Consider the following 72,089-nt stretch of genomic DNA (forward strand, 5'->3'; position numbering starts at 1 on the left):
GTTTTTTTGTTGCCTAGACCTAAAGTTTTTTTGTTGCCTAGACCTAACCTTTGTTTTGTTGCCTAGACCTAACCTTTGTTTTGTTGCCTAGACCTAACGTTTTTTTGTTGCCTAGACCTAACATTTTTTTGTTGCCTAGACCTAACGTTTTTTTGTTGCCTAGACCTAAAGTTTTTTTGTTGCCTAGACCTAACCTTTGTTTTGTTGCCTAGACCTAACCTTTGTTTTGTTGCCTAGACCTAAAGTTTTTTTGTTGCCTAGACCTAACCTTTGTTTTGTTGCCTAGACCTAACCTTTGTTTTGTTGCCTAGACCTAACGTTTTTTTGTTGCCTAGACCTAAAGTTTTTTTGTTGCCTGGACCTAACCTTTGTTTTGTTGCCTAGACCTAACGTTTTTTTGTTGCCTAGACCTAAAGTTTTTTTGTTGCCTAGACCTAACCTTTGTTTTGTTGCCTGGACCTAACCTTTGTTTTGTTGCCTAGACCTAACCTTTGTTTCCTAGACCTAACGTTTTTTTGTTGCCTAGACCTAAAGTTTTTTTGTTGCCTAGACCTAACCTTTGTTTTGTTGCCTAGACCTAACCTTTGTTTTGTTGCCTGGACCTAACCTTTGTTTTGTTGCCTAGACCTAACCTTTGTTTTGTTGCCTAGACCTAACGTTTTTTTGTTGCCTAGACCTAAAGTTTTTTGGTTGCCTAGACCTAACCTTTGTTTTGTTGCCTGGACCTAACCTTTGTTTTGTTGCCTAGACTTAACCTTTGTTTTGTTGCCTAGACCTAACGTTTTTTTGTTGCCTAGACCTAAAGTTTTTTTGTTGCCTAGACCTAACCTTTGTTTTGTTGCCTGGACCTAACCTTTGTTTTGTTGCCTAGACTTAACCTTTGTTTTGTTGCCTAGACTTAACCTTTGTTTTGTTGCCTAGATCCAACGTTCTTTTTGTTGCCTAGATCCAACGTTCTTTTTGTTGCCTAGACCTAACCTTTGTTTTGTTGCAATTTCAAATAAATCTAGTGTCATCCATGTTTATATGGTGATGTTTGGACAAAGAGGCAAAAATAGACTTATACTAGAAATGATAATTTTAATCAAGAGGAAAAGACAAAGATAACAGTACAAAATAGACAATCTTTCTATACATACACGTGGTAGGAAATGTGAAGGAAAATAAAACATACAGGTAAATGATAAAGAATAGCATGAAACAAAAGATTTCAATGTCACGTTTATAGATACTACATAGTTGCTGTAAGTCCAGTTAGTTAAGAGTTACCAATACAGATACTACTGCTGAATGCATCAAGGCACATGTGTGACATGTGTACTTTGGTCAAGGAGTTTCTATTTACAGTGTCTTTCTTTAAGAAGAAGGTACATATGACATCAGTAATAAAGGCAATTAAGAGTTGAGGCAATACTGGCCTCTCCATAAGACGAAAGAACAGCCACTGGGAATATAATACAGGAGGTCATTTACAGTATTTGACAGACCAACACACACACACACACACACACACACACACACACACACACACACACACACACACACACACACACACACACACACACACACACACACACTTTACATATGCACGAGTGCAGATGCAATCACCAACGCTCTCACTCTCGCACACATGCACTCCTCGACACATCAGACACCATCGACTTCATAGACGCCACGTGCACCTGCTGGGCACGCTGGATATGAGAGACACAGCATATTGTTTCAATGCCGTCACTTGCCGTTAGGAAAACTATTTACAAACACCAAAAGAATGACACGCTTTTCAGTTACACCCATTACAGAACGCTAGTCCAACATTTTCCTAATAATTCCTACTGGAATGAGGCAGTAGTGCAACAGCAGTGGGACTTCTGCAAAGGCAGAATCTTAACTTTTAGCACTACTGTCATTTTGCTGAATATACAAGGCCTTCTGTTGGGCAGACGATGCCCAGGGTCCAACTAAAGCAAAGAAGAAACAAGAGCTGAAAATCTGATTGAGCTGCTTCAAATTCCCTCATGGATGTAAAAATAAAATCAGAAGCTCTAAGGCAACACTTTTTAGACAAAGCCGTGTAAGTGGTCAAACATGAATGTCATTGGTCTCAGTTTCATAGTAGAGTTTTAGTGTTGAGATGCAGTTTTAGAAGTTATTGGCCACAACTTTGTCAAATGTTGTTACTAAGACTCAGCTATCTGCATCTCTGATTTAAAAACATAAGTATTGGTCATTAAAAGCCTTTGAACTGGTCAAACCTAGTATGCATGAAAAATGGATTTCCACAGAAACCTCCAAACTATAATATTTAGTTTTCACTTTATGGAATGCAAAGCCCTTTACGTGCCCCGAAAGCAGGGCAGCGAGAAGATTCTTCAACGCGACCTCTACTTCAAACGTCAGCGTAGATGACGGGGACCAGCATGTTTAGCGCCGCCTTGTCTAGGTTGATTGCAGCACGACAGGAAGAGCTGTTACTATGCACAGTTGCAAAGACGAGTCTCGTGTGGGAGAAAAAAAGAAATTCACCTCCAAACAAAACACAATGCACAAGTTTCCTTAATAATTAGACCGCGATGAAGCCTGGAACGCCAAAAACTGGTTGAAGAAAACATTCAAACCAGGCTCATCCTCAAAATAAACAGTACACAAACGTCTGCATATATGATGTTCATCTAAATTCACAGGTTCAAACGTTGTCTTTTAAAAGTAGAGTCACTGTGAGGGCAGTCTCCATACCAGTCCCTTGTGATGCTTCCACACACTGTCCCATAGCCAAGTGCAGGCTGTCTTAAGGCAGTTTTTCTTTGGGTGATGTCCATTAAGTGCATTAACATTATTGTTACTAGAACAATACAATGGTCCTCAGTGGTGCCACAGTGGAATGAGTGCTCCTTTAGTCTCAAATATAAACAATAATATACAGTATTTAATACTAGTGGTACATCGACAGTTCATCATTGCTTTGTACATGTGTGTGTAGGTTTGTGTGTGTGTGTGTGTGTGTGTGTGTGCATCTAAGACACTGAACAGCAGTGAAATAATATTCCTGCTCATAAAATCTTGCCTACTTTTTGGATAAACTTCATAGGAAATGCAACTCTACAGTATTTCAGCCAATACGTGTCCTTAGAGTGAGACTTCATGAGACATCTCAGATGAAGAGCAGGGAAAAATATAGCAGACACAATTTCATCCAAATCAAAAACAACAACTATTAAATAACCTACAGAGAGGAGTTGTTGTTGTTCTGTTTTTATATCCCAGAGCTTTGGAATTTCTTATGGTTCACATTATGGAATGAACAGTGCAATAAAACAACAAGGCCTTTTTCTTTGTTTCTATAAAACCACAGTTGTCCTTTTTGTGTCTTCATTTTTCTCTCGAGTTCTTTGTTGTCTTCCTTTAGTGGTTAAACCGCATGTAATGACATCATTAAAGCAGACAATCTCTGCGTCTTATTTTCCGTATTCTTTCTGTATGATGTGGCCACTTCCTCTACGCGTACACGCTGTCACCTGATGTCGTAGTGTCATCATTCTGAAACCTGCTGGTCCTTAGGTTAAGACAAAAGTTAAGGCAACAAAAACGGCTGCTGGTACATAGTGCTTCAAGACAAATCAGAGCTGGACTGAATTCTGTCTGCTCCTACACGGTTTGTGGTCACAGAGCTGTGCCGCTGGACCTCTGGACACACACAAAAATCCAACGTCAGTCAGGAGACATGAAAGTTATTAAAAATCATCTAGTATTGCTCTTTGGTGAGGTTTCGGAAGGTTTCCCAGCTGCAGGTAGTTGTGCCGGCTTCAGCTGAGTGGTAACCAGCATTGACGTGCTCACACTGCAGGTCTGAGGCTCAGCATTGTGTGTTAGTGGATGTGCATGAGTGTGGATAAGGCAGATGGGTGGGACTCTGTGGAATTACAAACACACCCCCTCCGTTATGGTCGTGTGACAATGCAGGGGATCCGAGGCTACGAGTGGGGTCCAGAGTTCTGTGAGGCGATTGGTCGGATTCTTCTACATGGAGTTGCTGTCATGCTCCATCGGCTCGTCAGGGAGGCTGGAGAAGGAGTGGGGGGGGGGACAGACATGAGCTGAGAGCTTGTGATTTTTTTTTTTTGGTCTTTCCTTGGTTGCACGACCGTGTGTGTGTGTGTGTGTGTGTGTGTGTGTGTGTGTGTGTGTGTGTGTGTGTGTGTGTGTGTGTGTGTGTGTGTGTGTGTGTGTGTGTGTGTGTGTGTGTGTGTGTGTGTGTGTGTGTGTGTGTGTGTGTGTGTGTGTGTGTGTGTGTGTGTGTGTGTGTGTGTGTGTGTGTGTGTGTGTGTGTGTGTGTGTGTGTGTGTGTGTGTGTGTGTGTGTGTGCGCTTCACCTCTTGTTGGAAAGGACTCCCACGGAGAGTGAGGCCAGAGCGTTGACAGCGTCGGTTTCCTCACATTCTCTTCTCTGCGCAGCCAGACAGGAGAGACCCACTGATCCGCTGTGAGCCTTCACACTCTGCCAGTACTGACCTGCAACACCCACATACAGGACATACCGGTTACTGGTGTCCTCGAACTATAGAGCGAGGAATCTCGACTTATGTTGGCGGGAGCTACAGAGCCACTTTAAACTACAATATTTTATAAGCATGGACTACTTTAAAAAACAGGATTAAGGACTATTTGACCAGTTCCTGAGCAACACTGCGTTTGATTTAATTTGCTGTTCCTTTTAAGTCTGTTGCTCGTTTCTTTTATGTGACATTTCTTATGTTCGTTTAAACTTTTTGCTGTTTTGTTTTAAGTCTGTTGTTTGTACTTTTATGTGAAACTTTTATCTTGGCCTCGAAATAGAGGTTTTAAATCCCAATGGGGATATCCTGGTATAATGACGGTTCAATAAAAATAAATGTAAAAAAAGATTTCTGTATGTGGGTATGTCATTTGCATATCTCGAGAACCGCTCCTCCGATCTACTTCTCACTTGGCGGGTATAGTGCTGGGGATCCCATGGAGTGCAGTGCAATTTGGACAATAATGAACAAACAAAAGTGCTCTCCGAAACAGTTGACTTAAATCGAGCATGTCATCCTCAGCTGGCTACTACAGCTCATTGACTGCAATTTACTTTAGCTGCTGCATGCACAACACAACTCGTCTACACTTCCCTGGAGCCAACGAGCGACGGCCTGCTCCTAGCGGGCATGTGTTCCAAACGGGTATGACCACAACCGATGCTTCAAAACGGGCACAAGCTCTAAACTGCCACTGCACTCTTCATGCATACAGTAAATTGATCCTGTTCTGATTTCGGTATCATGTCCCGAGGCCACGTGTTAATTACATTAGGAAGCAGGAGGAGGAAGAGAAGGAACATGATACTCAGGGGACATTTACAGGATTAACTAAAAGGTAAAAATGTTCACTAAAAAAAATAGTTGAATCAAATGAGCGCTGCTCACTTTGTATCTGTATGACGGCCTGCAGGGAGCGGACTGCATTAGCGTTGGGCTTCTGGAGGAGGACTTCTTCTGGCAGTGGGTCCTACAGGACAGAGAAGCAGCCATGAGGACAATCAACAATGAAAAAATGTTTGGTTAAGAAGTGACTGAAGAGATTATGGTAAAAGGTGCACAGCATTACATTGTAATCAGGACCAACTTTATACCCACAGCAAAGCAACAACATATACTTTTATTCAATTTCAATTCAATTCTATTTATTCAAAGAACTCCATTACCCAGCATGCCTTACCTGTATGTCCAGGAGTGCACTGACACAGGCTTCAGATGCGTCGCAGATAGCTGTGAGGTCGTGACCTCCCTCGAGGGACAAAACCAGACGACCCCCTGCCAGAGTCATCAGCTGGTGGGTCAGGTGGCTGAAACCTGAGGTACACAAAACACACACAAATGTTAACATGAAGTATGAACCATGCAAAAGCCAATCAGGATAAAAGCCACGAGACCACTTTTCTGTCGGACTTACCAAGATGAGTTTTGCTATACTTTCCAATCAAAACAACAAATGTATATTTTTACCTTGTGGATTCTCCCGCAGCAACATACCAACTACTAATTTACTATAATTATGGTGATGCAGCGAGGTACGGTAGAAGGCACAACTCCTCCTCTTTGGTCCATGCATGACAGGAGCTGTAATAATCTATTAATATCTCTAAATACCCACAGGATCATAAAGTAGAGTTCTTGTTGGCATACACTGCTTAAAAAGAGACCCTGAGGTAGAGACTGGAGGACAGACTGTGCAGTCCGCGGTGGAGCACCGTGCTTACATTTGGCGGAGACCTTGTACCCTCCCAGAGGAGCGGGGTTGCCCTCGGCAGCGTCAAACCCGGCCGACACCAGCACGAAGTCCGGAGAGAACTCCTGGGCGATGGGCATCACCACAGACCTGTAGGGACACGAACACACAGGCCACTGAAAATCCATGGGACTGGGAAGTTGTCTGTGTTGTTGCAGTTCCTACTGGTTGGCAGCAGAGGTTGATGAAAGTCATTTATTACTTTTACTTTTTCCCTTTCACCACTATGCCTGCTAATGAAAAGTCTGCCGTGTCTTGCCATGTAACGTCTGTTCTACAGCAGGTTTGTGCGATCTCCTGGGTCTAACATGCACCACATTATGCAACACGTTAAACAGACCAAATCGGACAACCTGTATTTCAGTTTTTCTTTCTCCGATAGGCACATACACAAGCCTTTATTATACAGTTCAACTTAAAGAATAGGGGAAGGAAATGAGGCTTTTTCTTTGGAGTCGCATATAAAGCAATTAAAGAATATCACAGCAGTGACATCACCGCTGAGAGATCACTCAGAGGAGTTGACATTTAATCACTCAGAAGGTGTTAAAACTGCAAAGTTGTGTCTGTGTTGGCAAAGCGAAATGTATTTGCGTTGTAGAGGAGAGAAAACAACAAGAGGAAAGTGGAAGTACACGCATCAAAAGAATGCTCCTGGAGATGTCAAATGTACATGATCAAATCTGAAAAAAAAGTCATTAACATGACAAGTGTAACAAAGGCTTGGCTGATTCCAGACTCTGCAGCTCAAACAGAGCTGACAAAGGACTATTGTTTCTCCACTGGACGAGCAGCTTTGAGTAATACAAGTCTGCTTGACGAAGTCAAATTGTTTTGTCAGCTCTTATGCTGTAGCTGCTCAGTGTTGTTTGTGCACTTCAAGCAGATGAAGGTTTCCTTAATGCTATTGTAGTTAGGAAGAGAGAGCGGTGCTGTCCCGAGGCAGAGGGAGGCTCAACTCTGCCGCACGATGCTGTCGGCCGAGTTCAAAGCCGGAGTGTGTGAGTCTGTTTCCCATTAGAGGCTTGTCACTCTCCTCACGTCATTGACAACATAGAGGAAAAGAGGAAAAACAGTCCATCTGGGATCCATTTACCTTCATTATTCTGCCTAGGGACTTAGGAGACCTCCCTCCCCTCCCCTCCCCTCCCCTTCTCTCGCTCTCTCTCTCACACACACACGCACACGCACACACACATGCACGCACGCACATATATCTGAGTGCACACGCACACATCCAAACACATACTGCTGTCATGACTGCATGCAGATGGACAGCATGAGGTCATAGACAAAAATGAGGACACGCAGCGATAAAACGCACAAACACATTCCAGCACACACACGCAAATACATCCGTGTCATCCTGCTGGGAGCATCCATAAAAGCTTTATCATAGTAACGTAGATATGTAGCAGAGCGTGCACAAACGTCCCCACCAAAAAAAACACACACACCTAACCGCAAAACCCAATCCCGCCTCCCCTGTAGACCCATTAAAGCTGCCGCACTCCCCCCGGAGAGAGAAACTACAGACAAACTAATGGAAAGATGGAGGGAAGGAGGGAGGGCGGGGACGCTTATTAAAGATCAATCAAGGGAGGAGAGGAAGAGGGAGAATGTGTGTGTGTGGAGGGTGATGGTGAGGGTCGGGGGATGGAAAAGAAGGGAGGGGGGGGAAGGTGAAAATGCAGCAAAGCTCCTTCTCTGAAGTTAAGCACTCACAAACTTTACCCATAAAATGTATTCCATTAAATGGCTTTTTTTTTTTTTTTTTTCACCAGACCATTCAGCATTTGCCAACTTTATTAATTACAAAGCGGGTGCATGCTGGGTAGGCAGTGGGTGGGAGGTGGGGGGCCTTTTAGATTTCGGACTCCATGAAAGGAAAAATCCTCTTTATGAGTTGTGAAGGCAAAGTGCCTCCCCATTAGAGCCTAACAAGAGATCATGTGGGCCGGCAGGCTAATCGTAAAAAATCATTCATAATTCCCACAAGACATTTCCTTTCAAATCAGCTGAAACACTATCAGCTATTATTTCTCAGTGATTGCAGTGCGGTTCTGCACCTTTTTGCTATTAACATGATAATTAATTGACAGCTCTGCTCTGGCCTGTGAAGCTCATTGAGACAGTCTATGTGATATTAGACTATACAATTAAACTGCACCAGTTATCTGGCGTCCGCTGACCATGTGATCACAATGTCCGCCGTTAAAGTCCAGCTTTGTTGCATGCAGGCGGCAACCTCAGGTTCTGATAAGTGAAGCCAATGCGGAAGTGTGTTAACCTTGCATTCTTTCTACCGGCCATCAGGGGGCGATTCTTCTGGTTACAAAAAGAAGTCCGATTGTATAGAGGTCTATGAGAAAATGACTCTACTTCACACTTGATTTATTACCTCAGTAAACATTGTAAACACGAGTTTATGGTCTCAATCTCTAGTTTCAAGTCTTCTTAAATACAGCATGATGGTCATTTTGTAAATTATGGTCCCTTTTAAGGTACAATAGACAATAAAGCGAGACTTTAGGGCAGGTTTTCTGTGATTGACAGGTCACTGCCGCTAATAGAGCCGTATACGGCGTCTCTCCGCAGTCCCAATATGGTCGCTTCAGTTCAATGGTTGCAAAAACGGCCGAAATCCAAGATAGCGACGGTGAAAACACCGGACTTGAGGCTTCAAAATGGACTGCCGGGTGCCTCTGTGACATCACTGTGACTACCTCCACTTCTTCTACACAGTCTATGGTTGCATGTCATCCCCTCTCTCTCTCTCGCCACATTTCCTGTCATATGTTTCAGTCTATACTACCTAACAAAGGGTGAAAATGACCCAGAAACAAACTTATGTCTAGTTCTTTCTCTCTCGACCAAATCAAAAGGCACAGATTCTGTTTGTATTAATGCATTCAGCTCAAGTTTCACCTGGAATCTGTAACCTCAACTCTCTCAAATCAGATATTACAATGAGGATTATTTTCTATAACAGAGCAGACATTGATCTGGAAAGTTTTGATGTGGTGAACCGTCACCATCTGAGGCTCCAGGCAGATGAAACCAAGCAGAGAATAGCTCAGAACTTCTATTAGGTCCAGATCTGAACACCAGGCCATATGATTGGCATTATGAACGTTTTGTCCTTACCATTTAACTTGGAGAGGCACGTCCCGCTCAACTTTCACCAGATCTGACTAATTTGTAGACTGGTTCAACTCAACTTTGTCATAAAATAGTTTTCAAAACATTTAAATTTGACAAATTTTTCTGAATTTCATCATGGTAGGAAAGGGGAGATTCTCATAGGACAATCTGTTGCTCCGCTCCACAGAAAGGTCAGAGGTCAGGGTCATGCTACAAAGAGGCAGCTGGAGCTTGCAGGGAATCAGTGTTTTGCTCAAGAACAGAAGAAGGAAGGACAGTCTTCTTCAGCATCAGGGTCAGTACTATTTAAATAGATCTCACATTAAGTGATCTTGTGTATTAATGGAGGTTGACGGTGATGACAGGAAGTCATTTTCTAAGTCTCAGCTAATTAGTTTTCCCTCCTGTGTTAAGAACAGTTGAAAAAGTGGTTAGCCAGGATATTTTTTTATTTCCTTAAAAAAAGCAAATGTCATCTGTGTAACAAGTGAAAAAGCGTGTTTGTTGTTGTTCTACAACTATTAACACTTAGAACAGGTGAAAGAAAAGGTTTTGGACTCTCTAAGATCTTTGACTTTCTTTCATCCGTTTCTTAAATCATAAACACAGGAGCAAATAGAATTTATTGATTTTTCACTTGCCTCTCAAGGCCACTGTGTGTGAGTGCATGTTTTATTCTATTATGTTATTGTGCTTGTGTGCAACGGCACAACCCCCCCCCCCCCCCAAAGAAAATGTCTGTGACTTTTCCAGTAACCATGCGGTTGCCAGTTTCCTTGTGGTTCGATGCGCCAGACAACCAAAAGGCCCACACTGCTGAAACTTTATTGGTGCCAAACAACCCCCTGATGACAATTATCTCACCCACGAGCAGGAAGTAACGATCCGCATTCTGTCAAACTTAAGACCCAGAGACCGCTTTACTGTAAAGCATCTGAAGTTATTGGGAAACGGGGAGCGCCAGACACATGCTCTCCAAATGAGAAAGATTATTAATTACGCAAGAAGTACGTCAGAGGCCTCTGTGAGGCGGAGCCTCTGATCAGCTTAAGTGTGTTTGTTGTGGCTCAGTGTAAAGGAAATAAGAGAAATTGTCTTATTATAACCCAACTGAACATCCTGATCCCGATCAATAAAAACTGTAGCTGGTGGCAAAACTATTGAGACTGTGAACTAACGTAGACTTTTTTTCTGTTTGCCTTATCTACTAGATTTCACATCCAAGACACAAAGATAAACTATCAGCATTCAATTTGTATCGGGCTAACTGAACATGCTGAAACTGAATAAAGATCTTTTTTTTATCCATCCCGTATAAGAAGAGCTGCAGGAACAATATAAATCATTTACAGGATACCATTTATGTAAAAAGACACGTTTTGCGCTAAATCGGACGACCAGACGTGTAACAGTTAGTAGAAAGTTTCTCTACAATTCTGTGGGAGGCAACACAACATGAGGTGACATGTGAGTGGAGAGACATAATAAGTGCATATACTTCCATAACAGACAAGAAGTGTCAAAGCATGTATGACAATGATGTGAATCACATGCTCTATCCTACGCAGGAACCAGATCTCAACCCAACCGAACAAGACATTGGAGCAACATGGGATGGGGGTTCTTCCCTGCATGCCAGGGAGCATTAAAGCTCTCCTGGAGGCTCAGACACTCAATGTAGTTTTTCCCTTTAATTTGTCACCTATCTGTCTCACTCTTCTTCTCTTGTAAACTTGTGTTGCAGTGTTTAAACAGAGCGGTAGTTGGCGCTACCTGAATGCAGAGAGGTACTCCGCATCCCCCATGGGTGGGTCCAGTCCTCCTGTCCACGCCACATTCACGTTGAAGCCCTCGCCTGCTCCAGAACCAACCTAAACCCCAAAACACACGTGTTGCATTTTAATCTTAAGTGTAAATGTCACACGTCCGCCTGTTAATACCATGTATACACAGTAGACTACAACGCGGACTGGACATCACCCACCTCAGCTGGCGACCCACTGCCAGGGAAGAAGTTTCCATCGTCATAGCGATGAAGTGAGATGTAGAGAACGCTGGGGTCGCTGTAGAACACTTCCTGGGTGCCGTTGCCATGGTGAACATCCTAGCGACAGGATGAGGGAAGACATATTTATATTAAACATTGCAATGCCACAGAGAGATAAAATCACTAACGAGTACACTCGCATGTGATACTCGTATGTACTGACTTATGAGTATCACGGGGAAAATTTCATCAATATAAAACAACAATAGTGAAAAGGACAGCGCGAGTTAATGAGTCTTACCCAGTCAACAATCAGGATCTTGCTGACACTGAGTCTGTGCTGGAGCTTCCTGGCGGCTATGGCCACAGAATTGAAGTAACAGAAACCCCTGATAGACGAGGATGAAACACACATTTAAAGACAAGAAAGTTAAGACTTTAACTGACAAAGAGAAATGCTGAATGTCGCTTTTAGCTCGTGGCTCTTATTTATTTTTGCTGAATTGCAACACGAGTGATGTACAGTCATGGGAATATTGAAAAGGCTCTTTGTCTGAACAGTAGCTGTACTCGGGATAAATGAGAAGACGTTGAGCCGTCCGAGCGTCGTACACGGGAAAAAAAACTATCAATCTTCCTTATTTTGTCTCTTTGTCGTTTCTCTATCACTTCATAAATATCCTCCACGGAGAGGCTGCTGACAGTGCAGCAGGAACAGGGAAACTCACTCTGGTCAGGCTGAGCATGTGACTAACACACACACACACGCACACACTTACATTGGATTAGAGGGGTCTGCGTGATGCCCTGGCGGCCTGACCACAGCAAAGCCGTTCTGTGCAGAAGAAGAAGACAACGCTATTAATCAAGTGTTTCACTGCATATGAAGAGCTTTAAAAAGGCACCGTTTCATAGTTGCACGTGTTCATGATGTACAGGAATGTAACAAGTTTGGCACACATCAATGGAGACACCTCTTCACGAACACACTGCCAGAGTTCAAAACCTGTCATTTAGAAATGTATCGACGCGTTTCTCACACAAAGAAAAGCACGAATGTTTCCTGGTTCATGTACATTTTGTTTATCAGAGCTGCTTCTATTTGTAGATTTAGAATTAGAGTAAAAACTCAAAGCATTAAGTCAAACATTTCATGAGCACCAAGGATCAAACGAGTGACTTCTGGCAATGTAAAGACAGTGGAGGCCATTCATCTATGTTGTCTTGTACATGAGTATCAGAGTATTTATTCCTTACTATATGTATAGCTTTTCTGAGGTGGAGCAGTTGTACTGTTGTGTAATAGTTGTGTACAACCACTGCTCAGTATAGACCGAGCCTTAGGGTGGTGTTTGTTGGTTTTCATTCTCCACCTGCCTTGTTTTACACAATCTTGTTTTTATTCGTTTTTGTTTTTCTGGAGTGAAAGCGTGTAGATTGAAGCTGTCAGCTATAAATACTTTTGCCAATTACATTATCTACATAAAAAAAAAGAAAATTGTGAGGAGGAAAAGGAAGTAGGTTTAGGCCACGATGAGACAGAAAAAAAATCTCCTCTGAAACCCATTCATCTTTGAAGTGGTTTGGGCAGCGTGACGCACGCTTCTTTGCCGGATGCATTTCTAAGTTGATGCGTCTCTCTCTCATCCTTGCAGCTGACCGACAGCAACAAAACGCTGCCAGCAGAGGACACGAAGTCGAGAGCATCACAGTAGCTGAGATCACAAAGTTGTTTTTGGTTCACAAGCCAGTGCCTGAAAAGCTGTGGCTCTGTGTGCAAGGGTAACATTAAGACTGTAATTTCTCCCCTTCTGACATGATGACCCTGCATTTAGTCAACACAGGTTCTATTTTAGGAAGTGGGTTAGCAGCTTATGCTTGTTAAATCATGACAGTCATAAATAATACAACTATCCTTTAACTATTTGAATAATTGTCGGCAGAATTATTTTTCGGAACAATTAATCCGTAGTTTAAGTTTAAATTCTCTTCATCACTCCAACGAAACTGGAACGAAAACTCGGGGATGAGGCGACAGAATGTAGTAACACAAACGTCTTATCTGGAGGCGACAGTGTGACGTCCGGCTTACTCTGCCGGGTTTAGTTTCTCACCTTCAGCTCTCCTTTGGCCACTCTGCAGGCCAGCTCAACAACGCTGCCCGCCGCCATGCGTGACGCCGTTGAAGTGTGCGACTCATTCCAGATGGTGTCATTATCCACCTGCCAATTGAAAAGACAAAAGAACGGAGGCCAATGAACGATAGGATAATAAACAAATAGCAGAGGAAACGCTTATAATATCGGTTTTATGACGCCTGACTATGTCTATTCTTTCTGGGACAATAAAGGTTTTCTCCAGACATACAGCTGTGACTGCCGAGTAGAAACGTCCATAATGCTGGTAAATTTCCTTTACTTTTGTATTCTGTGCTCTGTTTATTCACAAATGGGCATTACTGTCCATCTGGCTCGGACAATGAAAGCCGAGGCATTTCTTTTATCCCTGGTCATGGACATGTTGTTCTGATTAGCTCTGACTTGTCATGGTCCGACACGGACTGTCAGGCAAACATTAGCGCTGGGCCGAGCCAACTCTCTTTTCCTCTTTAATATCCTGTCTTCCTCGTCTTTTTCTCTTCCGTGCCTTGGTTGCTTTTTCTTTGAAACGATATCATCTTTCATCAGCACAGTATTATATAGCTTTCATTAAGAGCTTTCTGGAATTACAGTGTGATCAAGAATAAAATTTGTTTTGTGTGTGTGTGTGTGCGAGTGTGTGTTTTCTCTTACCCCTACACCCCCACAAGGCAACACCACAAACATCCTTTGAGACAGGATACCTTGGGAAACAAACATAAAAAGTACAGTTTTAAAAAAAAAAAAACATCATTCAGTTACATTTCAGCTTATTATTCTTTTCAACGTAATTCTTTTTGCAAGATGACTAATGGTAAGACAAGCCATGATCTGACCCTTTTTGAGCTGAGTTTTTGCAATGAGGCTCTTTGCAGATCGGGGGTCGATTTTGTGCGAAAAATATTAGCATTACCTAATTTAAATATGTGTCAAATTGCACAGGAGCACCAAGATGCTATTTGCTAGGCAGCGTCATTAGGGGTGTATCTCACCCATTTATCACATCATTTGTTCAAGTTTAGCAGCCGCAAAAGCCGCACAATCCTTTTGTGAATTCGACCCTGAGAGTATTAATGGCATGACTTGATTTTTGGTAATAGACCCAGTTTGGAATTTCTTTTTTAACTGAATCAACATGTAGTTCAAGGACAAAAGTATTTTTGTCAGAACTGTAAAACTTGAGTTCATGATGTAGCTTTAGCTCTGTTATTGAGCAGAATTGGACATCTGGAACATCTGTTTGGTATCGATGTTCCTGATCATATTTACTGTGCAAAGTAATGTCTTTCATGTTCACGGTTAAATCAATTGAAAGTGTTTTGAAACATCATTTGGCTCAGATTTGAGAATACGTGGCATACCGGCCAGTTTGCGGTTATCCAGTTTGAGTCTGTTGAGCGGGTTGGTGCCGTAGAGCAACACATGGCGCTCGGTGTGGACCGACTGCAGCTCCTCCATAGTGGCTTTACGACCGCGGATAGTCTGTACGAACAGAACATGACAATACATATAGGCATCACATGGACAATGTACAGCATGTGATGATTAATAATGTTAAAACAGAGAAAGCGATACTGTGCTCCAACAGAATCTAATGTACCTGTAAACTCAACCCCTCTATGTTCAGACAGACACATAAAATGTCATTTCTGTAGGTCAGATCAGGATGAAACCGCGTCCCGTGCCTTACGTACCTCACACTGTCCCCTCAGGCCTCTCTCCTGTAGTCTGGACCAGATGCTCTGTATTCTCCCAGCATGCTCTGGGTGACTGCTGTTGTCTCCACATGTACACTGGTGCCTCAGCATCTGAGAATCATACACCAGGCCTGCATGCACACACGCAAACAAAAAAAACTGATTTGATCTCACCATTTTGCCAGTATATTCATACTAGGAGTACCGTTGACGCTGACCTTTGATCACTTTTCCAAACATTTACTCCAGTTGTATCAGGTGACTGCTTTTTCCCCATATAATTACACTTAAACATATTTTTGGCATACACTTCTTGTTTTCAGATTTCATTGCCACATTTTTTATTACCTTCTAAAACAGAACATCAATAACCATTAAAAGGGACAGTTCCCCCCCCAAATCAAAACTACATGTCTTTCCTCTTACCCGTCGTATTTATCAAGATTGTTTTGGTGTGTGCTTGAGATGAAATACTTCATTCATGAAGCTGCGCTTTGAGCACCACAACCAGAGTGCCATATAGTCCCATTCAGTTTGAGAGAAGTCAGACATCTCTACGGACGATATCTCCAAAACTCAACTGACACCGAAACAAATAGCATGACAGGAAGGAGGAAAAATACGTATCTTCGTATTTTGGGGTGAACTGTCCCTTTAAGCCTGTGAGTGCTGCTTCTTTAACTTTTCCCGATGAGGAGCACAGGCCAGGCAGTGCTAACACTCATAAGGGTTCAAACGCCCGACATTATGTTATGACTAACACCTACAGAGTTCTCTGCATTTCTCTACTCATGTTTTAAGCCACGAGGTGCAGAGCTTCTTCATTTTGGTTTGTTCATGAGTAGGACCTTCATTCACTTGCAAGCGTGACATTTACCTCTGCTGGTCAGTGCATGGTGCTAAATACTGGGAATTAAATGAAATATCATTTCGGTTCCATTATTAATAGTGACATGACTGTAAAAGGTGGGAAACGACATGCAACAAAGTTTCCCCAGCCGGCTTCAAACCAGGGATGTTTCTTTTATACAGTATGGTCAGCGATTTAACCCCTAAGCCTCGGAGGCACCCTGAATTTGAAATATCATTAATAAAATGATCATACACACCTATTATAATACTGTACGAACATATCTGACTCACCAGTGGTGAAGCGTGGTTTGCTGCTGCTATCTTGTGCGGCCAGGCTCAGGGGGTTCTCAGGCAGAGTGAGAGAGGTGGAGGCTGGGGAGGACTGTGTCCGTGACAGGGGCCGATGGACTCCCAGCCCACTACCAACCCCGCCGCTGCCCCGCAACATGGGTACTGCCAGGGTCTCCATTTGTCGATGCAGCTGCTGCAGCTGCTTCTGCTGCTCCCATAGCAACGACTGCAAGAAGAGTGAGGGTGAAAGAGATGAAAGATAGTCGACAAAATTCTAACTAAACATCTTAAACATGAAAGAAGACAGAGTGAAGAGAAAAGAGGAGAGCAGGAGCTGTAAACAGCACAGGGTCTTTTTCTAAACCACGGAAAACGTCAGTGAATATCAGTGCTTGTTCAGTTCCATTGCTACACATATGGTATGCAGCTGTACATCCCTCTAAAACTCTCGAGGTTCAAGGCTGATACAAAGTGCTGAAAGCCACAGAACTTCCTCCAGTGTAATGTCAATACAGTCTGAGATGGTTATATTTGGCTCCCCCGATCTGACCTGTACCATCAAGAGCAATCTGGGTCTGTCAATGTTAACTTGCTTTGAATCTGTAAGTCATTTTTCACTCTAATCTGTTCCTTTAAAATCCCCTAAAACCTGACTCGGAGACTCCTGATGATGTGGTTTGATTAGTGACTGACACATTTTCTGAGAGTGACCCCTCAACTTACAGCGAATACACCCTGTAACCCTATCATGCTAAAACAACCATCTTGATTGAATGAGTACTTGTCAAACCTCAAAACCATGCAACGGCAACTAGCCTTACATGCAAGTGTAAGGCCGCCCCCTACAGGACTGTTGGACGAAGAACAGCTGTGTGGTTTAATTCCATCTACCTGCTTCCTCTTTGTGTGTATCTCAAACAAGTATTAAAAAAAGTGTGTTTTCCAACCTGGTTGAGTATGAGTGCATGTTGCAGGTTAAGTTGCTCTTCGTGGCTCTTGGATGCTGTCGGCTCCGCCTCCCTCAGTGATTCCACCCTCACTCCGCTCTGGTAGGTTAGCTCTGTGGGCGACATCCCGCCACCGTCCTCTGAGTCCATGTCCTCAGAGGGGATCTGGTGCAGTCTGGGCTTCTCGTTCGACTTAGACATCAGCTGCACGGGCACATACACGCACATTGAAGTTGGCAAAAAAACACAAATATGCACTCGCATGACAGCCAGAGATCAGACTGAAAAATGCACATACAGAAATGCAGATGTAGAGTACTGTTTACTGAAACCTTCTACTCTAAAATCCCTGAATCAGTTAACATGCTCAAGTAGATTTTAAAGGAGGGGGGATATGTGGGGAAAATGCCTCGTGGAAATGTGGAATTATTTGAGGGCTCCAACATCAACCAATTTGGGATCCTAAAAATCAACACAAGTTGCTTAAACTATCCTCTGAAGTTGATGGAGGAGGACATCTCAGTGCTTTCATTTACAAGTCTTGAAATATATAAACTGTAATGTCCACATCCAAGATTGCAGCCTTACAATTGTTGCTTTCATCAGGAGGCTAACTAAGTAAATGACCAAGAGACGCAACTCATTTTCTATTATCAGTGATAGTGTTAATAGATATGTTATTCATTACAATCGGCATAAACACAAAACTGAATATGGACAAAACTAAAAAAGTGACCATTAGCACAACAAACAAATCTCCCCCGGGGACAATACAGACTGTCTACGTATTACTGTGTGACTTCACTTCTCCAAACCTTGCCCAGGTGAGTTTGCTGTTTGAGCCTCTCCAGTAGTTGCGTGTTGTGCTGCTGTTGGAGGAGATGTGTGTGAAGGGTCCGCGTGCTCTGGGGGAGGGGCTCCGAGCGTGCTCTGCTCAGGGGCTTGTGAGGATGAGCTCCTCCAGGGGCGAGGTGGTCTAACTGGGGGGCAAACTGTAGCTGGACGGGCTCTAGGCCTGGAGACACGAGGGAGCACAACAATAATGATTTTCTGTGAGCAGAGACAAAGTAACATGTGTGCACACACATCATTTCTCAAACACAAATAAACACACAATAGCTACAACAAAGTCAAAATTGGTTGAATATTGTTTATTTCAAATAAAACATGCTGTCTTTCTTATGTGTCACTGAATACATGTAACGTGCTTATCAATGAAATAAAACAGTGTTATTCTAAATGTATCCACTGGGTAGTGCTCTAACATCTCAGACAGTAAAATTAAAACACTGTATACGTGTCCTTTTGTGACTATTTGGCAACATGTTGGATATGTATATATATATATTATTTTCATCGTCCTAAATTGTGGCCCTACATGTGTGCACGTGTGTTGGGTTTGTATATGCATGTACATGTCTAAGGTATATGTGAGTGCGTGTGTGTCTCACCAGAGAGGAGCGGATTGTGTACCAGTCTAGAGGGTTCCAGGATGATGACAGGCAGATGATGGTTCAGCTGGCCAGCCTGGTCCTCTCTGCTCAGGGGGAGGAAGACCGGCGAGCCCCCGGCTGTAACCACTGGCATCCGGCCTAATCTCAGACAGGACTGCTCTCCTTCAGCCTGCACACAGACAGTAATTCAGTATTTACAGCAACAGATAACATTCTATCTGGCGTAGCATCATAGCTGGATTTCCGATGATACAAAATTATTTGTCCAGGTGACGTGATTGGAAAAACTTCGAGCCACTTTAAATCGAAATATACACAAACATAAATGTAATAGTGAAACACATCTTATTAAACGGGGAAATTCACCACCTTCTATGTGGATGTCCAATGAGTGTAAATGTAGTCAATTGAAGCAATAAATTCTTCAGTGCGTGCTATATTGATAGCAAAAGCAGATTGGTCCTGCTGGCGGAGGCGAGCCTACATTTACCAGGATGCATTGCGTGGAGGGTCCCCGGTGCTCTGGCTCGAATAAATACGGCTGAATATCTGAGTCAGCCAAAACACGGTTAAATGTATCCTCCTCCATAAAATCCTCTGCACTCATGTTTTGAGATGCCATTGTCACAGTTTGCAATACAAGCGAAGAGAACAAAGGAGTTCTGTTTTTGAGTGGCATTAGAGCACGCTCGAGGCAGAGACTAGAACTCCAAGATGAAGCAGTAGCCTACAGTTCTTCCTTCTTCTTATGTCACTGTCACGTCAAATAACAGCGCTGGATGGAGGAAGAAAAAACTATTTTACAGCCGCGAACCCTGTCAATTCAGCAAACTCTGGGAAATGTATTGCACCAATCGACTACATTTACCATCAACACTGACTGGACATCCTCATAACAGGTGGCAAATTGCTAATTTTCCCTTTGAGTCAAGTTAGCCTGGGACTGAGTTTATGAAACCGATGTCTTATAACGAGTTCCCATGAATAGAAAGAGATTCCTTGAATTTAGAAAGAAACAAGTGTCTTTAACGGAGCAGATCACTGCGTTAGACAGAACAGAACACTTCTCTCACACGCTTCAAGGAAAAGGAAAACTGATTTAAGAATAAACGGTTATGATAGACATCTGTTGCAGTTCAGTGTTTACCCTGGTGTTGGCTGGTAGTCCCAGTGTGATGGTGGGCAGAGTGGAGTGACTCTGGATGGTGAAGTTAGATAGAGTGCCATCTCTTAGCAGCAGCCTCTGGGCCTGGAAATGCCAAACACAAATGACAATAAATAACACATTTATATTCAAATCTGAACTGAATTACATTCATATACAATACATGATTTTGGATAAGAGAAATCCCATTAAACATTTAAGACCAGTGCTGGTTGTGCATCCCATAATAATATTTCCGGAACAAATATCACAGATGTAAATCCTAACCGGTGTAGTCTAATCAAGGTAGCGTGCTGTCTTGACACCGGAGAATGATGAGTCACACATCCACAGCAGGTGTGACCGAGGTTGACTGTATGTGATTAAATCAATTATGCATAAACAGCTGACAAACTCAGTGCTCCCATACTCCTGTCGTTGCTTTAAACATGTCATTACTCAGCGTCTCGGCACAGCTCATGTACATGAAGCAACATCTTTTTTTTTTTTAATCAAAGTGTGTGCGTACTTGTTTAAAATGCTAATTTTAACCATCTCTAAAAGTGCCATTCTGAAAGGCAAAATGGAAGTATTTCCTTTTGCTTTCGTGTTTTCTATTTTTCTATTTAACTATTCAACTTCTATCTGGAATTCTTAATGACTAAAGCAGTTTTCTATCAAAAAGGTACTGTCATGTCTCAAAACGTCTATACAAATGGACTAATTTTGTGTTAAAACATGTTTATTTATTATACTTCAGTTAATCTTGAGCTGATGTTTTAGTTAGTTTTACTTTATCAATATTCTGTGTTTATCACAACATGTGTGTGTGTGTGGGTGTCCTTGCTAACCTCATGCGAGAGGCCGCCTGCAGATGGCAGTAGCCCATTCTCAGTGGGCAGACTGTCATTAGGAGAACTGCAGCCAGAGACTGGAGTGCTACTGCTGCTGGGGGACGAGTCTGGTGAGAGACAAGCAGTGTGTCAGTTTAGATTATGCATCTTGACCATATTTACATTACATATGACCATGTCAGTGAATACTTTCTTAAGTCAATTATAGAAGAATGAAAACCTTTGCTTTCACTCACTGAAATGATCACATATTAAACAACAATAACGCGTTTCCACTCACTCATTTATTTGTGTGTGTTTGTGTGATTCTAATTACCCAGTGTGTCAGGTACTCGGTGCTTGACAGTGGCCGGGGCACTCTCTTTGCGGGTGAGCGGGCTCTTGCGGGTGTTTAGGTGTTTCTTCAGCTTGTGTTTCACCTTCAGATTAGGCTCCGACGCTAACAATTCAGGGCAACATGGGGAACGTTACTTCATGCAATCATACGTGGATGGTTTACTACTGTAGAACGGCAACAAGGATTCAAGCTATTTCCATTTTCCATAGTAGGAAGCCATGTAAACTACTTTGTCTTAGTAGGAAAAGCATGCGTCGCTGAAGCAGCTAAATGGAATTCAGACATCCTTAATATTATGTTGTACACCTGTGCTTTTCCAAATCGGACATGTCTAAATCTCTTGAATGTGAATGGACATGTGCTACACCGTAGATAGTATTACAGTTAGCGAGTATGACTGATGTATCAGTTTTGTCAGTGTTATTTGTTTTTAAATGCTGCAATAGCCTGAAGTAGACAGTGGGACTAAATGGCTAAAACCACAAACAGCCAAACAACTGCTCCCCCCTGACTTGATTGTGGTGTAAAGTCTTTCAGGATCTTTCACTTTATAATTGGCACTCCATCTCCAATTGATTATTACATCAATTGCATGCTGAATGTTTTAATGATGCTGATTCAGTCCCTGCCTCTAGTTAAAGTCAAACTGTTTCGGTGGATGTCAGATGTTTTACCTGCTCTGCGTAGCGGCGTCCCCTCTGAACGATCGGGAGAAGGCTGTGACGGAGACGAGACCAGAGTCTGTGAGGACGCACTGGGGTCTGGGCCCAGCTTTCTGGAAAAACACAACGCACACAAACAAGACATACAACCATTAGGGGAAATAATCATACCACATATGGTTGATGTTTATGTGAAATCCAGATTTTAGAGTTGTCATGGAATCAAAGGGTTATTTAAAGAATGATTAGACATGTAGCATAATCAATGTCTCCATGGTGCATATTTAGTGTTTTGTTATTGTCATACTGTCTGTGTGTATTTTGTCTCACCTGTATGCTACGGGAGCTGCAGTCAGAGTGTTGGAGTTGGTTCTCTCCAGCGCTGCCTGTTTCTGCTTCTTGAGAATTACCTCCTGGAGTTTCTGTTTCACCACGGAACTGGCCACCGCACCTGTCAATCAATAACACAAGCAACCACTCAACAACTCAAAAGAAGGACTCTCCAACTGCTTCATCGTAATAAGGCGGAGCAAGAGAAGACCGTGCCAAAAACACAGTGTGCAGGACATAGTCAGTGACTAAACAATACTGTGGAGAGTTTCTGCAAATACACGTATGCCAGGCATGGCTGAGAGTATGGATGCATGTGTGTGTGATGCAGGGGAAGGTCACTGGGTTCTTTGAGAGGGTGTTTGCTGATATTTCTGTGTGTGTGCACACGGAGGTGACAGGAGGTGCTCCGAGAGATCAAGTCAATATTGACCCAGTGACTTTATGCGCCCAAACCTAAAGCTATAATTAACACCAGTGTTGTAGCTTCACTTGTCAGGTTATATTTAGCCCTCGTCTCAAAGCAAACAGCTTTGAAAATGGAGTAACACTGTTCAATAAAGAATATGATCTCATCCAGGGACTTTCCACTCTGGCCACAATTAGCAAACTGGGCCATTAATACTTTCAAAGTCGTGGAAATAGGTTTATATAATGCTCAGTGAAAATAAAATTACAACTTAAAATGTGAACGTAAATTTGTAGTAACGTGTGGGAGTGAATGTGTGTGAATTGACTCACTCTGTTGACTCTTGTCTTTGTGCTTTAACTGCTGCAACTCCTGTTGTTTCTCGTGGTGCTCCTGCTCTCGCCTCCTTTGCTCCATATTGAACTAACCGCCCCCAACAAACACATTCATATTATAGCAACAAATATAAAGCAACTGCTCATGTAAGATCAACTTGTAAGAAAATATAATGTAAAATGTTGTTTCAAGAAACTAGCTTCAGTTTTGTTGACAGACAAATTGTACTTGATCTCTATGTTTTGTATCCTTTACCCGGATATGCTGGTGCAGCTGCTGTTGGGAGAAGGAGGTGCGGGGCTGAGAGGAGAACGGGGTGAGGAGTAAAGGCGGGTGTAGCGGGGTGAGAAGCGCCGTGTCCGAACCAGGGCGCATCCCCCGCTCTCCCACCCTGAGGTCCATGGGAAACAAGGCCGCGCACGACACCGGCACTGCCACCGAGGAGTCTGGGAAAAGAGAGGGGTGGTGAGGGGAGGGCGGGAGAGGAAATGGGGGTCAGTTTGCTTCATCCCCATTAAGAGCAGTCGATTAACACAATACTCATAATTATGTTTCATATAACAGATGCTTTGGCGTTGCAAAATTCGGTTAGCACCATTTTAAACATCCAGAAAAGATAGACTATCTATAAGCAGGCTGGACAAACAAAGCTAACTAGAAATATCATTGTGTCGTTATGGTTCTCAATCCAGTCAGAAACATTCAATGTCTGTGTACTTACGTTCCAATTCAAGATACTCTGACACAGTAAACTTAACTTAGGACAAGACAGTTCACTGTATAAACTAGGTTTAAATCTACGGTTTATCATAATAACCCGTAACTGTAGCTTTAGAGTCAATTGAGGTGAACAAACATTTTGCTTTAGTTTCCTTGAGTTAGCCACCAGTACTGTAACCTGGAAAATGTATTACATTCAGCAAGGAAAATGATATGAAACAAATACCAGCATACATGAAACTAGTGCTGTGTTTCAGTTTGCACGCTCCTATACTTGCACTAAATATTTTTGTTCACACTGACAATTATGGCAAATTGCAGTGCACTGTGATAGTACCACCATATTGTTTGCTGGATAGAAGTCATCCGTACTGTTTGTTGGGTTAATTTAGCAGTCTGCAATGATTTGTTACCGCAAATTATAATGCTGCTAGCGAGCTAGCCGGCTAACATCGGCAGTATCTGAATTGAGACACAGCATAGGCTACCAGGTACTACTAGCTATATTGCAGTGGCTACTGTCCCAGCTCCTTTTTAAGCTAGCCTGTTCTACTAGCCTCTAAAAGCCAATTCATCTTTCATTATTTTATTAATTATATTTCTACAGCTTAAACTTGACAGTGGGCTTTCTGTCCATAGTTTATGATAAATGATTATCTACAAGCACCTCATCTTTTAACAAAGATAAAACAATAATTTGGTTAGCATTCAGGGTTAGCATATCCTATGAGTCTTAGCCATTGGTGCACAGTCAAAGCCTCATGGGAGCTGTAGTTGGGAAAGGCTACCGCATTACCATTTTGGGGCTTTCAGACAGAATGATGAGGAGATATTGTTACAAGTTACTTTGCTTAATTGACATTATCTAACAGCAGAAATTAATTGTTATTTTAACATAATTAATAAATAATTTTCCCTTGGGAAATTAGTGTTATTTTTATTTCTGTGAAGGCCTATATGGTATAAAAAATGGATGTTGTGTGCATTATACGTCAAGACCTCACTACACTCGAACTGAAAGTATTCTACTTAACTACCAAAGTGTATTTAGTGGTCTATTGTAGATGTGGAAAGCGTGTGACTACAAGTTTCGGATCCTAACAGAGAAAATTGGGTAAAAAGATGAGTTGCATCTGCTCTCACCCAAACATGTGCCCCAAGCGCCATACTGAGCCCCAACCTGCTCCAGTGGACACCCAATGAAATAAACTGCTGATTAATTTAAAACAATTTTTTGTACAAAAAAAGCCCAAATCAATATCAACTATATATTTCTGTCTAACATCTCAACTAGTATCACAGTGACAAAAATAAAAGTTTTGTCTTTGTACATAAACTCACACCATCTCTCCGTCTGTCTCTTACACACACACACACACACACACACACACACACACACACACACACACACACACACACACACACACACACACACACACACACACACACACACACACACACACACACACACACACACACACACACACACACACCATCACACACACACACATTTCCATGATCTTTGCATGCTGTTGGGGTTATTTGCATTGCATGACTGAGTCAATGGGAAAGATTGCCTCATCCGGCGCTAAAAACAGGATCCAGGAAGGGAACAGCTTGGGAAAAGGCTGGGGGTGGTTTCTGTCTGTGACACACACACGCACGCGTATTTTGCACACACGCACACACACACACAAGCATACAGATGCACTTGCAATTGCACAAAAAATGCACACTGACTCACACACTGACACAGAAACGCAGCTGTTCGCAAATACACATATTCACATGTGTCCCACCACGCACTAACACAAACACATCTTTGGATAATACTTTAGCAAGCAACTCATGTTCCCTTACATACATATATACATATATATATTTACTCATAAATAAACACACACTCATACCGTAAAGACGTTTACACACATCCACATGCTGCACACTGGCAAACAGCTGCACACACAAGACAGGCTTGAGCAAACACCTATTGCACAAACCTGCCTTGACGCTTCAACCAAAACTTAAAACTTTACACACACACACACACACACACACACACACACACACACACACACACACACACACACACACACACACACACACACACACACACACACACACACACACACACACACACACACACACACACACACACACGAAATAACTTGGCGTGACATCATATCTCCGTGCTGCTGCGCCTGGTGCTCAGATGTCAGGCTGCAGTGTGTGAAGTAAATGTCACTCACAGAGGGGCTTGGCCCGTTGCCAACAGCAGCACTGGAAATGGGTGAAAGGGAATAGAATAGAACAGAAAAGACGGATGTGTTTTTGGCATCCTTTCTACTAGCGGATGTGCGTGTGCAAAGTGTGAGTCTGTGCTCTCATTAGCATCATGGTTTGGGTTAATCTTACATAGAACTGTGTGTGTGTGTGCAGTGTCAGAACCCCTCCATATTAGGAGGTGCAAAAACAGAGACACAGTCTAAATGCCGACCATTGCTGGAATGACAGAAATCCCTTGGCAAACGCACCCAAACACACACGCATACACAACTGGTTGTGCACACGTATTCTCTGCAACGACAGCAAAGAATAACAAAGCTATTATTCTGAGGAAAAAAGAGAGGAGAACATGCTTATACAAGGAAACAAAGGCCAATACAGAACACACACACACACACACACACTCACTCACACACACACTCACTCACAGTCGGGAACACCAGTGTCTCTTATTCCTTGCCTCCCATGGGTTATAAATAGCAAAACATACCCTGCTCCAACATTTACCTACACAGGGCCTTTTGTTTTCGACAGAGAACACACACACACACACACACACACACACACACACACACACACACACACACACACACACAAGCACACACACACCTCCAGAGTAACACAGCGATGTCACCCCCGGTTTCCAGTTGTTGGTTTCGTAAAACTAAATAGATGTAAATGAAAGTGCTGGGAAAAGAAATGATAAAGGGAATAAGAATGAGAGGATGCAATATGGTTTGCTTGTTTTCATTGTATACTAGAAAATACCACTTCACTGTGGTATTATGACCATTATCACTCTGCAAAGTTCAACAACATGTCCAATGACCTGCTTGTGTTGTGTTGAAATGACATGGCATGGAATGGAATCACTTGACAATGGAATTCTCTTATTAATAAGTCACATTGTTGGCTCGATATGATGAGTCTAAAGACTCACTGGATAATAACATGAAGTGGCTTTCATTGACTCTCTGACTTTCAGTGTGTACAGTGACCATTTTAGCAGAGATTTTTCCCTTATTTGCTCCCAGCTCACGCCTCTAAAGAGTGTATAAAAGCATGCAAACAGAGGGAAGTTATTGACTCAACACCAGAAAAAGACAAGGCATGATGGAAAGCTTCCATACTGCAATGACTTTATCGCTCTTTATATGATTACAGAGGTGTGAAGCCCTTCATCCATCATCGGTGTACAGCACTAATCATCACATGTTAAGTCCACATGGCCCACAACAAACTCTTCGCTGTATCAGGTAACTGTAAAGCTGCTGTTTCAACTTCTTTAAAAAGGCAAGTTTATAAAAACCCCAGTAAGTACATTATGGCTTCGTCATGCACATGAAACTGGGTCCTCCAGTTGAGGAATAATCTCTCTGACCACTTTAAAATAGCTGATAATAACAAGGTTCCCCCGTAGCAAACACGACTTTAAGTCTAGAAACCGTGTCGTGGTTTAGTCTCTGGACCTCTGCAACCACATTTAATCCCTCCACAGTCTCTCTCTCTCTCTCTCTCTCTCTTGGGTCTCTCCAAGTAATACTAGGCTCTAATGTTTTTAGTTCTCTTTGAGAATGATATTCCGTTACAGTTTATTACATCTGCGTGCCGCACTCAGGGAGGGACAACGGTCTCTGACCCCGTGGTTGTGTGATTGTGTGTTGATTTTATTTAAATGGCAGGTTTAGTTTTTTCTGTGCGAGAGGAGCTGGAAAGGCATGTACTGGAATAGCACACAAAGCGTGCGCACACATGTAGACACATACATTTGAGCATCCGAAACGAGCTGCATGTTAAAGCTGCAATGTTTTGGTTGAGGTGGGTCAGGACGCTGCAGGAATTGTGGGAAATTCATTCTCTAATTTAAACAACGCCACCCTTTACAACCGTCTCAGGCCTGTTTGTTTTAGTCTCACACTAAAACTGACAACTGTATGTTGGTATTCAAAGATGTCCTTTAAGTTATTCTTCTTAACTTTTGCATTGTACCAAACCCATGTGTTACTATTCATGGCTGTCAATTTTTTAGCACCTGCAGATAAATGTCTTTGCATTCCGTTTCTACTTTCTCTATATACGGTTGTCATTAGTACTGGTCCGCCAAATTGCATACCCATGAACAACATGAAAAGCATAGTGCACAGGATGTGATGTATAACACCGAAGACAACATCATCATGAGTTCAGCTGCTGACGGTCTGCTTTACTAAAACAAAGTGATGCCCACAACGATGCCCACAGTTTTTAACAGAGAGACTGCACACAACTTCTTCTTCTTCGGTTGTATTTCGGACTTTAGCTGCCTGAGGTGTGTAATTTTGGACTGAACTCTTGAGACGTGTGCTATCAAAACGCAAATTGTGGTTTCCCGGCAGGAACCGCAAGTGTTGCCAAATCAGAACGGACTGAGGTCCAGTACAGTCAGCTCCTCTTGAAACAATGTACTGCAAAGCTAGGTTTACTTTGTGCAGGAGTGTCAGCGTGACATTATGGAAATCCCCAACGACACAGTGCGATACGGCCCGTCTGGCTGTAGAGACCGTTGGGATTGATTAGGTAGATTAGGTTCTCCGTGTGATTGAGGGAGATATAGTCCACCCCACCGCCTGACATTAGTCCACCCCACCGCCTGACATTTGGTAATCCCTTCCTACAGAGTCAATTCACTTGTATTTGAATAGGGCTTTACAATCTGTACAACATACAAAGAAAAGGGAAACAGAAAAAAGGAAGAAACCTCTGGGAGATCAACTGAAGAGGGATCCCTCTCCCAGGTTGGGCAGAAGTACAACAGATGCCGAATGAGCAACATAATTAATTCCTCCCCCTTTCTATTTTTTCTAACTTGTGTCCCGTTTAGACTCAGGACTCGTCCTACAGGTTAGACAAGGATATAAATAGCTCTCCCTCCCCCTCATCAAAAACGGAAAAAAAATTGGAAGCCGAAAACAAAAAAAGAACAGAGCGGACTAAAAAGAGGGAGAAGGAAGACGAGACGGACGAGTTGGTCGACAATCTTTAACAATCCGCAGAGAAGTCTAGTCACTCGCTGCACACAGAGGGAGAGCTGACAGCCAGCGCAGTGCCACTCGCGATAGACACTCCGTACAAAGTCAACACCAAACTGAGCAGACGCCACCACTTTGTGTCTTGACACACGTCCAAATATAGCCGCGACGCCTCCTCCTGTTTTGACTGTGTTGCGTGCGCGGGTGTGACTAAATCACACTACACCTTTTAGAGGCGACAGCTACTTTCAGTACATAAAAGATGTCATTACCTCAGGGTATCTGTCAGAAGTTAGTACAAATTAAAAAAAACAGTTGGGTGAGTCACCAGCAGAGTTACTAGATGTCTGCAAAAAGGGAAAATCGAGAGGAAAAAGAAGAGCAGACAAAAAAAAAAGAAGGAGAAACTGTTAGAAAATAAAGAGCTAAAGGACGGAGCCGGAGTCAAGAAGAGAAAGTCAAGTGTTCTCCTCTTGACTCCATCAATCCCTTTGCCCCTTTCTCCAAATGCTTGGAGTGGCATGCAGCTGTGTTTTTATAATGTCTTCGTGTGTGTGCATGTGCGTTGAAAAGGTTGTTTGCATAGAATGAGCTGCAGCAACCTGACACGTCCGTCTTTGTGCAGAAGAAACATGCGGTTTGTTTCCTATTAGTGTCATTTCAAAAAAACGTCTGCACATACTTGGAACACCTCGACTAATGTATTCATTCTACTAATTAGTGCGCGTGTGTGTGTGTGTGTGTGTGTGTGTGTGTGTGTGTGTGTGTGTGTGTGTGTGTGTAAGGATTCACTCTAAAGAACTACTGGTCCAAGTTTACAGCAAGTCGTTCCAGCTCTTTGCCAAAGAAAACAGTTCCCATTTCATCTTAAGTAAACAAACACAGGGTCAAAGCAGAAGGTTGAAGTCTGGCTTTTCTTAAGCAAGTGAAGATGTATGATAATCTGCAAAAAAAAAAAAGCTTTTGAAGTCACTTCTTGACAAATTTAGCAACTAACTTTTTGCAAATAAGATACGTTTCTGTTTTCTGATGTATCTGGCATAACACAGCATTGATATTATGTTTGTCTTAAACCTGTTTTCCAGAGCAGCATGCCACTCTGATTGCATCACTTTTCATTAAAGATTCTTGCACACAAGCTATTTCCAGATCAAGAGGAGATTGAGTGACTAATGAGATGAGATCACCTTAAACAAACAGACCTGGTTTCATTGTAAAGCCCGGCCCAGTACGAGACTATTATAACTAGAGACGCAACTTGCTGATGAATGTGTTCATTATTGTTATTATTTCACAGAGCCCAAGGTAAAGTCTTAAATGCCACCAAGATCAAGTCTAAAACCCAAAGATATTCTACTTGTAATGATAAATACACTGAAAAAGATAAACACAGTCTCCCATTTGAGATGCAAAATGACATTTGCAAATGTTTGATTGATTGTGTGAGTGATTTATCTAAAGATTTCAATCATCAAGATTGTTGATTAAAGTTCTGCTGATTGTCTAATCTATTAAATGGCCCACTTCATTCATGTTTATTTGCTGTTTACAGAACACTTAGGAATAAGAACGAGGTTACACCTCCACATGGGGTCCAAATCCTGATGCCCAGAAACATCCAGAACACAGTAAAATCATAAGAAAAGAGAAAATACAGGCAGAGGGCAGAGTCTCTGCAGATACAGACACCGCCACACACTTCTAGTGGGTCATAAGTGATGATTGAGAGGAATTATTTTTTTATCAGTCTATACATTTATTTATTTTTTTTAATTGTTCCTCTTTAGCTTTAACACATTGTACAGTTGTATATTGTCCGGATCTCACTATTCCTCACTTCCTGATTTAGAAAATCAAAACCTGAACTTTATGCTGAAAGTGCATTTTTAACCTTCCTGCCGTTTGCTCAAAACACTGCCTCAATGTATCATAGGTATTCCGGGATTTGTGGAGAAAACAGACAAAATATGAATCACTGCACAGTCCAACTGAAACGTAAAAACATGTCGAGGAGATAGATGCAACATTTAGATGTACAGCAGATTTCTCATAGGAACAAACATGTGGGACACTAAACAAACCCAAAATAGCAGCGATCCAAAAACAGACACGGCTCCCGTGCAATGACAAGCAGGCCAATGTCATTGGCCTCCTGCAAGCGATCCCACAGTGGACTAGTCACAAGAAAAGGTGCTTTTCAATTCATCGTCTGTAGGGAAATCACAATATGTGTGAGACGGGTTAATAGCATTAGAGCTGCATGCATGGATTTGAATGTGTGCATGACAGACAGAAAGGACTCTCTGTGTGTGTGTGTGTGTGTGTGTGTGTGTGTGTGTGAGAGAGAGAGTAACAGAGGAAGGTTGATGTATAATGCAGCGTGGGTCCAGTTTCCTAAGTCCTCATTGAGTTTCCATAAACATCTAAGGCTGCTGTCTGTTAGTCCAGCAAGTTCACACTCGCACACACACACACACACACACACACACACACACACACACACACACACACACACACACACACACACACACACACACACACACACACACACACACACACACACACACACACACACACACACCATCTCTTGCATTGTGTTGCTGCACTCAAAACAAATGTAGTCGCAAAAGCGGCGCAAGAAGAAATCTCACAGAATGAGAGTGACACAGACAGAGAGGAAAGCAATCTCTTTTTAAACCCCTCGCTCGCCCTCCAACTCACGCCTTAGGCTCGATCATCACACTTTGTCCCACTCAACGACGCGCACCACAGCAGGCTTCCAGTGCGCAGTGCAACCCAAGGAGTTGTGATACAACAGGTTCCACCTCCCGTTCGGGAGATGTTAACATCCAGAGGAACAACCGACCGCACACGAACACGCAGGCACACGGAGTAAAAAAAGGATAGATAAAGTCAAAAGGCACATACCCGTGTTTCTGTCTTGTAAATATCCGTCTGTGTGAAAACCCAGTAGCACTTCTGCCTCAGCCAGCTCACAGCAGGATCTATAATTAGACAGAGAGCTCCACTCCCCTCCAGTCATCTTTTACTGTCGGCCACATCCTCTTTTCTTTAACTCCTCTTTCTTCTCCTCCCTCCCTCTCTCTCTCTCTCTCTCTCTCTCTCTCTCTCTCTCTCTCTCTCTCTCAGTGTATCGCTGTCTCGATTTGTTGACGCTGCACCGACACACAAACTGTTGATTTCATCATTTCATTCACACATGTGGAAGCACCTTGTCTGGGAGGGTGCCTGCAGACTCCAGACAGAAAAGGACTTTTAAACTCCATTTAAAATGCTGCCTGGGATCAAGTTAAAGACTAAATGAAAACAAAACGCTGAAACTTATAAAAGTGCAGACTGAGAAAACAGTTAGCAAGAAATGAACGATGTGATGAAACATGAGACCTCTGACAACACTGCTGGAGGCATTTTAAGACTTTTTTAATACACTTTTTAAGAACCCACTTTCACAACAACTTCCCTCACACTGCCATTTTTTTTTTCAATTGGCACACTTTGGCCGGTGTCAGCTCTTTCTAGTGCAGATCTTTACAATCCATCCCATAAACTTCAGGGATTGCAACCATGGTGATGGAGGGGGTGGTCGGGCCGGCAGGAAGTTTAGTCTATAAAAACACAACAATGGGAGAACCCGGGTGGCTTCCTGTTTAAGAGCTGAGTTTAGACTCCCATTTCCTCCCCTCTCCTCCCCCTGCTGTTGTCGTGACGCTGCTGCCGCAGTGCCCTTGAGCCCCTACGGCAGTGAAGTTCCCTACTCGACTGCATGCTCAGTCGGTAAAAATGGAAATAACCATGGCTTCTCCGACATACACACACACACACGCACACACACACACAGCCTCCCAAATCACTGTTCCTGTTCCTCTCAATGTATGGCTTTCGTGAAAAGATGAGGGTTTTGACATCCATTAACTACTGAGATTAATGACTAACAGTGGCCCTGAAGGCCACACACCAATATACTGAACACAAACACACCTATTACAGGAACATGGAAAAACTACTAAGTAAACTATTGACAATCCAGTTAAATTGTTTCGTCTCTTTCAATTGCTTGTGTGCAGTAGTGTGGTGTTTCTGCACCAAAGTGACTCCCAGGATTATCTGTTGGATGACATTTGAGTTGGTCTAGGAGGCGCTGTTTGTTTTATTCGTCTGTTGAACCGTGGTGGGTGTAGCAGCTCATTATAACACCCACTTTCTTCCATTTGTTCAGAACACTGATCTGTTCTTCGGGATTGGTCGCCGCAGCATTTTCCCAACAGAGACCAACAAGACATCTAGAGCTTAAAAGACATCATTTAGAATCATTTTATTTAAGTATGCTGATTCAATGTTGTTTATAATGATCAGTGTTTAGTGCAGGGCAAAATGAATTCATGAGTATGGAAGTGATTAATACTCTAATAAAGTAAAAGGTGCAGGAGGTGAGGTTGTATTCACACACAAAAAGCACAGAGTTGCCAAATGAGCCTTGCACAACTCAGGATCTCTATGAATAGTCTTGTACTGACAGTTAGGATCACATGGTCACATGTGGAATCAGACCTCAAGATTTTTACAGAACAAACCGAACCACGTGTTACACTGACTTTCAAAAGAAGGCACATCGTTCTTGAATCAGATAGTGGTTGATATATTGCGTAGTGCAAGAAGTTATTTTGTAAAGAAAAAGGTTTTTGTAGGCAAACACTGCAACCTATCCTCATACACCGCTTCGTATCTTCCAAGAGGTTTTCATGCATTCTACGAATGTACGTCTAGACGAGCTATCGGTGAGCAAGCCCCTGCAGTGCAGAATCTGTTTAGGCCATAAAGTAGGTATTTTTACTACTTGGTTTGGGTTAAAGTAATATGTTTCTTCTATGTAGGTGACTTAGTAAAGTACATAAGCTAACTAAGTACTTTACTTTACTTAAAAGTACTTTAGTTGTGTAACAAAAGTGAGTTAAAATAAGTCAGCGTTGACTTTTGGTTTAACACGGGACACAGACAGCAGTCTCCTCGGTGGAAGTCCTGTGTTTGTTTGAAAGCCTTCTTACAACGACTTTACATCTCTTTACACTCTTTGTATACTACGTCACCTGACTTTCTCAGCAGCGGCCCTACATGTCCTGGCTCACTAATAAGTGGGGCAAAATAAATAAAAATAAAGTACAACAGTTGTAGGCTATAGCGCCTTAGTTCAGGTTCTATATTAACAACCAGCCCCCTTTCCTTGCAGTTCAAATAAATAGTTATTTCAATCTCATTTCATGAAGAGTCAAGTTGAAGTATCTAAATCTGGTTGTAGAGAAAATTTAAAAAAAATCATTACTGATCCTCGCTCCACCTCTTTTCTTTCCTCCTTGTCTCTCTCTCCACCTCATTCCTTCTCCAACTCATCTCCCTATCCTCTATCTCTCTTTCTCCCCCGATCATCCCGAGGAATCCACAGCTGTCGCTCCCATTCAAAACCTCTTCTCTTCCCATAGCAGCTGGCCAGACTGTGGTTTGAGTGTGTGTGTGTGTGTCTGTGTGTGTAGTCCTGCCTGCCAGCCTACAACTGTCGCCGAACAATTTCTATATTTACGGTGTTACTCTGTTGGTGCGTACTTGAGTGTTCAAGTGTCAATGGTAGTGTGTGGCTGTCGACAAGTTTAAGAACTACCCTCTGCTGTGTGTGTGTGTGTGTGTGTGGGTGTGTGTGCGTGTCACAAGAATAGCAAAATGAGGACGACCCTCTTTAGTGAGGGCATTTTGCTGCTGCTCACATCTACAGAGGGTTAAGTGAGGACACGAGGAGGTACCTACATCACCCACGTGTCTCTGGTAGATATCAGGCTCCAGGCCTTCGTGTGATCCGTCCTTATCTTATCGTGTACAGAAGAAAAATCCACGCTCAGATACTCACACTTGCCAAACTCATCCGTCATCATGTTCACTATATTCATGAAGTGTTATGCCACATCAGCACTGCTATACTGGTTTTTCAGGGTTTCTGCCATTGAAAAACAAGAGTAAGAGTTCACAGCCATGCTAGTGGCTTTGAGAAGATGTCCTTTGGCACAGCGGTGCTGATTTGTGGCTGGTATAATCTTTACATTATTTTGCAATGCATTCTGGTCTACCAAGGCCACAATGAATTTTATCTGGTTTGACTGTGAAATGTCAGATTCTGGAGAGATAACTTTCCAAAATGTTATGAAAGCAAAAAAATGAAATTAAAATAAAGTAGACCAACAAATGTCAAGCACAAAAATGTATTTTCTATTCACAGGTGAGATGACAAATGAGACATGTATGGGGTATGAATACATTTAAGTAGTGCTTTGGTTTAAGGTCAAAATAAACATCTGGACTAAATTGGAGACCGACCTCATAGGTCTTTGGTACAAGGAGCTTAAAAAGGTTACAAGGTTTTTTATTTGTCTTCGTACAACAGGGTTGCATAAACAAAATTCAGATTGTAGTCCCATTTTACTACATAGGCAAACGACAAAAAAAACTATATTTTATATGGAGGGTTATGCAGGGTTTTGGGGTTTTGCTCCCAGAAGTGACACGAGAGAGAAATCAAAGTACAATCGACCTTTAAGCGACCAAAAATGTCACAATTAACTCTCATGAACTGAAAACACACTGTGAAAGGTTAAAGTTGTAAGACGAAAATACAACAACTCCCAGACTGTACAACGCTGTGGTAGCAACCTGTCAATCACAAAGTAGCCACGCCCTAAAGAATCCTGCTTTATCGTCTTTTCTACTCCAAATGGGACCATAGTTTACTAATTGAACATCATGATGTATTGAAAAGGACGTTTGAGGCATTTTAGACCATGTACTCATGTTTACTGAGGAAATAGATCAAGTGAGACTCGGTTCAATTTCCCATAGACTTCTATACAATCAGACTTGACAATCTGACGGCTATTAGAAAGATAGCTGGCAAGTTTAAGGCACTTCCGCATTGGCTTCACTTTACAGACCCGGAGGTTGCCACCTTGTTCACGTAGAGAGGAGGTTGGGTCTAACAAACACAGGACCTTGACCCAGGAGACTAATGTTCGTCTTGTGCGTGAAAGTTCAATTTTACTTAGCGCAACAAAGGTGACCGAACATATGTAACTGAAGTTATGTAAAATACCTAACCCAAACCGTGATCTTTTCCTAAAATGGATGAGGACGTGTTGATCTCATGCCACCAGTAGGGACGCTAACCTAGGCTCGTATTCGACGGTACAAATTACCAACCTATGTGGTCATGTGGGTTGGAGTTTTTGTTGCTAAATTGATGTTCAATAGACAAGTGATCGCAAGCAACAATGCCGCTTTCACTAAATTACGGGTCTCAAAGAGATTTATGAATGTCGTGCAAGCTCGTAAATGAGGAATCCAAGTAAGCTTTTGCATCCCGCCCTGCTTCAAATAAACAGGTGCTTTAGGATTCCACCAGGTCTGCGCGCCAATAATATATCTCCTTACATAACTCACACACAGGTCACACAAACATTCCATGTGTCCCTGTCATCTTTCGCTCCACTCAGTGTTGCAATTCGCCTGAGGCTGAAAACTTTAGAACAACTCATTCATTACAGACACACACAGGCACCAGGTGTGCTGTCCAGTTTGACAAATGACAGGGAATCCTCCATCTGCTGCACAGACAACAAAGGCAGAGCTAAGAATCCATCTCAGGGCCTTATTGACATTCTCATGGCTGTTTCCTGTCTTTAACACTATCGCTCACACAACACAGCAAACTTTGCAACAATAAATCGGATTGTTTCGTGGAGAATCCCCCCTCTGTCCGTTCCAAACAATCCTCTGGCATAGAGACGAGTGGTACATATAGTGTCTGCTTGGTTTTGGAATAAACAGAAGAAGAAGTAGGTGAGCATGAGTAGCGACAGCCGCCGTTACTGGACAGACAAGAAAATGAGCACTTTGTCTGATTGACAAGCGATCTATTGGATCTCAACTTTGCATCAGGGGGAAGCGTTTCTTTATGTGGCTGAGAGCTGTTTTTTTACACTTTTCAGAAAACCCAAATTCCTCTCTTGGGGTGGTCACGCTTTGAATAGGCTGCTGACATCTGCTTCGCTCCCTGTGGGTAAATTCTTCTTTTTCCCCCCACGTTGTCGCCCTAAGCAGGGTGGTCAGATGGTCACGATGGGTTACAAACAGATGAGCGGAGGCTGAAAGGCATTCACGGCTTTAGCCGAGGACACTTCGGCAACGTAAACAAGGAGGCCTAACTCCAGTCCTCTCTGTTTGCAGTGCTCCCCAAGTCACCCTGCTCTCCCTACTCAGTGACTTTCTAGAGAAATAAATTATAAAGATCAGAGTAGCAGGAAGAATACTTGATTTAGTTTCCAATCATCTAGCTAAATGTGGAAATAAGTACTGTGGACATGCCCTCTGGCAAAGCCACATTTCCTCACTGATGCAATACAGCTGCTAGACAGCAAACAGCGCTGGTCGTACTGGGCAGCTCCCAGGAAGCCCTTCTTCGACCAGTGGACACATTATACATAGGGTGTACACATGAGGGTAGAAATACATGCTTTAAAATGTACGCGCTCGGTCAAACTCTCATTCTCGCAGATCTCTAAACAGACTATTCTATAACCACTGCTGTGTTAGTGTCACTGGACCTGAAAGTGAAGGCCGTCATGGTTTGAGTGACAGCATCTTAAAAAGATTCAAGATGACATTTTAAATTCTATTAGGGGTGTGCGATATGACGATATTTGAATGAGTATAATGCCTCCACCTTAACAGAGAGATCGTTAGTATCGCGCAACAGTGTACAGTCTATCATTTACAGTTCTACGGCGGCGGTGTTTCCCCTGCATACAGGCACCGCTGCTAAAAGGTTAGTGCCGCTGCTATCTTTAAAGTCTACCCAAACGCAATAAACTCCATCTCTATACTTTAAGCAGCCCGACTCGGGGACGGGGAGGATCATAGATGAAACACTCCAAACCACTGCCACCGTTTAGGCTCTCCACACATGGAGCAGAGGAGAGACACGTTGACAGAAGAAAGCGTTGGCCGTAGCCTACCGGTTACAAACAGGCTCGTAGTTTGATGCGCTGATGGATTCGGTCCTTGTGTGAGAGCATAGAAATTTAAAAGGAACTTCAAACAAACCTTAAATCAATCAATTTCAGAATGGAATTTGGAGTGGTGTTTGTTATCTTGTAGGGCTACATTGGTTTGGTCGTACTGCTCAGTAACTTGTAAAATAGTCTTAAAGACCAACATGAAGAACAATCGTCATATCAGAGATCGTGATCCTGCCTTAAACAAATTATGATGAATTCTGTCAACTCTAACTTCAATATTTAATATACATCTGTCCAAGCTCCCTTTCTCTCCATCACTCTCTCTCCCACACACACACACACACACTCTCTCATTCTTCTTAACATCAGACACATTCTCCACATTTCCCAACACAGATAAAGCCACTCAACACAGCAGCCCACTCAAAGGGATCTCCCTCCTTTATCTTTTATAACACACCGCACAGTCACACAGATATCATTCCACCTTTATCATCACAGCCCTCAATACACTCATCCTCCTCACTGAGAAACACAACGCCGGAATCAGGAAAACAAATGCTAATCACGAACAACTCTCTAACGTTGGTTGTGTCATTTCTTCTCACTAAAATGCGAAAGAGGCAAATGATTTGAAATGAGCTGAATGATGTTGCTGGTTATCAGCGGTGAAAACAGTGAGTCATGAAAACAGTGGCGACTGATACACTGATAGCCTGTGGTAGTAGCGGAGAGATTGGTAGCTACCAAAAAAAAACTGCAATCTGCAGCAAAGGCTTTTCTGCTGATAAGAACGAGAGCAGATTATCAGCAGCTTTTTCATGCTGAAGCCTCAGTCAGCTTCACTCTGCACAATTAGACACAAAGTCGTTTTTTTAAACTTAGTTGTGAACACAACTTATGTTTTCTGCTGAATGACGACGACGGGTTCACAAATTCACCTGCAGTTCTCTTACATGTTTTTGAATATTTCGAAACGAATATCAAAGAAAAAACTAGTCCAATCAGTAAAGACCATAGACTGTATATAAGAAGTCACTGTCAACCGATGGTTTGTGGACTACCGCTTTGATGCCTCGAGCTCGGCATTTTGGTCGTAACCATCGTGGGTGGAGCTAAGTACACCCGGACGCTTTCAAGTGATCAAAAAGGTTACAATCAACTGTCATGAACTGAAAACACACTGTGAAAGGGTTAAAGTTCTAAGACAAAAACATGGACAACTGCAGACATTCACAAGGCAGCCCCGCCCTAAAGCATCCCCTGCTTTATGGTCTATTTGACTCTAAATGGACCATCATTTACTGAATGAACATCATGCTGTATTGAAGAAGACTTGAAACTAGAGATTGAGACCATAAACTCATGTTAATGTTGACTGAGGGAATACATTTAGTGAGGAGTAGGGTCATTTTCTCACTCCCCGTGAAAGACTCATCTGCACAGATATACTGTATTAATCTTAACAAGTAGTATGAATTTCTGTAAATGGTCGAAAAATCTAAACCAACGGGCAATGAAATTCAAAAACACATTTTATATTCGCTGGACCACATATGACCCGTTTACATGGAGAGTTTTTATAGTGAACATCGAGCTCGCTGGCTGCAACTAACAAAACAACTTTGGCTCCTGTTGCTATTGCAAAAGATTAATGAAGTGTAAGTGCTGACAGGACTCTGACATCTGCCTCTGTCTCTTACGTCGTGTTTTCCTTTTTTGATACATCTTTCCATCCCCCTATGTCTATTTCTGTACATACACTGTACGTCTCTACTCTACTCCACCCTTTTAGCTTTCTTTAAATTTCTTCAACTCTTTTTTTTTTTTCATCTATGTTCCTTCCTTGGTCAAAGTTAACGTGTTCCAGGAAGGCAGCTTCATGAATATGCACAGTCACACTCGGCTGTCTGCACGGACAACAAAGGAAGAAGACATTAACATTCCTGCACATGCTTTGCACTCTGGTCAGGGATGAACACACACACACACACGGATAAAAAAAGAAGCCATACATAAACCCAGTCATGGACAAACCTTGATACTGAAACACACAGACGAGTGTCCCTTTTAGAAACACTTGAAGATGTGCATGGCTTTGGATCAGAAATAACATTTTATGCATTTAGAAATGGTGCAAGTATAACAAAATAATCACGATTTGTAACAGAGTTGAGACACTTTCCACAAATAGATGTTTTTCCGCCACAGATTTGTAAATAGCTAATCGCTAGGTTAGAGCTGAAACAATTATAATTACCTCGGCCAACGAAGTCACGTTGTCGGTGTGTGTGTGTGTCCGTTTGTCAGCGGAGTAACAGAAAAACCATTGGCCCGATTCTCATGAAACTTGGTGGAAGGATGTAACATGGGCCAAGGATGAACCCATTAAGTTTGGGACTGGATTCGAATCACGGATCGGATATAGGCATTATTTTTCACTTGAGGAAATGACCTTGAGCAGAGGTTTGCCCTCTCCGAGTGCTCTACTAGTTATTTGATATATAATTTAAGTAATTTCCTGAACAAGTGAATATTTGCTGGTATGTGATAGTCTGAATATCTTAGAGTTTTGGACTGCTGAACGGACAAATACAAGCAGCTCAAATGTGGCTTCTTGGGCTTTGGAAAATTGCGTTGAAAGAACTTATTAATATACAACATGAAGAACAGATGAATCAATGATTACAGTTACTTGAAGTTCACTTGACACAAAGGATTCCAGTGAGACATCGGATGTAGTAGCAGAAATAACGCCGACCCCGACTCCACAACTACCTCACCTCTCTCTGCACATGGTGAGAAACAACCTGATTTACGAAGTGTCTCCGACCACAAACAGGCAGCAGCACATATTATTAAGTACTGTTATCTGAATTTTCTTCCATTTGCCAGGAGAATGTAGCAGACATTAGTTAAGACATATGCCAGATGTTAAATATAAGATGCCTTCAGTGTATTATAGCACATTTTTGCTGTCAATACAGGATTTAATAAGTACAAATCATAAGACCGGCTTGTTTATAAATCACTGCATAACATTGTGCATCTACTATACTTCCCCCTTGTGATATTGAACATATTGCACCCAGCACATTTGTAATTAGTACTCGCCAACTCTCACCTTCGCTCTCTGCAGTTGTGCGTTTCCTGTATGCGAATCCCAGACAGGCGCTTCTGAGAAACCCGTCTACGCACACACATACACTCACAAACACAACCCCCTGATGTGCACACACCCACGGACACACACACACACACACACACACACACACATTAAATAAACATGCGTTGTGTCTTTCTTCTCCTCCACTTCACCAGGTTGTTGAGATTAGCCTGAATCTGTGAACATCACTGGAGACCGTTCATCTCACACACACACACACACACACACACACACACACACACACACACACACACACACACACACACACACACACACACACACACACACACACACACACACACACACACACACACACACACACACACACACACACACACACACACAGGAGTCCATCCAGATGAGAGGAGATTCTGTTACATCGGCCCTAACAACAGGCTATCTGATCCGAGGTCAGTGTCAGTCAACTCGGTGATCTGGAGAGAATGTGAGCCGTTCATTAGTGCGGTGCTTTAGGACAGACAATAGCAAAAACACTGCGATGAGTCTGGTTGGGAAAACTCGTGTTCGGGGCCAGACTGATATATGGGCCTGACATTGGCCTATTATCAGATAGTCACATCATCTGCGAGACGATGAGTGTTTCTGGCAGAGCTACCGGTACATGTGTAAAACAGAACATCAAAGTCTAATCTAAATTCAACCCCCAAAAAATATAGCCCCTTACCACCAGACGCACCATTTCAAGCTTACATACATTTAAAAGAAGAACAATATCCAAAGGTTTGAGTGAATACAGGAAAATATTCTGTATCAATGGTTTCAGATGCTAAATAAACATACATTTGCTTTTGGATTAAAGCAAACGGTGAAACACAAATCGCTGGAGACTCAAAATGCATTTTTGGCTCCAAGGCTTACAAATTGAATTAGAATGAAAAAATAATTCCATTACAGTAACTCCAGTAAATTCCAACGGGATTAAGTGTGCCGACATGTGTGTGTATGACAGAGGGAGAGAGAGAGGGGGGGGGGGGGGGACGTCCCGAGGAGGGACGCAGTCTTGCGGCTGGAGGCCAATAACGTACCAATTACCCAGCTGACCACAGCAAGGAGCCGTTAGCGCAGAGGTTAATGCGACAGAAATTGATTTGACACACTACTCAAATGTTAAGGACAGTGTTACCGCACACACTTTACACACAGCCCCTCCTGTCCCGTTCACACCCAACATGTCCAGGCTGACACGGAGAAGCAGAACAACACACACAATTAAGAGACATGAGAAGTACTCATCTGCCCGCAGACGCACAAACAAACACACATACAGTGCCATGCCCCCGCACCTTGGAGAGTATTATATAACATTACCTCTGACATATCAAGTGATTTCATGCACCTCGAGGCAGGACAATCGAGCCATTTGTTCGGCGGGACAGAAATAGCCGCCTCCTTCACTGCCGTCTAGTGTTACTAAAGGTAGTAATGCCACAACTTAGTGCGCAGCCTGAGTCTGCACTGCATTCAGGCTTTAAGGGGCCCCAGAGTTCAAATTGACGATAATATATCTGCAGATCAGTGCAAATAAGTCGATACGCTTTTTGGGGGCAGCTGCATGGGATTTAATGACTTTATACTGTTTTGGAACAAAAACACTACACACACTGGAAATAGTGTACAGTAGTCGCTGCAGCAGCGCTACCGCTCCAGTGTGTTATTTAGTGATATATTACCTCTGTACTCCATGAAGTCTAAAGTAACCCGATGATTAAATGGTGACGTGAGGTCAGGTTACCCAGACGTACAATGAAGTGAGGAAGATTAGTGGCAGGAAAAAGAAAAGACATTAAACCAGAGTTAAGGCTTAACAGGAGCTCATTCACTACCTTTAATTACTGTATAAATATTTATATATATATATATATATATATATATATATATATATATATATATATATATATATATATTTCATATCTTATTGACATGTACTGTATGGAAATCCCTTCGGTTGACATGGCAGTGTTGCCTCAAACATTGTTTATGAAAGAATGTACTTGTTAACCTAACTTTTTATAAAAGTATTGTTACATTTTTTTAGTCGATCAACTTCAGAAATTAACCGGCAACTATTTAAGTAATCAATTCATTGTTTTTTGGTTTGTTGTTGCCGTAGTTTGAAGCAAACATGTGGTTCCAGCTTTTTAAGTGAGAATATTTGCTGTTTTTCTTCAGGTCCTATGATATTACACTGAATATATATATTTTGCTTTTGGATTGTTGATCGGACAAAACAAACAATTTCTGTATGTGACCTTGGGCATTGGGAAATTGTGATGTCATTTTTTTCTTTTTACTATTTTATGACTTTTTAAAGAATCAATCCATTCATATAATAAACAAATGATTTGTCAATGAAACCAATCATAAGTAGCAGCCCTAATTACAAGCATTATTCACAGTATTCATCCTCCTTTCCATCATTCAGCTCTCTCCGTTCAGCGCAAACCAGTAACAAAACAGAAGAAAAAAAGAAAAGTGCCCGGATCAGCTGACCCAATTGTTTGGAAACCAGGATCAGGAAGAGGATATGTGATCCCCACTGCAGCTATTACAATCAAGCCTGTTGTTATCTGTCCCCAATGTTTCTCCCCACTGTGTTTAGTCAGCCAGAGAGGACAGAATGAAAGACATACAAATATCCAGACAGGAAAAAGGAAAACTAAAACAGACAGGAAGAGAGTGTGCCGTACACACCGCATGAAAAGAAGTTTTAGTGTTACACAAAGTACCAAGGAGAACATACGTGGGAAGTAACCCTGGTGGCCTGCAGGTCCATTATAGTTTAAAGGGCTGTTTGAGCTCTAGAAGCTTTTAAACATTTTACACACATGTGGTACAGACTGCTGCCACCTTAGACCGCTAACCGGTCTTCAACTTCAGAGACGCCGGGTCTCAGGGCACCATACCCTCGACGTTGAAAATGTTTTAATTTTAGGTTATATATATGCGTGTGTGTGTGTGTGTGTGAGTGTGAGAGAGAGAGAGAGTAAATAGAGAAATTAGGGAGGAAGACAAAGGAGAGAGAGAGCCAGTGTCAGTTGCCCCGCGTGGACAACACACATGTAACCAGACCCTAAAGCCACGGCCATGACCTCACCGGGTTTTTTCCACACACGCACACAGGGAACATAGCCGGTCCTTGGTTCGCACACGGTCAGCGGAGCCTGGCACGGCGAGTAGCCGGCTCCTATTCAGAGAGTCATGCACTGTAATCCTACACAGTGCGATCACACACGGCCATGCCTCACAGCGGAGAGCGCTAATCTAAACTATAAAGGAAGGACACAAAGAAACAGCCGGGGCGACTTGTTTCTGATGGGCGGAGCAGTGGATCAAATGCATTTTTTTGATCTCAGGTTGAAGGAGAAACCTTTGTGTTTCCCATGTGAGTCAGCACTGAGTCGCTGGGCTGGTTCGAAAGTTTCGGGAGAAAAGATCTATGACTGATGGAAATGGATGGTTATTATAAAGAAAGGCATCCCCAAGTTTGATTGTTTTTAAAGCAGAGTGAGATAAGTGTATAAGAGTTGGGTCAGGTTCACATCCTGCAAGTAATCAATTTTGACATTTTCATCGTCTAACTGTGACCACATTCAAAGGAAAATGCAGCAATTAGATGACAAATGTAAAACAGTTGCAACTGAAAATGTGTGGGGGAGAAGAAAAAAAATTGGCAGGTAGGAAATAAGTTTGTATAATTTCAGTTTGTTTCAATTGCGTACAGGAAAAAAAAACTTCAAAGATGAAATGCCAGAATTTAAAGAATGAATCATGAAATCATGAAAAAGAAATGACGCAATCAAGGTGAAATTGACAAAGAAGGTGAAGCAGTTCCTACGTCTGTATATTAGTGTGATTGGCTGACGTTTACATTTCCTGCCAAACTAATTAGAATTCATGATTTTAAAAAAAACAACTTTTGAATTACAACAACTTGATGTTTTTCACAGCCAAAGCCAGCGAATCGTTGAATATCTCGTTTTGACTTTAACTCTCGCACTAATTTGTGATAATAAACCACACTTCTGCGTGACCTGCAGCAAACCGGATATTTCTAAACCCACACATGAATAACACAGCGGGCCGAGCAACGTCTCTCCAACTAGGCCAACACCTGTTCTGTACTTTACTGCACTTCTCTGAGAATCGCACGGCTTAGATCATTCTGCACTGGAAAAAACGCTGTCACCCAGAATGTCTGTGTGTGTGTGCGTGCATGCGTGCGTGTGTGTGTACGCTGTAAAAAAAAAATGTAAAGAGGACAAGATGGTCGACTAGCAGCATTTTTCCACATGAATGTTTCAGCGCTGATGGCTGTGGCCTATACCTTTAACACGTTATACAGCTACTTATCAAGTTACAGTTGCTGTTTATTACGTTGTCATGAGAGGTTTTAAGTCCTACCTGCCACCGTTTGAAATCTGTTGTCCTGTCTGTCTGTCTTTATGATGTCCCCAGAGGTGCCGATTCCATCTGTGGAGACAAATGGAAAAATAAACGAGTGAAATGCAGCTCCAACATGTTGCTGTTGCAAACAAAAACAAAAAAGCAAAAATGTAAATTGCACACCACCAAACACCGTCCCAGAGAAGTTGCCACAATTCCCGCCGGCAGCCGACAGAGGCAGATAAAAGTCACAGAGGACATAACGCTCCTTAAAGGTTTTGTGTTGGCAGACTTAGCCACCTGATGGGTGCGGCTGAGCTGCTCCTGTGATGTTAGTGAGCCCCAACCCTCAGGTCAAAAATAGTTAACAATATTATAGTTCACATGTGGCAGTGCTGTTAGAGCAAGCAGAAAGAAAACACACAAAAATAAGACAAATAAAGTAGACATTTAGTCCAGTAGTGAATATGTTTTTTTTTTTTTTTATTATTTCTGTGTGTGTGGGGGGGTAAAACTGATGTTGTGGGGACATAAATCTGTAAACAAAGTCAAGTTGTGGGGACTCGCCTTCCTGTTGGGGACAAAATGAAAGTCCACATAATGTAAATATTTACATTTTAGGGTGCATACTTTGTTGAAGGGTAGGGAACAGGTTAGGATTATAGATTATTATTACTAGCGTGTCTCCGGGGAAATTAATGTATGTCAATGTAACGTCGTCTAAAGTGATGGAAACACGACTGTGTGTGTGTGTGTGTGTGTGTGCGCGCGTTAGACCTGTTGCTGCTGATGCTGGTTTACATGTGTTCAGCAGCAAAACGCTAATTGGGGTCAAACAAGAGAGCCAGTAAAATCTATTTCAGTAATGTTTGTTGTGGCTTTCAAACTTCACACAGTTTCAACAAAAAGTTTTTTTTGTTTGTTTGTTTGTTTACGAAGACAACCAGAAATTACTACCGGGATTTCACACTTTTTATATCCGTATGCTTGTTTCTACAGTGACTTCGTGGTAGTTGTAGACACGCGCGTACCGCTATAAGAACACTAAAATAACACTAAATATTAGTTTACAGACGCAGCGCTCTTCCCCCTAAAGTTCTCATTTTCTGACGCACTTGCGCGTGTCACTTTTGTGCGCTCGTGAGCAATTAAAACAGTGCAAACACCTGCGCAGGCACCGGGGCTTAATCTTTGTTTTTGTTCTTTTCTTAGCAATGCAAAACTCCGATACAAACAACAGGCACAATTTAACAAGTAAAGGGCATAAAACGAGCTCCCAGCTGCTCCCACATCGGACCCTGTCACCAGCAGCGTTTCCTACCTTGTAAAGATTAAAACCCGGTAACACCTCTTGAGAAAAACACTTGAAAATAATCCAGATAGAACATTTAGAAAGAAGTCCTTGTGCAATCAGGAGAGCGCGAACCTGGCGGGAGGTGATGGTGAGATCCGCTGGCGTTGTCAGAAAGACAAGTACAGGAGGAGGAGGAAGAAGAAGAAGAAGAAGAAGAAATGAGACTCAGCGCTGGGAAGTTGCAGAAAAAAAAAAAAAAAGTCCGGCCCCTCAAGTCCTGCCCCCTCCGCTCTCCTGCTGACAGAAATAGCAAGAGGGGCGGGTCCCACCAAAAATAGCCTCGACTTCACACGGACCTTTAGGACGATTGTTTCGCTGCGCTGACTGACTCCCATTGGGTGCCCGCTGCAGCCAATCCGCGCTCGGCTGCTTATAAACTTGTACAATAACTTTGTGGGGACTCCATTAAAAACAATGACCGTATACACACTGTGGCTCCATCTGCTGTCAAAAAAACAACAACAACCCAGAACGGAGTGATGTGGTTCTGGCGGGGCCCCCTGACACCCTCCAGGGGGGCCCTTTATGGAGGTCCCCAGAAAAACGTGTGATAGGATTAAACTTTTTTTGCGCTCTGCTCTGCCCAACGTTTGCACTGATGTTCTATATTTAAACATTTTCAGTAAAAAAATTTAAATATAGAATACTCAGTGTATCACTTGGTATTGTGTTAGGGTGAAACACTCCCAAGACGAAGCATGTGTAAGTGAGTCTGCTGCTTACTAACAAAGGAACCTCCATCAGGGGTGATTTGGAACGGTCTGACACTTAATACTTCAATAACATACTTATTTTAACATTCTCTCATAGTGTTTGTTTGTTTATCATATTCTATTGTACATTTTCCTTATTTTTTATTTAAAATTATGTCTTATATTATTGCACTGTGGTTATTGCCATGCACCAATCACCAAGTCAAATTCATTGTATGGATGTGTTTCTATCATTTGTCCACGGCATTGGTTCCTGTAGATTGTAACACATGACAATGCATTCAGCTATGTTGGATAGTCCGGTCTTTCTACATTACAGTCACCAGTTGAGCTCATGTCTTATAAAAATGTCTAAAGAAACCACGATAGCATTAAACTAATAATTATTTTGGTAAACTGGTATATTTATTTACAGACACAGTTTCTGTACAAAACGGTGTCTCTAAAGCCAAACAACATTCTGAGAAAAGAAAAATCTTCTCTTGAATCTAACTTGGTTTCCTTTTTTACTACTGTTTCCTGTCAGTGAACATGTTTTTGTAGCCTTTGGGCTGTTGAAGTGTTCCTATTTTTTTTTAATTGTTATTAAAAAGAGAAAAACTAATTCACAGACATATATAAAGCTCCTAAACAACATCAAGTGGAACATCACTGTCATATTCCCTGGCAACCACACTAAACCACCTGTTGATAAAGGATTCCTGTCTGAACATTGTGTTCACGTCGTCGTCAACAACAGAAGAAGAAAGCCTTTTGAAAGGGCCCTCATGAGGAAATGTTTGGAATACTTTCTGTGGGCCTAAAAACAATGTCACATATTGTTCAGCTTGACGGTACTAACAGCTTTACTCGCCGCTGTACATTTCATTCAGTCAAAGGCATAAACCATGCTGCGGTGGAGTCGTAATCTCTCAGATCACAATTAGCTCTTTATGTTGTAGGATTAGAGATGACATCAGTATAGAATCCAAGCTAGTTACTTATGCAACAAAACACACCCCTGTGCGGTCATATTGTGATAGTGACTGTTCTAAATACTTTCTTTTGCGCTATTCGGGCTGGAGATCAGTTTTGAATATTGCAAAGGAGCGTTGGTACAAGACAATATGGAAAAGCAGGTCTAACGACGGTGGCTGACGGCTCAGAGTGGATATTCCTGCCATATGGGGGAAAGAGCCCATCAGATTTCTGTAACCATGGTGTGCATAATCCCTGGAGCACAATCACAATAAGTAGGTGTGCTGTTCTTGTGATTGCCCTGGACTTGGCATTCTGCAGTCATTTATTGACACTTCTAAAAGAAATGTGTTAAGTCATATTATATTCATGTATTAATATAGGGACCTTCATTTACAGCATGACAGTACTCTTACATACAGCAATATGTTTGTTGTTGTTATTATGGTACGAAGTTGTGTTTCATTTCACTGCTGTAGCTATAGAAACAGTATCGTAAAAGAGTCATTGAAAGGTATCATATCCCCACTATGATTATAAAGAACTGCAATGTGAAACATTATCATTACCACTGTTGCTATGAATACAATGAACCTAGTGTAAATGTTTTGACATTAAATTGCTGCCAGTTAATTACTGTGGAAATAACAATAGATCTCTTCGAGGTGAGACAATAGTTTGACATATTGTACTATGTGCATGCACATTAAAAGACATGATCTGTTAGATTCAAGGTTGCAGGAGAGGCCGTCCTGCAGAATGACTGAGAGACTATACGTCAGGAGGAAGCTCTGACATGAATTGGTTGAGAAGATTTGCCAACAGTTACAGTACAACCAGGGCTGTAGCAGAAGGTAAAGCGTCCTTCACCACCTTTGTATGCTGACGTAATCCTTAACAATGTTCAGTCACCACAGACACTGTTGGTCCTGTATAAAGTCAGAAAAAAACGTCTTTTTGATTATCGGTTATTTTGATATCTTTTTTTTTAGGTTGTATAAGTGTGTAATACACACACACTGTAATAACTTTTTCTTACAGGGGAATAAAAGGCAGTTAATTCTGTTAATTTTCTGACATTGCAGGTACATGTCTTGACTTGCTATAAGACCAGGGCCCCCCGAGGAGTCCGTGTAGAAGGAAGGAGAGCATCCTGTCTGTGTGAAACACAGTGTTCAAACACACACACACACACACACACACACACACACACACACCTACAGTGCGCATACGTTACTGTGGTAGCATACATGACGCAGGACCATTCGTTCTCTGTCAGTTTTTCAGGTTCCAGAGTCTAGAATCGAAAGGCTGTTCGCTGTCAGCAGCACTGAGTCACATCACATTATACTGAAGTGTGTTCAGCATCATAGAAGCTGTTAACTTCAGAAATACATTAGAAACGGTTAGTTGTATTTATAAGTATACAGCTGACCTCTGTTTAATCACGAGTTGTGTAATAGCATAAAATCAATGTCCTACAACTACAAAAAACGAAACAAAAAAACAATCCCAAACTGTTCACGGATGAAGGTTTTTATCTCAAAATGAACAAGATGAAGAAGAAATACAAGAATAAAGACAAGCAGCCACAGCATTGAGTCATACTTGATTTTAACTATCTTACAAACGATGGATGTACTTTATTTCTCATTTTTTTCCACCTCCTTTAACCGTCTTCACAGAACCGTTTCAAATCTTTTTTTGATGCAGAATGTATCATTTTGTTATGAGTTTCACTCGCACTTCTCAGTGTTTCCCCCCCACTTTCAACCGTCCTTTTGTTTCCACAGAGCACACAAGCGTGTGCGTGCCTTTTATCCTTTTTCTTTTCCGATCTCGGCGTCAGTCGGGTCAACGACTGATGCTTCAGACAAATATTGAAACCAAGAAGTGTGCGTCTGTGTTCTGCTGGTGGTGCTCCATCGTACGCTCGCTCACCCTCGGGTGCCTCTGCGAACAGGTGGGGGGGGGGGGGGGAGACCCAGCGTAGTTCCCAGAAACCCTCGGTGTGTGGGTGTAAGAGTTTTCTTCTGTGTGTTGTGTGTCTATGACCGTTGACATAAAGTGTGTGTGCAGGCCTATATGTGTGAGTGTAAGTGTGTCTATGTGTGTGTGTGTGTGTGTGTGTGGTAAGTCCATTCAATTACACAATCTATGCAGTCTGAATCACATCCGGTTTCGAGCTCAAAATAACAAAACCACAGGGTGACAGAAAAACAGCGCAGCAGGCAACTGCCCGCAGGGAGAGAGGAATACATACGTACATACGTACACACACACACACACACACACACACACACACACACACACACACACACACACACACACACACACACACACACACACACACACACCAACATCTATGTCTAAAAAGAGCTTTCTTCTACAGAGTTTGGGGCTAATTGCTTGTCTTATCCTTTGATTACTGAGACTGCAGAAGCCTCCACATGATGTATGCAACTGTATGAAGTAACTGCAAAACATGATTATTCCAATATATATTGGTTAGCCCATATATGAGGGTATTGACGTTTCATGAAAAATCTAATATCAACCAGTCCTTGCTGGAAATACCTGCAAATTGAACACCTTTATATAAAGAAGGATTGGTCAGTATGGTAAGCGGAAGCTTCAGTTAAAAGATTTTGGAATCAATTTGCGTTGTAAATCAAGCCGAAATGACACAGTTGAAAACAGTCAGTCTGACGTACGTATAGCTCAGTACATGGGGCAGGATGTGGTCAACTGTGTGCTACACGGTTGCCTCCCACCTGCAGCGATGTGCTCCTGCCAAAACACGACGTTTGACACGAGAAGAGATCTTTGACAAAATACAAAAGTCTACAAAACCATGCTGAAATCCTCACAGAATGACGTTCAGAATAATACAGGAGGGCTATCGGAATGCACAAAGCAATTTTACTCATTCTTTCATCACAAAGCTTCTTTTTAAATTACTTCTTTAAAACATGTTAAGGCAAAGTGCTTTTAGTAGTTGTGTTTTTAGATCTTTGGCTTCTTTTGTTAAATGAAATAAAACAGTTTTGGACAAAAATATGGTTGTATTTTTTTAAGTTATCCATTTGAAAAAAAGTATTATTTTGATATCAGTACACAAAACCAGGTGCCAACACTACAATGTAAAACAATTTTCAGGCCTACCCATGACACATAAAGAGACTGAGCATCACACGAAAGCTTTAATTCTTTAATTCCCAGTCTGCGTCTGTAGTTTCAATTCTCCTCAGTGAAGCAGTACTTGGGGCAAATCAAAAAAATTTATTGTTAAGTTAAACTTCAAGTTGAACATTTAAGATAAATTATGACTCATGCGCATGCATGCAGACACAAAGAAAGATGATGTGTATATTTGCATTTTAAACATACTTATTGTACTTTTTGTGAGTGTCCTGTCTCTGTGAGTCACTATGCGTCTGACTCCTTATCTCCCATGTGTGTCGTTGTTAAAAAGAAACAGCACACACGCTTGTATGAACACGAATGAGCCAGTTTTACATAACAGAGAAGGGTATGACCTGTATTTCCACTAATTATGAAACACAGTGGTCTCAGTAAGCTGTTCCAACACAGTTAAAGTACAAGCATACAGTACCTGTGTGTAAAATTGAATTAGCAGGGGATGGAGGTTTTAGAGAGAAGGAAATGAGGGAATTAAAGAACAAGGGAGGGGATTCGAGAGATGAAAGTGGCTGAGGGAGAGCAGTAGAAAGTCCGAAAGAGATAAAGAGAAAGTGAATGGAGAGGTAGAATCAGTAAAGAAGAAAAAGGGGAAGATAGGATGAGAGAAACAGGGAGAAGCTGAGAGCGCTGTAATAATGTTTGGCCTTGGTCTGCCAGCGGGGTCCTTCCCCTTAAGAAGCCAACAGGAATGCAAGGAATGCTGCATGAGAAGAAAAAAAAGGAAGGAGAGGACGAAGAGGGGGAGAAAACAGGGGAGGATGATAAAAAAGAAAGAAACGCCAAGAAAGAGGAGGAGGAGGAGGAAAAGGAAGGAAAGCGGGGAATCCAGAGCGAGATGAAGATAGAGAGGGGGAGACGTGAAGATGAAGGCAGGGAGAAATATGAGACACGGAGGAAAAGACTTATTATCTTTACTGGGCTGAGTAAACACAAGAACAAAGACGATGAAAAAAATAAGGCTGGAAAACATATGGGAGGAAAAAATGTCTTTCTCTCTATAAGTGTGTGTTGGTGTGTGTTACTTGTATGTGCGAGAGACTATCAGGGTGTGGTCAGCTACAGTATTCAACTACGCTCAAACTTCTTCTTCAAACTTTCTCTTTGCCAGTATTCTCAGTGTCAGAAATTTCACTCCTGCAGTATTCCACAGAAAATGCTCTCCTTCCCTGCGTGACGGCTCTTTCTGTGAAAGTCTGCTCCGGTCTTGTGGCGGTCAGTTGATAATCATGAGATGCAGACAGACAGAGACTTTGCACATCAGCAAATGCATGCTCAAATCGTGTGAGATCCTCCTGCTTCATGGAGGGTAACGTGGAGGCTACGGGGTTATATAAAGCACAGAATGCTGCTATTGAGGATTGAGATCACTGGAGATATACTCACGGTACTTTCCCTAAAACGCCAAATATGCAGTAACTACAAATTAGGTTAGGACCAGAATCTGACTTTTGGGAATATGTTTTGACATATAAAACATAATGCTTGTAATGTATAATTTCTGCGAAAGCAGACAAATTTGCCAACCCAGTCTCAATCCCAACTCGTCAAATACCGACGGTTGGTCAGTGCCCCTACAAACTTGCAAGTCACAAGTAACAGATACGCTCTGATGTTGCGGCTGAACCTCAGTCTACTGCGTAATGCTTCATGTTAACTGTTTTACGCTTCCTCTGAACAGATACTGTCAGTCCTGCTCCGTGTGTTGTTCCGTTAGCTATTGGCTATGTTAGCTGCATTAGCCCTATTAGCTGTTAGCTCTTGTTAGCCAAACACACCGCAGGAGTCTTCCGCCGACTGGCTGCTAACAGTTCACTAGCATTCCTCATACCAACATGAGAAGACGCGCATCGTTGTAGTTAGTGCTCGCTTCAGTTTGTCATTTGCAAAGTTACATACATACACAGCTAATGTCTGGTTAAATTCGTGGCCTTGTTTTCTCATTATATCATGTATTGGTTGAAATCAATATCATTTTGCCCGTTTTAGCCTATTTTATTTAGGCATAGTTCTTGAACATGTGCTTGTGTCTGGACAACATTTTACATTTCAGAACTTTGGCTTCTTTTGTTGAATGAAGATCTCTGTTTGCATGTCAGATGACATTTACAAGCTTGTTAAAGAAGAAAATAATGTGTATTTTAGGATTACACTGAAGTACACCACATGTTCATGATTATATTTCCAGGCTCAAGGTTACCAGTTGTGTGCTATTTAAAAAAAAAAGATGTGAAACATTTTAGCATCTTTAAATAATACTAAATACATATGTCCCACGCAACAACTTTAAAATGCTAATACAGCGCAAACATAACTGGAAACCCAAACAAGAGGCAATCATACATTCCCTTACACATTTTCAAAATGTTTCCCCGGTGTGTGTATATGTGTGAAAAAAGAGAGACAGAGTGAGTGTCTGACTAGCCGCATCGGAGGCCTTGTTGACATGTGCAGTCCACAGAAAACACAATGGATCGCTGACAGACATTTTCCACAACAGAGCAACGGTGTCATGTGTGCAGTAATCACTACCCAGTGTCGAGGGGTAAAAAAAAAAAAAAAAAGGTATGGTGACTTTATTCCAGGGGGCACGTAGGATAATACGAATAGTCTTACAGATAAAATACACCATAACTATTAAAAGAGAAATGAGTTGTCCAAAGAATAAACATCCCTAAGCAGACAAAAAATGTCGTGCAGAAACTTCACAGCAAATATGGAGACTAATGACTAGATGTAAAGATGGTGGTCTCTGAATGAATCGCAGCCTCTTTTGGGCGTTTGATCTGGTCAGATCGAAAGTGAAATGAGGTCAACCCCGGTGACAGCACAAGCAGGAGCGTATAATGATGGATACTTTACACCCTAAAGATGTTTGGAGTTAAAGCGAGTTGTTCAAAACACAGCAAGAAACCATAGCAACCAGAAAATACCAGGGATATCAACAGCACACACACACACACACACACACACACACACACACACACACACACACACACACACACACACACAGAAACCCTCAAAACGTAAAGTCGAATCAAATCAAAACTCACCCTCTCAACACCCACCATTCTGAACAACAACAAGCCTGAGAAGTGTATGTATGTGTGTGTAGGAAACACCCTGACGGGCCAAAAATAGCTCTACACTCTCGTTCCCCATCTCTCGCTTTCAATCTCTCTCTCTCTCTGTCTCTCTGTCTCTCTCTCTCTCTCTCTCTCTCTCTCTCTCTCTCTCTCTTTCTTTCTTTCTTTCTCTCGCTTGTATCACTATAAACCATCGGTTGGAAAAAAACACGAGTTAATGTTCCCGTACGGAAAATTTCACTCACTTAAGAGTGCACTAGAATGTGAGAATATCAGTATGTGATTGAGTGTGCATGGAGAGAATATAATAATATCTGTTGCTCAAGGGGAAACGCAAAGCTTCTCAACGGAGGGAAACATTAGTAGGCTGAAATCAGTCCGTTTGTCTGACACATCTCGCCAATGAGAGAAGTCAGATATTCCTTTCAAATATTGTAGAAAAGTAACACGCTTCAAGATAATTTTAACTTGCTAATGTTTCTTGCCACATAGATCTTCATCAGGTTATATTCTCCCGCATCTACATTTTTTAGGATCCTGTCACACCCACAGTTATATTTTGCTTTGGTCCAAAAACGTGCTGGCAACTTTGTCAGTTTGTTTAGCTTCAGGCTCCTCAATTACAAGTGAAGCAAGGCTTGTAAACAAAAGTCACATGGACTCACAAGTAGCATGTTTACTGGACAGTTTTAGCAAACTGTCATCCTGCAAGGTCAGAGATTTTCAAAACAAATGTAATTGCAGTTAAATGAGCAAAGCATGTCGGCGTTGACTTTTCTTTTCTCATTTTCATCAGGTCTTTCGGTAACAATAACAATGCATTCAAGTGATTGCTGGCAATGTGTCGACATCCTCACAGCAAAGCCCGTAAACTGTTACTGATGTTTGCAGAGGAAAAGTTTGGTAACAATATTATACTGATGCGGATGGGTTTACATTGAGTTAGCTGAAAGCCCGATGCTAAAGGGTGCGTCGGTATCAGACCCAGAGGGACACTGATCAAACAACGTTTTTTGACGAGTTGGGAGTGAGAATGTGTTGGTAGGCCGAGGGGGTCATAGTACAGCAGCCATGAAGCTGGCAGATGTTCATCGCCTTGCTCAAAGGCTCTTCAGCAGGGCAGGTAACAAAGGAAAGATACTTGCACCAGAGACTCTGAAACCTTTAGCCAAGCAATCACTATGTTGCATAAGGAATGTAATACCACAGCTGTTTTTCCAGGGTCCATGCTGATATTAACGTTAAGCCTGAGTATATTAAAAATAAAATTGGGATGTTTTATAATCTTCACCTAATACCTACATCGACCCTGCTGTTGTCACCAGACTTTATACACACTCAGTTTGTCGGGTCAAGACACATCAGGCGTGCAGATCGGCTATCTGTCACAGTCACTGATGATTGATGAAAGTGAAGCCTCTCAGTCAGGAACTTGTGTTTTCTCTGTTGTTGTGAGTGAAAGGTTACACCTCTCCTCTCCACTGTGCCCTCGGTGGGAACTTAAGAGACGGAGAGAGAGAGAGAGAGAGAGGGAGAGAGAGGGAGAGAGGGAGGGAGAGACAGATGGGTTTTTCCCTGCAGGATATCCTGTTCTAAGTAGAGCTGCTGGGCCCAGTCTGACCTCCTCACCCCTCTTGACCTCTGACCCGCTCATAGCTTAGGCTCACATCTCCAAGGTTTCCTAATCGCCCAAATCTCTTCGATTTCTTTCAATTGTGCCGTGGACCCTTTTGCTTTCTCTCCTTCCTAACTCCTCTGTCATACTCACAGGTGTCCCCTAAATGTTCCCTCCTTCCTTTTCCTCTTTGTGTCTTTGTTGTCTGCAGTCACTCAATGTAGTGCCAGCCTTCCTCTCCGTCCTCATAGCCTTTATATTATTTTCTCTTTCTTAACCTTTAAAATCCTAAGCGTTGCAATGATCTCTCCCATAGAAGTTTGTATTTGCTTTAATCCCGTCAGACTTTGCCTTTTGTTGACACCTGTCACTGATAAGTTTGATCAGTTGCATCATTGAAAAGAAATATACATTAACACCAGGACCACTGTATGTAATGCATGTTCAAACAGCTTCATACTGTAACTTAAATGTTCAATGCTGGCCTAAATGACCTGATAGCCAATTGCAAACATTTGAACATACAGCTTCCTTAAGCATACATCCATATCCCGAGTACAAATGACCATTTTAGCTACTTTATTGACCATCTGGATCTGTTTTCTTGTCGCTGACTCGTCTTTCACCAAACAAGAAGCGTTCAATGACAGCTGAGACATTTCATCTAGGTCAAACCCACATGTGTGAAAAAGGCTGGAAAAGTGTTGTCTATCCTCTTTGTCACTTTCCTCTTAACCTTGTTCCTCTCTTTAAATCTTAAAGTGCCCGCTTTCCTACTTCTCTCTATTTTTTAACAATGTTCCCTGCAACATAATTTCACTTGTTTAATACTGTCTTGGAAGAAGATAAAATCGGTCAATGAGCTTGTTATTTGTTGCCAAGATTTTCTTGAATCAAGCGTGAGTTTCTTTGCGCTATTAGTGTGTTCTTGTTCTGCCATATTTAGCTTTTTCTCAAAGAAGTGACGATGACGTCCTTTCGTCCGTACAAAGATCCAACAGGTAGGTTTTTTGCACATGGACGCCCTATTCTTTGCCTTCCCCCACTTTCTCTTTACATGCCAGCCTCCCTCCCTCTCTCTCTCCCTCTCTCTCACATCCAGCCCTCTCACCCCTCAGTCGAACTGCAATCCATTAGCTGATGAATGGTTGTTTGTGTTTTCTTAAGCTCAACAGCGCCACCCACGGCCTCCGCGGCCAAAGAGGGCGATAACAAAACATTTGCTGTGATTAGAGGAATAATTAGCCAATCATCCTCTGACCTGTGAGCCAACCCTGAGGTCAAAGAGACACAGAGTGGGTTCTGCTTCCCAGGTGGTTTCACATGAAAACCATCAGGCTGCAAAGATATAATGGAGTCATTGTCTGCAGACAGGTGACTCCAATGAGATTCAATCAGACCCCATTGAGGCTGTTAAGTTCCTTGGACGAGACCGTCCAGGCACAGTGGCCCAACCAACTGCCAGCCCTTATCCAGGCCTATAATAACACCACCCATAGCACAACAGCTATGACCCCGCACTATGTGGTGTTTGGGAGACACGTCAGATTACCTGTGGACTTGGCAACTGGCTTGGGCCCTACTGTGGAGTCTCACACTCTACAAGGCCGGGTAAAGCAGCACCAGAAAGCGCTGAGTCATGCAAATGAAGCAGCAAATAAACAGTCCCAGCACAGACAAGAACAGGATCAGGCCCGTTACAACAGACGAGCTGAACTGGCACCACTGCTTCCAGGCGAGCACAAGAGGGCCAAAGGAAAGTTGACCTCGAGATGGACCCCAGAGCAATTTATGGGGGGGGGACTCAGCTGAGGGAGGACCACCCAGTCTTATCATTATGGAGGTATCAGGTAAAGGTACTGATAGATCTGATCTGATCAAGTCTATATATAAATATATATATATATATATATATATACAGTTTTTTAATGAATCTCTCTCTCTCTCTCTCTCTCTCACACTTTCGTTTCCAATACAGATTTCTTGTATTACTTTAAGTATTGCAGAGACGAGTTGTGTAAGGTTTGCAACCCATAGTTGTACTGAATGGAAACAGAGCACTGAAAAATAAAATAATATTATTCTCTATTATAAATCAAATAAAAAAACATATTTGACGAATGAGAGAAAATAATTAATATTTCTCTCTTTCTGTCTTGCTCAATCACACGTGTCAGTAAATGCCATGGAAACAGACCCGACCGAGGTTACTTAAGAACTTTCTGATCGCTCACTCTGCACTTAGACTTCAACACGAGCTGAACACCTCTTGTAAATCCAAACTGAGGAGAGCGAACTCTTTGAGTTGTGAACTGCTTGAGAAAATATACTGGATCAGAATCTTTTGGAGAGCAAAACTACTGGATCACTGTGATCGTGGACAACAGAAGAGCCTGAAAAAGGCCCTCAGTCGTGTGCCGATGGAGGAGGAGCTGCTGAGGGGAGTGGGCTGTGAGTTGGACGATAACGTGCAGGTAAGACAACTTTTATACTTAATTTAGCATTCTTCTTTTTGATTCATCCTCTAAAATCCTTAAAAGTGTTCTCAGTTTAGAAATCTATGTAACCTTTTCAGTTTAAAGGGGAGCAGTCCTCACTATACCATCAGGCCTGTGAATGAACACAGAATATCTTAAATGTGGCGGGACGTCTATTGAATGTGATCACTAGTGTAGAGTTTTAAAAACACTTATTTTGGTTTGAATGCATCAAATCTTCAAATTGTAGCATTTTGGTTGGTTAGAAGGCACCGATGAGAGAAGTAAAAAAAATTCTTTCAAATATTGTAGAAGAGTAACACTGGTATTTACATTTTTGTTTTTCTAAATGAAGTTGCTTCAAGATAATGTTAATATGTTAATGTTTCTTGCCATGTAGATCTTCATCGGGTTATATTCTCCAGCATCTTCTCCACATTGTTGTGATCCTGTCACACCCACAGTTATATTTTGCTTTGGTCTAAAACGTGCTGGCAACTTTGTCAGTTTGTTTAGCTTCAGGCTCCCCAATTACACGTGAAGCAAGGCTTGTAAACAAAAGTCACATCTCACAAGTAGCATGTTTACTGGACAGTTTTAGCAAACTGTCATCCTGCAAGGTCAGAGATTTTTAAACAAATGTAATTACAGTTAAATGAGCAAAGCATGTCGGCGTTGACTTTTTTTCATATTTTCATCAGGTCTTTCGGTAAAAACGTCATTGCATTCAGGTGATTGCTGGGAATCTGATATATGCGGACAGTTTAGGTAACAATTTGCCCGTTTATTTTATTTTGTTCTTGTAACCATAAGTTTGGCTAACCTGGAGGCTTATCTACAACCTGATCATGTGACTGCTCGTGTTTCTCGTCTTTTCGGTTGATCAACTTGGTAAATATTAATATTAACTGCCATAATAAAAATCTATTTGTAATTGTCACAAACCCGTCCGCATGGCCATGACAAACGAGTGAGCCAAGCAAATTTACATATTATTAATTAACTTAAAGGCAACATAAGGCCATGTCCACACTACTCCGTTTCCATTTGAAAACGCATATGTTTTGCTACGTTTACACTGAGCGTCCACACTACGCCCGAGTTCTCGAGCACCGTAAACGGAGGAGTTTAAAAAACGCTCCCGAGGACGGATAAGTTGGAAAACTCCGCGTTTGCCTCGTCGTGTGGACGGTCAAAAACGGATACGTTTGGAAACGATGACGCCCACACCCGCGTTCGCTACTTGATTGGTTCTTAGCAGTCAAGACGTGTCCTTCCCTGATTCGTCACACTCCTATCACGTGAGCCTTTCCCGGAAGATCACAAACAACCAGGTTAATTTAACATGGACAACTGATTACAGGTGTTGCTGACCTTGTTGTCTTTACTAGCAGCTGTTCAGTTAAAGTCTGCAGAAGAAGCAGCTGTTATCAGAGCGGTCAGTGAGCGGCGTGTCCAGCGGCGTTATCAGACCTACGGAGCGGCTGTCTGAAGTCACGGTTAGTGGCTTTGAGGAGAACGGACACCAGCATTCACTGGGGCGGTTTGCAGCCAAGTGTGAAGCGGCGGGGATGAGAGTTAGCACCTCCAAATCTGAGGCCATGGTGTTCTGCCGGAAACCGGTGGATTGCTCCCTCCAGGTGGGGACGGAGTGCCTACTGCAAGTATCTCGGGGTCTTGTTCACGAGTGAGGGTAGGATGGAGCAGGAGATCGACAGGCGGATCGGTGCGGCTGCAGCAGTAAAGCAGGCGCTGCACCGGACCGTCTTGGTGAAGAGGGAGCTGAGCCGAAGGCAAAGCTCTCAATTTACTGGTCGGTCTACGTTCCTACCCTCACCTATGGTCACGAACTCTGGGTCGTGACCGAAAGGACAAGGTCACGGCTACAAGCGGCCGAAATGAGTTTCCTCCGTAGGGTGGCCGGGCTCAGCCTCAGAGATAGGGTTAGGAGCTCGGACATTAGGAGGGAACTTGGAGTCGAGCCGCTACTCCTTCGCGTCGAAAGGAGTCAGCTGAGGTGGTTCGGGCATCTAATTAGGATGCCTCCTGGACTCCTTCCACTGGAGGTTTTCAGGGCACGTCCAACTGGGAAGAGACCCCGGGGAAGACCCAGAACACTCTGGAGGGATTATATCTCCCAGCTGGCCTGGGAACGCCTCGGGATCCCCCAGTATGAGCTGGAAAATGTTGCGGGCGAGAGGGAAGTCTGGGTCAGCCTGCTTGGCCTGCTGCCACCGCGACCCGACCCCGGATAAGTGGAGGAAAATGGATGGATGGATGGATGGATGGATGGACACAAAATGGAGGACTTTCCTTTTCTTATTAATGCTTATTTTGTTCTGCACAACTATTGTGAAGTCCACACATAAACGATAAAAGAACAAAACATGAATTGCTCTCCAGTACGACAGAGACTTCAGCCACCAGCAGAGCTACGAGTGAGAACAAACAACAACGAAACCGAGAGGCGACGAGCGAGAGACGTGTGTTGATCACATTTATGGATAAAGTAAATTTGATGTGTGAGAGAGAGAGATATAGCAAGACCCGCAGCGTTGGAACTAAGTCTGAAAAATAAAACTTCTAAAACTTTTGACGAAATTTGTCTGTTTGAGTTTATAGAGGAAGGTTTTAGAGGAAGATCTTAAAACACAACCTTTCATTTTTACTCTGTCGTATTTTTTTTTAACTAAGCAACCAATCTACTTGTGTACCAGTGTACGTGAATAGTCATGTGATATTTGTTTTCAGGCGTTTCACTACGGACGGAGATCATTTAAAAAAATATGCTGAAACGCCATATGGACGGAGATCATTTTTGTTTTAAATTAGTGCAATTTTTACGTTTGCACTTAAAAATACTGAAACGGTTAAAATAATCTACAGTGTAAGGCTGTCAGATGTCTACACATTTGAAACAACAAAACCTAAATCGTGTGTTTTGGGTCGTTTCCTGTTATTAGATGAGATCGTTCTCAGTCCTGTCAGACCACAGCACAGTTTTCTTAGAGCCTCACCATTTTTGACAACATTGTGTTATTCTCTGGTGACACTTGAGTTTCAATGATTTTGTCATCACAGGGCCAAATGAAAGGTGAAAATGTTAGGAAATTTGGCTTTGATACCCAATCAAAAGGCACCCACTTTACTCTCCAGCACTCACACATATCTAGTACATCTGTTTGCCTATAATATGTAATTTTCCTCCCAAAACTGTGACTCTCTAGCATTCAGTTCTGGACGTGTCGGGTACAGCGTGTCCGTGTCCACTTAGATACATACAGTGTCTTTTCAAAATAAACTGTCAACAGAGGTTTACCTAGTTTTTAGGGTTCCCTGGTTAGGTTTAGGCAACAAAAGTACTTAGTTAGGTTAAGACTTCCAGGCGGTCTACAAGTATCAATCAAGGGGTCTCAGACCACCCTGACTCCCCATATTTCGCACACTTGGTTTAGGCAACAAGGGTTTAGGAAAATATCGTGGTTTGGATCAAAATGTATTTTTGTTTGTTATGTAAAATAAGTATGCTTGTGTTAGCTAAGTTAGTAAGTAACGTAACAAAAGTAAGACAAAGTAAGTCCATGTTGACTTAATTTCCCTCGGGACACCAACGGCGGTTTCCTGGGTGAAAGTCCGATGTTAGTTTGACCCAAACATCCACCCTGTCCTCGTCGCTCAGCCAAAGGCTCTTCAGCAGGGCAGGTAACAAAGGAAAGATACTTGCACCAGAGACTCTGAAACCTTTAGCCAAGCAATCACTATCTTGCATAAGGAATGTAATACCACAGCTGCTTTTCCAGGGTCCATGCTGATATTAACGTTAAGCCTGAGTATATTAAAAATAAAATTGGGATGTTTTATAATCTTCACCTAATACCTACATCGTCCCTGCTGTTGTCACCAGACTTTATACACACTCAGTTTGTCGGGTCAAGACACATCAGGCGTGCAGATCGGCTATCTGTCACAGTCACTGATGATTGATGAAAGTGAAGCCTCTCAGTCAGGAACTTGTGTTTTCTCTGTTGTTGTGAGTGAAAGGTTACACCTCTCCTCTCCACTGTGCCCTCGGTGGGAACTTAAGAGACGGAGAGAGAGAGAGAGAGAGGGAGAGAGAGGGAGAGAGGGAGGGAGAGACAGATGGGTTTTTCCCTGCAGGATATCCTGTTCTAAGTGGAGCTGCTGGGCCCAGTCTGACCTCCTCACCCCTCTTGACCTCTGACCCGCTCATAGCTTAGGCTCACATCTCCAACGTTTCCTAATCGCCCAAATCTCTTCGATTTCTTTCAATTGTGCCGTGGACCCTTTTGCTTTCTCTCCTTCCTAACTCCTCTGTCATACTCACAGGTGTCCCCTAAATGTTCCCTCCTTCCTTTTCCTCTTTGTGTCTTTGTTGTCTGCAGTCACTCAATGTAGTGCCAGCCTTCCTCTCCGTCCTCATAGCCTTTATATTATTTTCTCTTTCTTAAAGCATTTGCCCTATTAGCAACAGTTACCAATTAATTGTATTCAGTCATATTCCAAGTTAAAAATGCCAAATATTTGATAGTTCCGGCCACTTAAACATGAACATTTGCTGCCTTAGCTTCATAGTAAATTGAATATCTTTGAGTTTGGGACTTATAGTTGGGCAAAACAAGACATTTGACATTTGATCGATTTATCTGTTCTGAAATTCATTCTTGTAGTGTGTTAAAATAATGGTATTTGATTTGATTTGAAACAGACAGTTTAAAATAGTGTTGGAAGCGTTGCAATGATCTCTCCCTAGAAGTTTGTATTTGCTTTAATCCCGTCAGACTTTGCCTTTTGTTGACATAAGTTTGATCAGTTGCATCATTGAAAAATATTTTTGGCAAATGTGTGGCTTATGCATTGACACTAGAACCTTTGTATGTACTGTATGTAATGCATGTTTCAACAGGTTTGTAGTATAACTTCCAATAACGCCTTTTATTGCAAACATTTTAACATATCTACCTTAAGCATACATCCATATCCCGAGTACAAATGACCATTTTAGCTACTTTATTGACCATCTGGATCTGTTTTCTTGTCGCTGACTCCTCTTTCACCAAACAAGAAGCGTTCAATGACAGCTGAGACATTTCTAGGTCAAACCCACATGTGTGAAAAAGGCTGGAAAAGTGTTGTCTATCCTCTTTGTCACTTTCCTCTTAACCTTTACATGCCAGCCTCCCTCCGTCCCTCTCCCTCTCTCCCTCCCTCTCTCTCTCCCTCTCCCTCTCTCTCACATCCAGCCCTCTCACCCCTCAGTCGAACTGCAATCCATTAGCTGATGAATGGTTGTTTGTGTTTTCTTAAGCTCAACAGCGCCACCCACGGCCTCCGCGGCCAAAGAGGGCGATAACAAAACATTTGCTGTGATTAGAGGAATAATTAGCCAATCATCCTCTGACCTGTGAGCCAACCCTGAGGTCAAAGAGACACAGAGTGGGTTCTGCTTCCCAGGTGGTTTCACATGAAAACCATCAGGCTGCAAAGATATAATGGAGTCATTGTCTGCAGACAGGTGACACACACACACACACACACACACACAGAGAGAGGACATGCACCTCTGTTACCGCATGTCCTGCATGTCTGGGAGTGTGTGCTGCTCGCGTTTGTGCGTGCATGTGTGTGAGCGACGAGGACCCCAAGCGTACCGGGCGCAGAGTTTTCCCATAGAGGCTGCGGTGAAAATCAGCACTTCCTGCTTCCTGTGGCAAGAGGAAGTGCTACCGTCGCTGTCCCCTTATCGCTGGATACACAGGCAGCGTGGAGGGAACAAGGCAGGGAGGGAGTGAAGAGGAAGAGGAGAAGGAGACGCAGGGTGCTCAAGCAGGCTACACAAAAGGGAGAGGACGAGAGGCAGATACGGCTGGGTCCACCCGTTGTTGATTTTTAGTTTTTAGTTTCTGGCAAAGAAATGCTTTGAGAATGAGGAGGAGAGCATGTCAAAAATGCATCTGACATGTATATGTAGAAGTTTATGCTTCTTGTAGTTTTAACATATCATTTGTCATGGCAATCATGTTTTGTTTTATGATCCAAAAAACCTAGTTGCATGCCAGAAAAACAGCAGCTAAAGTGAGACCGTTTATAGTTTAAATTAGACAAAAATACAGATTTCACTTGCATTATGTTGCAAGCCAAGCAGAACAATATATATACAGTATATACATAGTGACATGTAGTGTTCCTCCTGTTGTTAGAAGGAGCTGCATGTAGCACACGGGCAGATGAGCGGAGAGAAGAGGAAAGAGACGAAGTAGGCAGCATGTGAGTGTAAAAAGAACAAATGCAACAACTGGGATGTGTTTTGCAGGTTGTGACGTACCCACTTGCACCTTATTCTGAAGGAGCGAGAGAGATACAACGAGAAAGACAGAGGGGGAGACGGGGTGTTTGGGATCAGGGTGGGGAAGCTTTCAACACTTGGGATTGTCCCAGATGGACACAAGCCGCTCCCTCCCTTTATAAACAGCCCCTGGCTTCTTCCTCTCCTCTCCGTCAATCTGTCCCTCTTTCCTTTAATGCCTGCTGTAAACCACTCGGCTCCCACTTTGCGGGGATTCACACACCCTCAGCAGAAAATCTGAACAAAGTGACACTTTTTGATTTTTCCTCTTTTCTTCTGACAATTGTATCTGTTCCCACCCTCCCCTCACCCTCAATCCCTGCCATTTCAAAAGTCAACACACCACTAAATGCCGGGCTGACTCACTTCCACTGTGGGTGGCTCTGTTTCCAATTTTCTAACCACCTCAGCCCATCCACCACCTCCGAAGAAAAGAGAAAACTTTTTGTCCAGAAAACACAACCAAAGAAATAAAAAGTAGCCAACCAGACAAGCGAAGAAAAAAAAAAGAGCAAGAAAACGTTTTCCCAAGTTGCTTAAAGCGTTAAAGGGACAAAAGCGTGCACGAGAGATGTGGAGAGGAGACACGGGATGAAACCATGCGTGCTTCTCCCACTTCTTTTGTGGCTCCGGAATGGTTATCCCTGTTTTCCTTCCTTTCTTCTCGGGAGAGCGTGGGAGCGCCCTCAGAGTGCTGCAGAGAAACCACGGGGCTCATAACAACAGGAGGAAGCCGGTAACTTGAGTATCTTTGGGCCGGGCAGAGAGAGGGGGGATAAGGAGAAGTGGTGGAACGGGGAGCGGAGGGAAAGGACGTACGAGCGCCTCACATCTATACATGTCTCCACATCTTGAAGGCATGAAATCGGAGCTTGCGCAAGTAAAGAAGAGGAAACCCAGGTTCACAAATGACCTGTTGCATTCCAGACGGCATTTCCCACATGCACACTCACGCAAAGTGACATTTTCCCCGACACACACACACACACACGCATGCACACTCATCCTCTCTGCAAACCCAAAGCACACAACTTTGCCTTACCAGTCTGTAGTGTGAACATTCAGCATGAGGAGCGTGTTAGAAAGTCCCGTCAGTCACGTTCACGTACAGTTCAGTCCAGAGAGATCGAGAGTTGTGAGGACACCCAAACTACACATGCACACACATACATACACAAACACACACACACACCGGCACAGTATCAGTTCCCTCTGTCCAAGTGTTGAGAAAGTGAGGGGCCGTAACAAAAGGCAACAGAGGGAGGGAGGAAGGGAAGGAGGGAGAGATCGAGGCTGAGAGAGAGAGAGAGAGAGAGATAAACCCCTCTGAACTGACTGGTGGACTCTCTCCCTCCCTCACACACACACACACACACACACACACACACAGTTGGTTTTCCGTATCACTGACTTCTTGTGTTTTCGCTCAAGTGCCAAGAGGATGAAGGGAGAGCAGAGGGAAAACCAGATTGTATGTGTGTGTATTCATGGTCATGAATGTGTGTATTGTATTGTGTGTGTGTGTGTGTGTGTGTGTGTGTGTGTGTGTGTGTGTGTGTGTGTGTGTGTGTGTGTGTGTGTGTGTGTGTGTGTGTGTGTGTGTGTGTGTGTGTATTTTAAGGTAGGAGTGACCGGCTGGCTTGAGTCCAGAACCAGCCTGCCTGGTAGAAAAAACAGACAATAGCAGGAAACACTATATCAGGAGGAGGCAAAATACCAGCGCAAAAATAATTAACAGACAGTGAAAAACAATGACATCCACCGTGGAAAACACGGCCCGGGCCGAACAATGATAGTGGAAACAACGAGACGCTGCTGTTACTCGAGGATATAAAAAACCCAAATCCAGAAATATCTGAGGGGTTAGTGACGATTGAATTTAAGAAATGTTAGCTTTATTTTTCGACGTGTAAAAGCTTGGAGTTTTTTGGAGTTTTTTTTGGCATTCATCAAACTTTTTTGAAATTACTCTCACACTCACCCAAGCATGTACGCACATTCCCCGTGCAATCAGTCAGCCATGACTCCCACACAAATCTCACCACCACCCACACACCCACACACACACACACACACACACACATTCCCCCGGCTGTAATCATATCTAGTGATAAGGGCAGCTTCCCCCAGCGGTCGATGGCTCTCCGACTCCGACCACAGTGACTTACAATGGCCCTGTATTCTGAGCCTGCTCTGATTACACACATAAGGAGCTGCATTACACCCTGCTAATTCAATTTCCTCCCCTCCGGGTCAACCTTTGTGTATGTGTGTGTGTGTGTGTGTGTGTGTGTGTGTGTGTGTGTGTGTGTGTGTGTGTGTGTGTGTGTGTGAGAGAGAGAGTGCAGAAGGAGGAACTGATTAAGCAGTTGTTGAAGGGAAAAAGCTGCTTGCACAAAAACTGTAATAATCTGTGTGTGGTGTTTAATGTGGTTGTTGATCGACATAGTCGTTGTTTGTCCAGTTCTGGCTGCGTTGGAAGTAAAACTTGGCTGGACTGTCAAAACACTGAGTGTTATGAGCAGGTATGGCTGATACTGCAACATATTTCACTGCTGACAAGTTGTTCCTGGTGTTGTTTATTGGAGTGATGTAAGGCTTTTACTCAATACAAAAGCATCAAATTATCTTAATATGACTGCTGGATCCAATCAGCTTTCTTCCTCCTCTCTAAAATCTGAAATGATGACGTAACAAGCTGATATTTAGCGGTTAGAATGTTTACTATCTTAGTTGGACGGGTAGGCTCGCTCACAAACTGCAGACTGATGAGAATGTCATTAGTTTAGGCACGTTGTCATTGGCCAAGTAGCCTGTTAGACAAATGCTGAATTTGACCTGATGACCTGAGAAGTGCATAGACTATATATAGGAATTGGGCGTAGTCACTGTGACGTTGGTTTGGGGACTGTCCTTTAGAAGCCTTGAGTTCGTCATTTTAGCTGTCGCCATCTTGTTTGTTTTTTTTCCACCAGAAGTGACACAAGAGGGCGGAGCCAAGTACAAGTGAATGACATTTAAAGGCAACCAAAAATGAACTGTCATGAACTGAAAACACACTGTGAAAGGGTTAAAGTTGTAAGACAGAAACCCGCTGTGTTAACAACCTGTCAATCACAAGGTAGCCCCGCCCTAAAGCATACTCTGCTTTATGGTCTATTTGACTCTACATGGACCATCATTTACTAAATGAACATCATGCTGTATTGAAGAAGACTTGGAACTAGAGATTGAGACCATAAAGTCATGTTTACAATGTTTACTGAGGTAATAAATCAAGTGAGAAGTCATTTTCTCATAGACTTCTATACAATCAGACTTCTTTTTGCATCTAGAGGAGTCGCCCCCTGCTGGTCAGTAGAAAGAATACAAGTTTGCAAGCCCGGATAAATTACCGGGGGCCAGTGAGGTCATTACAACTGGTCCTGTGGGGGTCTTGAATGTCCCCATGAATGTGAAACAATTCAATCACTGTTGAGACATTTCAGTCTGGACCAAAGTGGTGGACTAACCGACTGACCAACACCACGGAGGTCATTTCAGGCAGAGATTGCAGGTCCTCAACTTCAAAGTTGCCCAACTAACAGCTCTTTACTCCTTACAGACAAGAGTCATGCTCCCAGTTGAAGTCGTTGCCAGTTCAAACTTATTTTAGGACATTTGGACAAACAACTGATGATGACAGATATTTTTCTTGAGAGGACAGCCTCCCAAGAACGAGGTTGGTCATGCACTGTTTCACCGAAGAGTTGGTGGTGGTAACGTGCCAAGAGATGTAACAATCCGCCTGGTAAAAGCAGGGGGGCAAAGATCAGACCGGAAGCAATCGCAATCATGGATGTTCAAATATTAAAGAAAACTTCATGGGTTACCGTGTTTGTATCCATTTGTGGTTGAAAAGCACCACAACATGTGATTCAAAGCTTCAACTCTCATTGTTTTTGATTCATAATTTAGATGGGGGGGGGCAATATTTTTCATGTTTTGAAATACTTTTCAGCTGCACATACTGTAAAGTCACAATGCAGTGCACTCTTGCTCAAGTCGGGTGGATGTGCCAAAGATGTATTGTTGTTGCCAAAAGACTTTAAATTCTATAAATATTACGACAACAGCACTGTGATACAATGCATGTTGTGTCTTTCCTTTTTTTGTCCTTTTGCTTGAATAGAAAAACTCTGAGAATGTTTTGGTTTAGAGTTAGAGATTATGACAGATCACTTTGTGTTAAGCTGAATGAGCTCTCACTGTTATGCGAGCTCTCTTGTGCCAAGTTAAGTATGGAGAGTATTGAATAGCCACATGAGCTGGGAATGAAAACCATCCCGCAGTGTTTTTGTTTTTTTAATTACATCAACACTCTTAATTTATAGCTTTACAGTTCAGTTGTAAAAGCACTAAACGCTAATTAGAGCTGCACTTTTTTTCTCTCTCTCTGCGGAGGTTTTCTCTCACAGCCTCCAAAGAAAATGATGTGCGATGAGTCAAAAACGCTAAAATCAGGGTGGAGATGCAAAATGCAGAGCTACATCAGTTCCAAATGATGAGAATCAGTTGTTGGTCTGACTTTGTCATGTTCCCCTCCCGGGTTGCTTCAACTCGGGGTACAGAAAAGACCCAAAATAGGTTACAGGCCTTCTTCTGGCGGGCCCCTCCAGAACACAAGCTAGCAATATGAAATCTTGGGTCCCACAGTAAGACACTAAATTCTCATTTGGATCCTGGGGATAACATATTTGAATGAAAGTCCTTGCTTTAATTTGAAGCAAGAGGTCAGATCTGCAGGCTTTTTGCACTGATTCTGTGTAATGCAGCCTGATGAAGCGGCTGGCTCTCCGCACGTTGTTTATCAGACTCCCTCAACACATCTGAGTCTCATTTTGGACGAATAAAACAATGCCGTGCGACACTGTCAAATGCATGGCAAACATAAGGCGTGTGTAAAAAAAAACACAAAGAAAGTGTGGGTGTGTGTGTGTGTCCAAAAGCAGAGAATGTGTTTATTATTAAACTGACTGAATGCTAGGGCGAGGTCCCTCTGGAGGGGTGGGTAGCTACATATCTGCGCACACGCACACACACACACACACACACACACAATGCAGATTTGTACTTCTTTTATGGTACTTTTCCGTTCCCGTTGTCAGGTGTCCTCATCTGCCGTTTGCAACGTCACCATCAAACCAGCAACCCTGATTTCTGACTTCCGTGTAACCTCAACAAACCACACACACATACACACACACAAACCGTCACACACCTTTTCTGTCATCCTCTCTGAATAAACTTCTGTTCACCCTTGCTGTCTCTCGCTCACACACACACACACACACACACACACACACACACACACACACACACACACACACACACACACACACACACACACACACACACACGGAAAGATGTCTCCAGATGTGGGTGTGATGCTTGTACACAGTGATTAGTGAGTAAGTGAGTGAGTGTCTTGTGTGTTTCCACCTCTCCTCCTCTGTTGTGGTTACCAGTCTTGTCTGCTGAGCGTCACTGATCAGTCCCGCTGCCAGGAGAAGAAACACAAGACGGAGGCCTGAGAACAGTTCACATACAACGGACTGTCAATCATGGGACCTTATTGCTTAATTTAATAACTTTTCGATCCTGTTTGAATTGTGCCATGAATTACACGTTAGTCAATTTAAAGTCTATTTTTGCACATCAAGAAAAATGCATTTAGTCATAAAAACTGTTGAAGTATAAGACTGTGAAAATATGTTATGAGAAAGACGACACACCCAAAGGTCGTGACGTCTCTCTCTGAAGCTACGGTGCCTGTGTGTTTCGTACCGTGACGTACTCACAAGAACAAAGGGTCTCACTCGTACTTTTGCTTCCTAGCTGCTAAAAAGAGTCGCTGGATAAAACACGTTGGGTAAGATAACGTAACATTTGTGCATGGATATAGTTATCCTATAGTTACCTGGCTAGTTAGAAAGCCACGGTCACGGCCGTGTTCGTGACGTACATTGTGCGAGACGAGAGGTGTCGTTCACTGAGCGGTTTCACGTAAAACTAAATGATACTACTTTCTTGACTTGCAAAATTATTTTTTTAATTATCATATGTGTAATTCATGGCAAAAAATATTTGTCTTTCGCCATTGATTAGAACATCTTTTTTTCCAAAATAAGGTCCAATTGGGGGACAACGATGGGGGAGGGACTCCGCCTCTCTATGATCTTCATACGCCTTTTACACTATGTACCCCCACTCTTCAGTAGACTTATCAATAATCTTCTTTTTGGAGGAAATCTATTTAATGTAAAGACATTTTTCATAGCAACAAGAACGTCTGATCATTTAAGTGACAGATTAGCTGCAGTGCAGGATGTTTACCATGAGATTCAAGTAAATCAAATCAGATACAATAAGACAAGTATGTTCACACGCAGGTAAAGATATTCGTGTATGGCAGTCAGTCAAACTGTGGGCTTACACATGTTGATGACATTTTCAGGGAAAAGGGTCCGATCTAATTTGGCACACTAGTGGTTATAGCTGGCGCAAGACGACAAATCTAACCGAGGTCAGGGCTCAAGTTGAATTAATTGAAAGCATGTGAAGCCTGAAGTCGAGACTTCTAGCTCATGAATTAAAGAAGATGACCCGTTTAGTTTCCTTGACAGAGACTGTTTTATTGCAAAATAATCCATGGTCTCTGACATCATGGGGGGCTAAGACATACAGTTTAACACCTCTTACTTACATAATATCGCTCTCTCTATGCCCAGTTGTATATGAGG

General features: G+C 42.6%; 1 protein-coding gene across 2 annotated transcripts; it reads right to left on the reverse strand.

Moving 5' to 3' along the window:
* Nucleotides 1-1,071: 1,071 nt before the first annotated feature.
* Nucleotides 1,072-46,987, reverse strand: hdac7a (histone deacetylase 7a). Of its 2 annotated transcripts, XM_079172444.1 has the most exons (26): nucleotides 46,862-46,987; nucleotides 45,559-45,627; nucleotides 23,141-23,331; nucleotides 22,882-22,972; nucleotides 22,141-22,261; nucleotides 21,823-21,923; nucleotides 21,128-21,250; nucleotides 20,809-20,918; nucleotides 19,961-20,062; nucleotides 18,811-18,982; nucleotides 18,175-18,374; nucleotides 17,360-17,563; nucleotides 16,413-16,638; nucleotides 15,267-15,400; nucleotides 14,934-15,054; nucleotides 14,227-14,276; nucleotides 13,549-13,656; nucleotides 12,214-12,269; nucleotides 11,736-11,823; nucleotides 11,432-11,551; nucleotides 11,221-11,318; nucleotides 6,275-6,393; nucleotides 5,734-5,867; nucleotides 5,442-5,523; nucleotides 4,371-4,509; nucleotides 1,072-4,060 (listed from the first exon to the last, which is right to left on the reverse strand). In XM_079172444.1, exons 3-26 carry the CDS (start codon nucleotides 23,285-23,287, stop codon nucleotides 4,018-4,020), a joined length of 2,889 nt encoding a protein of 962 aa, XP_079028570.1. In that variant the 5' UTR covers nucleotides 23,288-23,331; nucleotides 45,559-45,627; nucleotides 46,862-46,987; the 3' UTR covers nucleotides 1,072-4,017. The 2 variants fall into 2 exon arrangements, with proteins under 2 accessions (XP_079028570.1, XP_079028571.1); XM_079172445.1 differs by lacking the exons at nucleotides 45,559-45,627; nucleotides 46,862-46,987 and adding an exon at nucleotides 31,828-31,893.
* Nucleotides 46,988-72,089: the final 25,102 nt, after the last annotated feature.

This window comes from Pholis gunnellus (genome assembly GCF_910591455.1).
Source record: "Pholis gunnellus genome assembly, chromosome: 2".
NCBI lineage: Eukaryota > Metazoa > Chordata > Actinopteri > Perciformes > Pholidae > Pholis > Pholis gunnellus.

Excerpts from the sequence above, each read along its gene's own strand:
- hdac7a (XM_079172444.1), bottom strand. The coding sequence starts at position 23,287 with ATGGACCTCAGGGTGGGAGAGCGGGGGATGCGCCCTGGTTCGGACACG. Across the intron at positions 18,375-18,810 it reads ACACAATCCGCTCCTCTCTG|GCCTAGAGCCCGTCCAGCTA; the intron begins GTGAGACACACA and ends TCGTGTCTCCAG. Across the intron at positions 15,401-16,412 it reads CAAACCACGCTTCACCACTG|GCCTGGTGTATGATTCTCAG; the intron begins GTGAGTCAGATA and ends GTGTGCATGCAG.